This window comes from Myodes glareolus, chromosome 1 (genome assembly GCF_982192425.1).
Source record: "Myodes glareolus chromosome 1, mMyoGla1.1, whole genome shotgun sequence".
Taxonomy (NCBI): Eukaryota; Metazoa; Chordata; class Mammalia; order Rodentia; family Cricetidae; genus Myodes; species Myodes glareolus.
The window spans coordinates 69,657,809-69,727,043 of record NC_142026.1 but is presented as its reverse complement, the minus strand read 5'-3'; the positions used below and the strand labels follow the sequence as shown (position 1 = coordinate 69,727,043).

The window sequence follows — 69,235 nt, the reverse complement described above, 5'->3', positions numbered from 1 at the left end:
GGTGTGGAACATATACACATTAGAGTTTTACTCAGCGGTAAAAAACAATGACATCTTGAATTTTGCATGCAAATGGATGGAAATAGAAAATGCTTTACTGAGTGAGGTAAGCCAGACCCAAAAGGAGGAACATGGTATGTATTCACTCATAAGTGGATTCTAACCATAATTAAAGGTCTTTGAGCCTATTATTCGTGATCCTAGAGAAGCTAAATAAGAAGATTAACCTGATGAAGATTATTTAGCCATCCGCCAGGAGGTAGGAAATAGGCAAGAGTCCCAGGTAACCTCGGGTGCATGGGGAGGGGGTGTGTAAGGGTTGTTGGAAGGGTAGAGGGTTAGAGAGAAGGGAGTAGGGGAGGAATGGGGAAAGCTCGGTGGACCGGGATGGGGGGGGAGGAAGGATGAATATGGGATCAGGGAAAGATTATTTGTTCTTTTGATGACCAATTTCTTGAGTTCTTTGAACATTTTAGAGATCAGCCATCTGTCTGATATGGAGTTGATGAAGATCTTTTCCCATTCTGTCCTTTTGTCTTGTTGACCGTGTCCTTTGCTTTACAGAAGCTTCTCAATTTCAGGAGGTCCCATTTATTGCTTCTCTCAGTGTCTGTGCTGCTGGGGTTATATTTAGGAAGTGATCTCCTGTACCAATTGGTTCAGTTGTACTTCCCACTTTCTCTTCTATGAGGTTCAGTGTAGTTTGCTTTATGTTGAGGTCTTTGATCCTTTTGGACTTGAGTTTTATGCATGGCAATAGATATGAATATATTTTCATCCTTCTACATGCTGATGTCCAGTTATGCCAGCACCATTTGTTGGGTATGCGTTCTTTTTCCATCTTATAATTTTTGCTTCTTTGTCAAAAATCAGGTGTTTGTAGGTGTGTGGATTGATATCCGGGTCTTTGATTCAGTTCCATTGGTCCAACCACTTTTTTAAAATTTACTTTACACATTTTAAAATTAAAATATAATTATATAACTTCCCCTTTCCCTTTCTTCCTTCTTACAAAAACTCCCATGTCCCCATCCTCAAACTGATATCCTGTTTTCTTTATTGTTCCACATAATGTATTACTGAGATATGTATATATATATATATATATATATATATATATATATGTGTGTGTGTGTATGTATATATATGTACATATTATGCACACACTGATGACAGAGATTGATAGATGATAGACAATAGATGGATAGATGATAGATAGACAGATAGATACCAATAAGTAAGTACAATCTGCTGAGTCTGCTTTGTTGTATTTATAATCATACAATGGGATTGACCACATTGTATTAGATAACTGTAGGGAGGAAGCCAAGTTAGTGAAGTCTTGAGTGAATGTAAGCTGTTGACATAGGCACGGCCATTTCAAGTACCTCAGAGCCTCAGACTGATTAAAGAATGGCAACCACCCTCAGCCACCCCTTCCCAGAAGGGTGAGGCTCAGGAACATGGCAAAGCCTTCCCCTGGTCCAAGTGTGGATATTTACTGTGTATGCAGAAGATGTCCACCAAAGCTTTCTTTACCCAGATGTTTATGACCTTAAGAGTACTCCCCTCCAGAGACTACCCCTACCAAGACCAGATAAACCTGTCTCCTTGATTCATCTATGTAATACAAATCCTGCCTCCTAAACTGTTCTTCTATATGCAATAACTTTACCTCTCAGATCAACTCTACATAGTAAGCTTACTTAGCTTTCAAGGTGCTGAGGTTTCTCCGTAGAAGAGCCCTACCACTCAATGCCAGTTTTTCTGCATGGTCCTTGTATCTGTCTATCTTTCTTCATTCCTTTATTCATCCCAACCAGGTCTGTTCCTGGAGCTATGCTAGATGCATCAAACAAACAATTAAGGAGCACATCCCTGGCTAATTCTCTTCAACAGTCATTAGTTGCCTATAGCACTTTGCCTAGGGACAGGATCCTGGGAGATTTTTTTCTCTTCCTTATTGGTGTGTCTATTGATAATGTAATCATTCAGGTCTTGTTTATGTAGTCATTTCTAGGAGAGATGATCTCACAGCAGACTTCCTGGTATCCTGCATCTTACATATTCCCTACCCCTCTTCTGTGATGTTTCCTGAGTCATAGATGCAAGGACTGTGGTATAGATCTATCTACTGGAACCAGAATTCTCACCATCCATCTCTGCAGTGTGTCCAGATGTGGTTTTCTGTAATAGTCTCTGTTTTCTGTAAGTAAAATCTTCTTTGATGAGAGGTGATGACTACAATTATCTATGTGTCTAAGGTTAATATTTTAGAATATAATTAGGAATTATGCTGACCTAGCAAAATGGCAGTAGTATAGCCAATACACATGACCTCACTAACTTCAGGTAGTTGGCTAGGATTCTAGTGCCAGACATGTCTTCCTATCTGTCGAGTAGACTTTAAGTCCAATTAGGCATCTGTTGGTTATACCAACATGTGAGTGATACTATTGCACCTTTATGAATATCTTGCCATGCTGATCACTATTGTGATTCATAGGTGTCACAGTTAGTAAGGGCTATTAATTGTTTCTCTCCCTTGGAAGCTTGCATAATACTTTCTGGAACTATTGGAAGCTAGACCTCAGGAAGGGAGCTCTTGTGTTCAGTACAGCTTGAATCATTCAAGTACCATGTCCTAAGTGTACAATGTCTTCAACAATAAATAAGAACTAACAAGAGAAGTCGAGGCAGGACCTCAGGGCAGGAACCTGGAGGCAGAAACTGGATCAGAAGTCATAGAGGAATGTTGCTGACTAGCTTTGTTCCTCATGACTTATTCAGCCTGCTAACACCATCAGTAATGAGATGGGCTCTCCCATATTGATCATTAATCAAAAGAAATGCCACAGACTTTCCTACAGCCCAACCTTCCATATTTTCTCAGTTAAGATTCCCTCTTCCCAAATATATTTAAGTTTGTGTTGACAAAAAGACAACCAACACAACTCCACACATATACACAGCAACCACTAACTGCCTAGCTCTTCAGAAAGGAGTAGAATCTCATGAGTCAATGATGAATGCCCTCAGGATCAATCCTGTGCAGGTCCTGTATGAATAACAATAGATGCTGTGAATTCGTGAGTACAATGACCACATTGTGTCCAAAAGACATCCTTTTACAACATAACTCACCATCTTCAAATTTTAACGTTCTTCTAAAATGTCCCTTTACCTTGGAGGGAGTGATATAGGTGTTCCATTTAGGACTAAGCACTCCACCATCACTTATTCTCAGTTTTGACCAGTTGTGAGTCTGCTTTAACCCTTGCCTGAATAAGCTTCTTTGATAAAGGTTGAGAGCACATTAATAAATAGTTATAAAATATAGATAGAAGAGACTTTTGGCACATCCATTTAGCAAAACAATATATCACATGCTTCACTGAGGTTTATGACCTCCCTACCTATAGATAACCCAGTTATTATACAGTTAAATTTTTGTTTCATCAATTCACTTAAATCTCCTCAGCCTCAGTTTCCTCATGTGTAAGTGCCATAAAAAAAAATAGTACCTACTTCACAGAGTTAATGAGCAAACAGTGCAATCCTTCAAAGCTCAGAAAAACAGAATTAAAGAGTAATAGTTATTTTAGTTCTTTTTATAATTTGGATGAATTATCTGTATGGGCTCCCAATTCTCCTGCATGAATTCTTCCTCACTGTAGCACTAAACTTCCTCCAGTCTCCTCCCAGGAGGATACACCTGACTGCAAATGCTCCCTAATGACTGTTGCCTACTGTACCTGCATAAAGTTTTCCTCTGTGTGATGTCACAAGGCAGGGCGGTTGCCAGGGGAAAATAGTATCTTCAGAAATCAAGGTTCTTTTCTTGGTTGAAGAACATGCATGCAATTGAGGAAAACACAGACACACACACACATACATTGTCCATGTTCACACCTACTCTCATATCTGTCTTCAAGGCCAAGGTAATCTGCTTCTCTGAAGATACTATTTAATTCTTCCACCATTTGAACATTTATCTAAAATTGCAACCTCCTCTTCCTGTGGTCTTGCTTCACATTCAACCCTACTTTCTCCTCCCCATACACAACAGAAGCAGACAGGAGCAACTCATGAGTCTTTATCTAATGAGGTCAGGCTGCACAAAGCCTAATCAAGAACTCGGTGCAAACTGAGGTGTAGCTAAGCGGTAGAATATTTGCCCACCATAAAGGCTCTGGGCTTGATCCCTAGAACCATAAAAGCAAACCAAACAATCTACTTATGTTATGGTATGCCTCCAAATACCCACAACATGATAACTGTTAATCTGGCCAACAGCACGAAACTAACAAATCCCTATTCTCATGGAGTTCACAACCTTGTGTACTATTGGGGAAGAGCGCCAACAATAAAGAAAAAAAATAAAGGGTACGTTACATGGTGACTTGTGCTATGAAACAATTTTTGAGCATCGCAATGAGATGAAAGTGCATTGACTGGAAGATCAGAGAGGGTTGTCAAATAACCTAGGATCTGGGGCCCAAATAAGAAGGCAGAGATCCAGTCTCACCAGGTATTCAATCACTCAGAACGAAAATATGAGGTACTCAGTCACTCAGAGTGAAAATATATGCATCTGCTCATCACCACCTTTTGCATTTTCATGTTTCCGTTTGATTTTCCTTCTTCCTAAAGAATCATCTTGCTTTATTTCCGTGGAGATCACCTTTGGTTCCCTGGATATTTCATCATTTCCAGAAAGATGTTATTTTTCAAGGCAGAATTTTTCCATTTGAGATTCTCCTGCCTCAGTCTTCTGGAAGAGTATAATTATGAGACAGACACCATACCTCAAAACCATGAAGGACGTTCCTAATGAGCAAAGAATGATCAGCTAAGAATGGAGTAGTAACTTGGAAATTAAGAACATTTTCTGCCCTTCCAGAGGACCTGAGTTTGGTCCCCAGCTCTCACATGGTGGCTCACAATCATCCATAACTTCAGATCTAAGTATCAGAGAATCAGGCACCTTCTTCTGACTTCCTCAGGCAAGTATGTGATAGCCATACAAAGATAAAATAAATGAATCTTTTAAAATATTATTCTTAAATTGTATATATCCTTAATGTTAAAAAAATGGCATTTACTTCCATCACTTTGGGGAGTTTCTTCTGGAGGTACTCAATCCTTGGGGATTGAACCCAAGGGCCTCAGACAAGCTAGTAAGCATGTGGCCATTGATCTATATCCCAGTCCTTTGGATAGTTTGCTTTAGTGTGTATGCTCATGTGTGTATGCACGTGTTTGTCTGTGTATGTATATTCATGTGTATGTAGAAGCAATTTGTTGTCTCCTTCACTAATTCTCCACTTCTTTAACAGAACAAAGTTTGTTGAGTATATTGCAATGGGGCAGAAGACTTGGCAGTAGTTAACAGTATCACCAGCAGCCTCCATCTTATTATATAAGACAGAGTCTCTCACTGAACTTGGAAGTTGCAAATCTGACTACACTGACTGGCCAGCAGACCCCAGGGAACCTCATGTTTCCCTTCCCAGTTCTGGGATTATAGTCACACACCATTGCGCACTCAGATTTTCACATGGGTTCTGGTGATCGGAACTCAGGTCCTTATGTTTGTGCAGCAAGCACTTTAACAACTGAGTCATCTCCATATGCCCCCCTTTGTGTTCTTTGAGACAATCTCACTGGGTTAACCACATGCCTGTGGACTCATTCAGTACCCTAAGTAGTCATTGAATTTGCAATCCTCCTGTCTCATCCTCACAAATAGCTGAAATTACTAATTCCTCCTTTCTGGCCTGGCCAGTCATCCTATAGAGTTTCATCTTTCTTCATGGGAGTTCTTTTCTCCTGTTCCTGGTGCTGTATCTTTAATATACACTACTCATTTTCTCTCTGAGAACTCATTACTTACTTTTAATTTTTTTTGTTTGTTTTTCATGACAGGGTTTTGTTGTGTAGCTTTGGAGCCTGTCCTGGAACTCGAACTCACAGAGATACCTGTCTCTGCCTCCTGAGTGCTGAGATTTAAGGTTGTGCACCACCATTGCCTGGCTAATTTTATTTTAATTGGTTATCTGCACATATTTGAAGGTCAGAGGATGACTTGTGTGAGTTAACTCTTTCCTTCCACCATACCAATCCCACATAGTGAACTTCAGCCATCAGATTAGGCAGCAAGCACCTTTACATGCTGAGTTTTCCCACCAGCCCATCACTCACTTTTTCAGTGCAAGGATGTTTAATGACGACTATGCTCCATGTCTCACCACATCTGCACCTACTTAGTAGATGTTCTGGCTCAGTTGAGCAGATAGTCTTACCTGTCCCCTAAAACTAACAAAGAACTACACCATTTTGTTTAGTATTTCTGTTAAAACCCTACAGTCTAGTTGGAGTGAGCACAAGAGAAAGCAGTGCCCAATGAAGTGCAATGGGGAATGAGGCAAAGGTAAGGCTGGAGGCTGAAACTCCTGAAGGAAACATCTCCAGGGTGAACTGTGTTCAAAGATGGTCGAGTCCCCAAGCCTGGGACAAAAACGTGACTTTCCCTGTCCATTTGCTCCTCATTCTCTTTTTCTCCTAAGCACTTCATCTTATTCTCTCTGCCCCCTCTCATTCTCCTTAGGCTCACCTCACTTCTACGGCCTTTGCAGCATAGCATCCAGGAAGAGTCAAATGTTCAGCCAGGCAGTGGTGCACACACCTTTAATCCCAGCACTCGGGAGGAAGAGGCAGGCAGATGTCTGAGTTTGAGGCCAGCCTGGTCTGCAGAGCTAGTTCTAGGAGAGTTAGGGCTGTTACAAAGAGAAACCCTGCCTCAAAAAACAAGAGAGACAAATGTTGAGATTTTTATCATATGACACCTTAAATCTCAAATGGCCATGGACTCAAACCATCAACCAAAATCAACTTCTTTTGCCTTGGGTCATAGCAATGGAAAGCTACCATCAGTCAGTGAGAACAGCAGGGGACATTTCAACAGAAAGTAGAGGGACTGTGGAGGCTGAAGGCACACATGTCAGAGGAAGCCACAGGAATTTCAAGATCAGAACATAAGATTTATCAAAATATGTTTCAAAATCTGTTAGAATCAGAAATAATTGTGGTACAAATAATTCAGATGCAGAGGCAGGAAAAGAACACATTAAGATTTGTAGATGATGAGCCTAAAGTATGGGGCTATAGCTAAAAACAATGGGTATCTGAGTCAAATCTGTGTTTTAGAGAGAATGGACAGAGATGGCAGTCTAGACGGGGCAAAAATTAGAAGAAAAAAAGCAGTCAGTCACCTAGGACAGGACACAGTGGGCACAGCTGAGACTGCAGATAGGAAACTGAAACAGCAATTCACATACCTGAATGGAAGTGGACTGGGCAGGGTTGAGTTGGGGACGGGGGGAAGACAAGCAAACAGGCAATGATGAACTATAAATAATCTGGAATCAAAATAATAAAAAGGATTCTGGGAGTTTTAGGCAATACTACCGTAGCCTTGACACTCCAGTGCCATGTAAGCATACATAAAAAGTGATAAAGAATTCTTCCAGGGGGTGGGACAGTAGTCTGGAAACTTTGGATGAGGTGCTGGAGAATAGAACCTAGACCTTGTACCTGAACAAGCTAAGCAAGACCTCCATCCTGTAGTACCCTCTTAGCCCTAGATCTTTCTTTTCACTCCCAGTACAGCTTTTAAAATAAGATGCCAGAGTGCTTATGGATTATTGTATATAACACATGGAATTCCTTGGGAGTCCATAAATTGGAGATATGGGACTTCTTTTGGAGTATTAAAATGTAAGATCCACACCATTTTGGCAGTATGATTCTAAATATATTTTTTCACTCTCTTACATAGGCCATATTACCATTTTCTCCAAGAGACATTGCATAAGACCAATAAAAAGCCACCAATTACTTTTTTCCCATAACATTTTTTAAGTGACTATCAAACTCTGCAAAAGAGGGCAAAAAACATTACACCCCAGTTGCCTGAAGCTGTAAGAGTGAGAAGTGAACACAGCATCTTAACACTAGGATGCCACCACTCCTCACCACCGGGCAGTCCTGGAGCCCTGAAGTCTAGACAGACCCTATGTGCCCCAAATTTCTACCTAACACCCTTGAAGCATATCCAGAAATGACCCTTGCCTGAGTCCTTGAACTCCTTTGGTTCCTTCTCTCCTTTAAAGGAACTTCCTCACTATAGGTAATGGACTGAAGCAGAACTCTCATCCTAAATTCTCCTTCCTATCAAGCAATCTTTTCATGTAGAGACGATAAGAAAAAACTAACAATGAACTCAGAGGGTACCTTGAAAACTCGTATGCCCATGGAAACTAATTTCCAACATGTCAAAGAACAAATACCCTTGCCTCTGCTTTATTAGAATTTCTGAAGCCACATGAGACCGTCCTTACACTTGCTCAAGTTCACACTGCCCTGCTGTCTGTAACCCTCAAAGCTGTGAGCAGTGGAATTCTAGGGAACCCAGGATCCAGTGGTTTCCCATGTCCTATTTCCCATGTTCATATTTCAAAGAAATTTTGATTCACATGTTAGCAGAAATCCAGGACACAGGAACCAGGAAACTTCATTTTTCATTACTGAGGATTTTCTTGAATTTTATTATCAAATATTTAATATAAAAGCAATGAACAAGAGTGAGAAAACACAGTAGTTAAAAACACAGACTCTGGAGCCAAACAATTTCAACTGTATGCTTTACTAAATGTGTCCCTTGGGTAAGTTACTCAACATCTCTGCTTCTATCTATCGTCCTGTAAAACTGGGATAACAACAAAGCCTACTTTACAGAGCTATAGGAATTGAACAAACAAGTTAATATTTTTAAAAATATTTAAAAAGCCAAGCACATGGTGAGTGTTTATGTATTTGTAAAACAAAAACTAAACTAAAAAAAAATAATTAATTACTTAACTAGGTTAATTTCTCCATGGATCTAAGAGGTCTTTATTCAAACACATTTTTTAGATGTTACAATAGATGTTTATAAACAATTGTACCCTTACATTGTTCATTCTGTTATCTATATTTCCAGTGTCCACAATTATAATTTATATTGATTGCCTAAAAGAATTATAAACTAAATGCCCAACAATTCATTGATAAGTACCAATGGACACACTAGATTATTAACTATCACTTTGTTTCAAAACTCAGTCTCATATTTCTAGGCAACAGCATTTCTATCTTCTATCCTTAGTGATCTCCTTTACTAATCTTTTCTAAAGAGGTTAACCTTGATCAACAGTAAATACCCCACTCAATACTGCACTAGTTTTTTTTTCTTAAATTCAGATTTAGTATTCCACATTCTATCCCTTAAACAGCACCTAACCCCTCCCCTGGTAACAGCAAAACCTGTTTCTTTAATTATGCACAAAATGTTAACATAAAGCTTGCCATCTAATAGCCAGGCAGTGTCTCTCCAGCCAAAACACTCTTCATGGCACAAGACATTCCCCCATAAAAATGTACACTGATCTACCAATAAGAGCTCTTGATGGAATGACTCATTCCCCAATCATGTTCCTCAAATATGGACTCCTTGTGGATCATACAAGAAGCTTCGGAGCTGTCTCTATAATTCCCTGACACTGAATAGGGGCTACATAACTGCCAAAAGGTTTTCCCCAGTCTTTTCACTAATGCCACTCATAAGGTTTCTTCTAAAAAGAGATTTCCTGTTGTATAATAAAGACAGTCTTACTGAATTTTTGATGAAAAACTTCCCTCTCGGTAATACTTGTAGGCTTTTTTCTCCCACTTTTGTATGTTTTCATTGTATGTGGTCAAACACAATAAAAGAAAAGTCTCTGACCAATTCAGTTACAGTTTCTCTTCACTATGATTTCTCTGATGTTGAAGTAAGGCTGAATGACCACTAAAGGCTCTTCCACACTGATTGCATATAAAGCGTTTCTCTCCACTATGCATTCTCTGATGGATAATTAGGGAAGAATTCTTACAAAAAGCTTTTTCACAGTGATTACATTTGTAAGGTTTCTCTCCAGTATGGTTTCTCAAGTGTACAATAAGGGAAGAACTCTCATTAAATGCCTTCCCACATTCATTACACCTGTATGGTTTCTCTCCAGTATGAGTTCTCCGGTGTGCAATAAGGTGAGAGCTACAATTAAAGGATCTTTCACATTGATTACATTTATAGGGTTTCTCACCAGTATGAATTCTCCGATGGGCAACAAGGTGACAGCTCTGACTGAAGGACTTTCCACATTTATTGCATTCATAGGGTTTTTCTCCAGTATGAGTCCTTTGATGCCTCACAAGATGAGCCATCTGGCTACAGGATTTTCCACATTTATTACATTCATAGGGTTTAATTCCAGAATGAATAATTTCATGTTTAGTAAGGGCTGAGCGTTCTCTGAAAGCTTTGCCACATTCTTGACAGTTATAGGGTTTCTCTCCTGTATGAGTTCTCTGGTGAGCAATAAGATGGGAACTCCAACTGAAGGACTTTCCACACTCAGTACATTTATATGGTTTCGCTCCAGAGTGAGTTCGTTCATGTTTACTAAGGGCTGAATAATCCCTAAAAGCCTTTTCACATTCATCACACTTAAAGGGTTTCTCTCCAGTATGCATTCGCATATGGGCAATAAGATGGGAACTCCAGCTAAAAGACTTCCCACATTCAGTACACTCAAAAGGTTTCTCTCCAGTATGAGTTCTCTGATGTCCAATAAGATGAGAGTTCCAGTTGAAAGATTTCCCACATTCATTACATACATAAGGTTTTTCTCCTGTATGAATTCTTGTGTGGACAATAAGATGAGAATTCCAACTGAAGGCTTTCCCACATTTGTTACATTCATAGGGCTTTATTCCAGTGTGAGTCCGTTCATGTTTAGTAAGAGCTGAACGGTTCCTAAAAACTTTTCCGCATTTATCACATTCATAGGGTTTCTCTCCAGTATGAGTTTTCTTATGCTGAATAAGGTAAGAGCTCCAAATAAAAGATGCGCCACATTTGTTATATTCATAGGGCTTCTCTGCCGTGTAAGTGCTTGTATGTTGAGCAAGTAGTGAGTCATACCCAAACACTTTCTCCCAGTCATTGTATTTATATGCTTTTTCTACACTACCAATTTTCTGATGTTCCATGAAAGATGAGAAGTAAAAGATATTCTCATATTCTTTATAGTCATACTGGTTTCCTCCAATTTGACGCCTTGAATGTTCATTAAGTGATGGGCTCTGGTTAAAGATTTGGTGGCATTCCTTATATTCATAGAGTTTTTCTCCTGTATGTATTCCTTTATGATCACCAAAATGTATAATCTGATTTAAAGATTTCACAGCGTCAGTATATTTGAACAGATTATCACCAGTTTGCATTCCTGCAGAGTAAACAGGCTGAAGAGACTGACAGAAAGCTTTGCCATAATCATTATTTTCACAGGTAAACTTATCTGCATACATTATAGCTGAATTACATCTCCAACCTTCAAGATGTGCATCAGGTTTATAGAAATGCTCTAATTGAGAAACTCTCTGAGATGGAACCAAGTTTAAGCTTTGGTTGTACTCTGTGCCAAGTTCACAGACTTCAGAACTTCGTTGAGAAAGTACTTGTTTTCGCATGAAGACCACTTGTCTCATACCTGTACTCTGATTCATGTGATACATTTCTAATTGGTCTTTACATCCCAAAACTCCTAGCCTGGAGAGCCAAGGATCATTCCATATATATCTTTCTAATGCCATGCCATTGGATTGTTCTTCTGCGAAAATATTCTGTGCTGGAACCAATGTTTTGCTTTCAATATTTCTCATCCACTCTGAAACAGAAGCAAGAGAAGCTGTGAATGCATAAAGACCTCAGGATTCACTGAAGAGATTAATTATTCATACTATAGAAAAGGCTACAGTATATTTCATTTTCACATATAGACATGAAAGCCAGAGAAATATCATAATAGAGAATAATGAAAAGTAAACAATTGGTAACTACAAAAGAAAGCACACAGTCACACTAATAAAACTGCTGAGGAGTAGTTTCACATGAAAAGGAACATTTACAGGAAAAAGTAAACTCTGCGGGACTGAGCTACTCAAGCCATGCACATTACCAAACTGGCTTACTTTATGGCTCAGCCTTAGCCAACTCCTGAGAATTTGAAGCAATGAAATGTCATCAATGTTATTACAGTTTTTCATGCTCAGAAACTTGAAGCAAACTGTACCAATTTCTCTAGACAGCTTAGAACTAATGTAATTTCTAGTGAAGATGTGCTTTCTTTCTAGGGCATATGATGTATGAGGAATCTCAGTCATGGTACTACTGCCTATATGACCAACTTCAAATAAGCACACTGAATACTGGACTAAACTCACCTAAGGTTCCTACTACACAATGTCACAGAACATTACAATTTCTTGCTAGAAATTTACAACGTCATTGTGAAAATACCAGCAGAAACTTATATTTGGCTTCCTCTGGACTCTATAATATTGCTTTCTATTCTTCTTACTGTAATAAACCATAATCTTGATGGTAGTGAATTTCAAATCTTGTAAGTCATCTTAGTGAATCAATGCAGCCCTGGATACCCCAGACAAAAGGACAGTAAAGGAAGGGAGGGGAGGAGGGGGGATAGAGGGAGGGAGGGAAGGAGGGAGGGAAGAAGGGAAGAAGGGAGGGAAGGAGGGAGGGGGAAAGAAGGGAGAGAGGGAGAGAAGGAGGGAGGAAGGGCTTAATAAATAAGTATTCAGACCTTTGGCAAATAAAATTTAATTCAGTAAATGAAGTTATAATTTACCTCTGCATTATAATGTCTTTCTGCTTTCCATCTCAGTATTAGAAGGAGGTTATGAGAAAGTATCAACAAAAGATTTTAAGCCAGGATATTATTTATAATAAACTACTACTACAATATGTGTTGTTCCAAAATCCAGTCAAGATTTAAACACATAAGATTTAGCAGCTCGAAGGGAAATCGTATCATAGTTTAAAGAATACCCTAGAGAAGCAATTCCTGTGATCACTATGGAATCATTTTTATAGCAGTGACAAAAGAAATAAACTAGTAAAACAACACAGTGAGTTGAAGTTTGAACATCTGTATTTAAATACTAGCTCTACCACTAATCATAAGAGAACTTTTGTGATGGCTTAATGCCTGTTTCTGAATCCAGCAAAATGCCTGCGTGTGTGTGTGTGTGTGTGTGTGTGTGTGTGTGTGTGTGTGATCAGCAACGTGTCATCATGAGTGGGTTATCAGTCCAATAATCAAGAGAATCTGTTTTGGTTCATATTACTATTATAATGAATTATCACATAATTAGTGAATTACATAATACAGTTCTATTACCTTATAGTTCTAGAAGTCAGCAACCCAGAACAACCATTATTTTATCTGTCTAGGGTTCTCTGAAGACTCATAAGAAAGGCTTGTCTTTGATTTGCCAAATAGGGGAGCACATAGTCCTAACAATTTCTGGCAGGAAATTGAGATAGATCATAGAGTGAGATCAACAATACAATAAACAAAATGATAAAAAGGAAAAACTGAGCAACAACATGCTCACAGAGGCTTTAAGAGTGACTACTCTTTTGGTTGTGAGCCTAGCCTTTAATGACAGTCATCTCAGAGACAACTTCCTGAACAGGACACCAACAGTGCAGATACTAAGATCAACACTTAATAAATGGAATCTCATAAAACTGGAAAATTTCTGTAAGGCAAAGGACACCATCAAAAGGACAAAACAACAGCTCACAGAATGGGAAAAGATCTTCACCAACCCCACATCTGACAGAGGGTTAATTTCCAAAATATATAGGGAACTCAATAAACTCGACACCAACAAACCAAATAATCTAACTTTTAAAATGGGATACAGATCTAAATAGAGAATTCTCAACAGAAGAATCTCAAATGATTGACAAACCTTTAAGGATATGTTCAACATTCTTGGCGATCAGGCAAATGCAAATCAAAATGACTCTGAGACTCCATCTTACAATTGAATAGCTAAGACCAAAAACACAAGTAACAGTTCATGCTGGAGAGGATGTGGGGCAAGAGGAACCTCCTCCATTGCTAGTGGGAGTGCAAACTTGTATAGCCAAGTGATACCACACACAGCAAAATTACATTTTTAATAACATATCTTTATCTGATTTTAAAGATAAAACAGCACTAAAAAGATGACTCAGTGATACCTGCTACCATACCTGACAGCCTGAAAAATTCATAGGATAGAAGGAAAAATTGATCCTGCAAATCATCTTCTGACCTCCATACAGGCACCCACCTACTCCTGCCTACCCACAGCCACATACATACAAACCATTTAAGCTTTAAAAATTCTAACAACTGGAAATACAGAAAAATAAAACATCATTAATTGCAAATGTGTGCTGGTAACATAAAATGCATAAATGTGTAAAAGAGGCCAAACTATACAAAAGTAAAGTTTCTGAATACTAACAAGATAAAACTGGTATTAATCCAGATAAGATTATTACATAGATGCTAATTGTAATTACCAGCACAACCACTAAGACAGTAATAACAACAGCAAAAACTATAGTGAATATGAATCTGAAATAGATTGCATAGGCATATATGGTAGGGTTTAGAGGGAAGAGAGGGAAGGGGAATGGTGTAAAATAAAATAGCAAATTCATAGTGGGGGAATATGAATGCAGCAAAAAAAAAGCCATAATAAAAAAGGAAAAAGGAGTAAAAAATCATCTTGTATTGGGAAACAATAGTAATGTAAGTAAAGAACAGTGAGTATATATAAAATTTCAACTTACACATTTTATGGAGCTTTGACTTTTTTGAATCACGTGAATATACTGCCTATACTCAAAAACTATTTTGTCTGTTGTTTTTGTAAGTGCCTGAAGGCATAGACTACAATTTGGAAATGTAAAAAGTAAATGTTTCAGTAGATAAATAAATGAAAACTTAGAGAAGGTACAGCAAATATGAACAGCAAGCACAGAGCAGACAGAAAGGGAGGCGAACTCGGCACACAACAGCAACCTCATGAGACAGGCTCTGCTCTCAATCCACAGTAGATGGAAAGGAAATAGAAGGAGGAAGAAGAAAGCTCCGTAGATGGGATGCTAACTGTATCAGGAAATAACCCCTCTACCCTTAGCCCATTTATCAAAAAGGAGACCTTTGAGAAGTTCCTCATTCAATGCCAAGGCTTCACCTACCTGGACAAGTACTTTGAGGATATGCTTGCTCCACTGACCAAGGATCTTCTCCTTGTTCCAACAGGGAGATGACTTCAGGCTTAGCAATCTGATTCCCTACAGACAGAAGAAAGACATGAAACTTTGGTGACAAAGCTTTGGAGTTGCCAAAGAACTCTACCTTGCCTCTTCCTCCTGCAACTCCTCACTTAAGAGGAATAAGCACATCCTTCTTTCTTTGTATTCTGTAAGTATTAGGAATTTCATCCCTGAATCTCAAAGTTCAAGACCATTTCAGCCCTTCAGAGATACACCATACTACTTTCAAAGAATAGCCGAAGACATTGCAGAGGAAATAGCTTTATTTATTTAGGTAGTTTCTGCCTTACCCACAGAAAGTAGGTGTCCATAGGTCTCCAGCATCACGTCACGGTATAGGGTCCTCTGAACAAGGTCTAGCTTCCCCCATTCTTCTTGGGTGAAGGCCACAGCCACATCCTTGAAAGTCACTGGTTCCTGAAAGAGCATATATGACTCTTCTCAGCCTGTGGCAAACCTTTCCAAATTTTCTAGGGATAGAATGAGGCTGACAAACTTTGAGGAGAAGAGACAAGATATTAAAACCTTACTAGATGCTATCAAGATTCTAGCGAGATATGGTGACTAACTTCAAACCCAGCACTCACGAGGCAGAGGCAGAAGCATCTCTTTGAGTCCAAGACCAGCCTGGTCTACATAGTGAGTTATAGGGCAGCCTGTGCTATGTAGAGAGAACTTATCAAAAAAAAAACTAAGTAGAAGATTCTACTTGATTTGTGTCAAGTTTAACTGAGTACTACCCAGGGCCCTGCATTTGGGATATGCTTGGGATATACCAGTTTCTGCTGCAGAAACCACAGCAAAAATGTGTTCATCAAAAACTTCAAAAAGCTCCAACATAGAAGGAAACATGCACACACATCACAAATTAAAGTATCAAGAGCCAAAAGAGAAACCTCAAGACAATAAAAGACATAGAGAATCTTCAATATATTCCCCAGTTTATTTATTTATTAGAAACCAATTCTGATAACAATGGCCATTGTGAACAGGAATCCCACCTTGACAACACTCTATTCTCACAGACAGAGGCCGTCTGTGGGCCATAGAGTTTGTGTTAGAAGAATCTTTGCTCCACTATATAGATCTGACCACCCTGATTACAGGAGAAAGTTTGTATTCACTGGTCACGTCCATCAAAGGGCTGGAGTAAAGGGTACGCAAGATGGCCCAGAGCAACCTGGGTGGAGGGAACTGGTTACAGGAGTAAAGAAAAAATAGTTGAATTAGAAAAAAGTCCAAACTGGCTGGCAAAGTGGCGTCCACCTATAATCCCAGTTTCTTTTCAGGGACTGAAGAGGATGAGTTGAGTTCCCAGGTTCAATATGAGCCTGGGCAACACAGTATAAAGATATAGAAACCAGCCATGGAACAGGCCTATAATCCAGGAACTCAGAGCACCAAGGAGAAAGGATCACAGTTTGGAGCCTGGCTGGGTTACCCAGTAAGAACTTGTTTCTAAGCAAACAAAAGCACAAAATCCAATGGGGAAAAGAAAAACAGAACCTAGAAAACCAGAGAAGATGAACACAATGTTAACCTAAGTCTGAGTTTTGCAATTATTATACCTTTTATACTCCTTCTAAGAAATCAATGGGAGACTCCAGTGTCTGGGAACATGGGAGGCTATCTCTGCAGGGCAGTGTGTATGAGTGGTGGATCACAAACCTCATATCCTCTTCTCACTCCTCAGCCCCAACAGCCTATCTACAGGGGCCAAATCCCTAACTGGAATGTGGGTTCCTGGTTACCTCTACCATCGATACACAACCAACCCCAAGACAACTCCAAGACAAACCTATGTGTATCCTGCACCAGATCCACTCTCCCGACCTTTACAGCTCCTGGCTTCTCTGATCTAGATACAGCTGTCCTCACAGTCCTCCTCTGTGTCTGTTTATCACCTCTTACAAACAACTTGTCACCTCTGATCTGAGCTAGCCCTTGCTGCCTACTCTGCAATATACTGACTTTTTTATTCTGCCCGACAGAAATGCACTCATTCTACCTTCATAAAATGATTCACTTAAGACAAAAACTAGTTTCTGTTGCAAAGACTGCCTTATCCTTCAAAACTCGACTCCTGTCTGATTCTGTCGCAAAGATTTCCTTATAACTCCCAAACCCAACTCCTACAGACACCCTGACACTCTCACTGCTGCTGATCTATACTGAAGAATCTGAGGACAATGACACACACTGGTGAATCTTTTCAGCAAGTTCTCCTCAAGATCCCTGCTGCTCTGAGACTAGGAAGCCTGGATGTGATTTCCGCCTCCACCTTCCCAACACAAAGCACCTAAAGTGCTGACTGTACCATACCCCTTCCCAGAAACCCTCCCATCCTTGGTGACAAGGTCAATTCCCTACTGTTCTTGCTTCATATCTTCCCAGATCTGTTGCCTTCAAATTTCCTGCAAACTGACAGAGAGGCATAAAAATCTAAGCACAGTGAACTTTCACAGGGCAGTCATGAAAGGGGTAAGCTGAGAGGCTCTCCAGCCCGTGTCTGTCTCATACTACCTAACCCATGTGGAGTAATAGCAGGGGCCACATGGTGACCACTGCTGTTTGACAAAATTCCAGCATTTCTACATTGCAGATGACAACTCTCCATCATCTTTTAACTTTTATTTTAAAATATTCTCATTATGTGTTACTAGAGTTCCATTATGCCTGTTCCTTTGAGGAATTTTGTGGGAGGTTTAAAGAATGAAAATGTAAACAATGGCAGTCTCTTTAAAGAAGATAATTCTTAGGGGAAAAAAATCCCTGCCACCATGAAACCACATAGTATGAAGACTCTGCACACAGGTACCCCCACTATGCCCTCCTAATTATACAAGGAACAGGAAATTAGAGATTCACTCACTAGACACAATTGACCTCCACAATCCAGATCCAGAGCCTGAGGTCATTAAAGGTAAAAGTTTAGTTAGTAAATATAGAGAAATCAGAATGGTAGCGTACAATGGGGAAAGAGTCTGACATCAGGACCTTCCCTTTTGGGGAACAAATAAGTAAAGGCCTATACAGTAAGATTAAGACACAAAGGAACACTATTAGGAAACACCTCAGTGCTTATACTGCATCATACCCCTTGAGGAATGAAAATTGCTCTTAAATTGTAGTGGGGTGTCTAGTCCCCAAAAGTCCTTTTCCCAAGGTCAGACATTTGGATACAGGCCTCCATTCCCTCAGGGGCTTGAGAAAAGTTCCAGTTTGCAAAAAGGAGTCTTCTCCTTATCTCTGGTGGGAGGAACTTGTGGCCCTTCCCTTGATGTAAGAGGGGTCCTGGTGAAGCTATTGAACCTTTGAGAACAATATTTAGATTCTTACTGAACTTCTTACTTTTGTCTCAGGAAAAATGTTTTAATGAAGTTAATGGCCACTTCCTGTCCTTGAATCCATTGAACACACTTTCAATCTTACCTGTGGCTAAACTATTGAGCATAAAAGGTGTAGTCCCCTGATTCACCGGCAGGATCACATCTATACCCACTCCAACCTCCCCAACCTCCACCCCGGCCAACTCCACATCTTCTCTTTGGGACTTGAATCCCACTAAAACTGTTCTCCAGAAGGGTGGGAGTAGGAACATCTTTCAAAATAGCTTCAACATGATTAACGAAGTCAACACCCACACCCTAGCAACTGATAAACCTGTAGGCTGCCACAAATTCACATCCTACCCTTTTAAATATGTTCAAACGTGAACAGAAGACAGTCTAATAATCAGACACAAGACAAATAAAATTATTAGAGGGTTTCACAAACCCTGATAATAAACAGTGGCCACTGGTGACAACTATCAATAACCACAGAGTCTCGGGTGACAGAAGACTGAGAGATGTGTAATAACGGTATCAGTATGACAACACCTTACAGCTGACAATCCACCCTGTTATCTGAAAAAATATGCCCACTAATGTAAAGAAGGAGGTAGGGGCTAGAGAGAAAGCTCAATTGGTAAAGGGCTTGTCATATAAGCATGAGGACCTACAGTCAATTCCCAGCACCACCGTAAAAAGCAGACTTTGTAACCCTAGCAGTGGGGAGACAGAGACAGGCAGATCCCTGGAGCTAATTGGCCAGCCAGCCTAACCTATCAGCATATCCCAGACAGTGAAAGAACCTGTCTCAAAAATAAAGTTTGTTTTACCCTTAGCAAAGAAAGCTACACAGCTTCGGAACGGCTAGTCTAATTGTTCATTAGAATATATAGAGTTAGGGAATGGTCAAGTGCTTGTTTAAATAGTGTGTGATGTTTTTGTAAGGTCATTACAATGAAGCAATTTTTATTTAAAAATCAACAACAAAACAAACACAGTGGAGTTGGTGAAATGACTCAGCAAGTAAAGGCTTTTACCACCAAGCCTATAAGCTGTGTTCCTATGGCCCTTGGGGTGGAGGCAAAGAACCAGCTCCCAAAAGCTGTCTACATACACTCCCAAAATGAAGGACAAAACACCACTCAAGAATTCTGCACTCTTGTCACATGAATCTGTTAGGCCTCTAGTCCAACTACCTGTCTCCAGGGGGTTGAGGAGATGACACTTAATTGACATCACAAACGCTCAATCAGGAAAGGAAGAAGCCAGGGAAATCTGGTCTCTTCAGGTAAAAAGTACAAGCGATGTGAGTGCCTGGTTTTGACCCTGATTTTACCAACTATAAGACTGTGATGTGGTGGAAAGAAGTGAGGAAAAATGAAATGGGAGCTGAGCATTAGGTAACTTTTGCTGGGTGTGCTGTGAGGTAAAGGTACTGTTAGCTATATTTAAATCAACACCCAAAATTACAGGTAAAAATCATACAATTCTGGGATTTGTTTTTAAAATGTTCTAGCTTTATGAACAAGTCAAAGGCAGCAACTGAAAGCTGGATGCTGCTGAAGGTGATGGGCATGAGTGTATACGGAAAGCAGAGTAAGAGCAGAAGGATGTCCACATCCTAACCCTCAAAATCCATTACCTAACAATAGAAGGACTTACATATGTAACTAAGGTAAAGATGCTGTGACAAGAGTAGCCTGTATTGCCTGGGTGGATCCAGTATAATCAGAAGGTCATATATGTGAAGAAGGAAGAAGTAGGAAGACCAAAAATGAAATGATGGAAGCAGAAGTGGGAATTAAGAAAGGAGAAGGGTAAAGATGCTCCTTGGTGATAGAGTGCTTGCCTACCATGCCCAAAGTTCGAGACCAAATTCCCAGTTCTGCCTTCACTGTCCAAGAAAAGAAGGATTCAAGTCAAACAGTGAGACAAAATTTCTCCTGGAACATCCATGAAGAACACAGCCCTGCATCCTAGATGCTCGGTGCTGTCAGTGTCTTGCTTGGTTTGCAGAGTTTGCTTTTAGTCTTTTTCAAACAGATCTATGTAGCTCAGGCTGGCCTCAAACTCAATCCTTTAACTCAGTATGTAACTGATGCTCCCAAGTGCTGAGGTTACAGGCATGTGGTAGTACTCCCAAATATGTAGGCCCTTTTCAGACTTCTAAGCTCAAAACAAGGGTATAAAATTGTTGTGAGGGCCTAAGCTTCTATTAATCTGCTGCAGCAGCAACAGAAAGGTAATTCTCAGTTTATGTTCTATTTTTTCTACTTAAAGATCTTTTTGTTGTTTTATTTTGTTCATTTGTTTGTTTTAATTAGGGGGCTGAAGAAGTGACTCAGTGATTATAAGCATTTGCCGTATTTCCAGATGCATCTCCACCCGATTTCAAAGCTGTACTACAGAGCTGTAGTAAGAAACACTGCATGGTGTTGGCATAAAACAAACACCTTGATAAATGGAATTGAATTAAAGACCCAGACATAAAACTACACACCTACACACACCTAATTTTTATAAAGAAGTAAGAAATACACAATGGAAGAAAGCATCTACAACAAATGGTGCTGGTCTAACTGGATGGCATGTAGAAAAATGCAAATAGGTCCATATCTATCACCCTGCACAAAACTCAAGTACAAGTGGATGGAAGACCTCACCATGAATCCAGATACCTGAACCTGATAGAAGAGAAAGCAGGGAAGGATTTTGAGCTCATTGGCACAGGAGGCAGCTTCCTGCACAGAACACTGATAGCACAGGCATTAAGATCAAGAATTAATAACCAGAACTTCATCAAACTGGAAAGCTTCTGGAAGGCAAAGAGTACCATCAATAGGGCAAAATGGCAGCCCACAGAGGAGGAAAAGATTTTCGCCAACTCCAGCAAAGGGCTTAGCCTGGTGGTTGTGATGCATGCCTTTAAACCCAGCACTTGGGAGGCAAAGGCAGGCAGTCTCTGTGAGTTCGGGGTCAGCTTGGTCTACAAGAGCTAGTTCCAGAACAGGCTCCAAAACTACAGAGAAACCCTGACTCAGAGGGGGAGGGAGAAAAGAAAAAAAAAAAAACAGAGGGCTAATCTCCAAAATATATAAAGAACTCAAGAAACTAGACATTACAATACCAAATAATCCAATTGAAAAGTGGGATGCAGCTCTAAACAGAGAATTCTCAAAAGAGGAAACTCAAATGGTTGAGAATCACTTATAGAACTGTTTGACATCCTTAGCCCTCAGGAAAATCCAAATTAAAATGACTCTGAGATTCCATCTTATATCAGTCAGAATAGCGAAGATCAAAAACACAAGCAACAGCTCATGCTGAAGAGGATGTGGAGAAAAGGGAACAGTTCTTCACTACTGGTGGGAGTACAAACTTGTACAGTCACTTTGGAAATCAGTATGGCAGTTTCTCAGAAAACTGAGAATTGATCTACCTCAAGACCCAGTTATACTACACTTGAGCATATACTCAAAGGATGTTCCAACCTATCACAAGGACACTTGCTCAATTTTATGTTCATAGCAGTTTTATTCATAAGACCCAGAAACTGAAAACAACCTAGATATCCCTCAACAAAAGAATGGATAAAGAAAATGTGGTACATTTACACAATGGTATATTACTCGGCTGTTAAAAACAATGACATCGGTCAAGGGACATTTAGGTTGTTTCCAGGTTCTGGCTATGACAAACAATGCTGCTATGAACATAGTTGAGCACATGTCTTTGTGGAACGATTTAGCATCCTTTGGATATATGCCCAAATGTGGTATTGCTGGGTCTTGAAGAAGGTTGTTTCCTAATTTTCTGAGAAACCACCACACTGACAACCAAAGGGTCTGTACCAGTTTGCATTCCCACCAGCAATGCAGAAGTGTTCCGTTTTCCCCACAACCTCTCCAGAATAAGTTGTCATCAGTGTTTTTGATCTTGGCCATTCTTAGAGGTGTAATATGGAATCTCAAAGTTGTTTTGATTTGCATTTCTCTGATGGCTAAGGATGTTGAACATTTCCTTAAGTGTCTTTCAGCCATTTTAGATTTCTCTGTTGAAAGTTCTCTGTTTAGGTCTGTACTTCATTTTTTTTTAAATTGGATTATTTGTTCTTTTGATGACCAATTTCTTAAGTTCCTTGTACATTTTGGAGATCAGCCTTCTGTCTGATGTGGGGTTAGTGAATATCTTTTCCCATTCTGTAGGCTGTCAGTTTGTCTTGTTGACTGTGTCCTTTGCTTTTTAAATGCCCCTCAATCAAAGTAATGGATAAGGAAAACGTGGTACATTTACACAATGGAGCACTACACAGCAGAAGAAAACAATGATATCTTGAGATTTGCAGGCAAATGGATGGATCTAGAAAACATCATACTGAGTGAGGTAACTCAGACCCTGAAAGACGAATATCATATGCTGTCAGTCATAAGTAGTTTTTAGACATAAAGCAAAGAAAAACAAGCCGACAGTTCACAATCCCAGAAAACTTAGACAATAATGAGGACCCTAAGAGAAACATACGTGGATCTAGTTTACATGGGAAGTAGAAAAAGGCAAGATCTCCTGAGTAAATTGGGAGCATGGGGACCATGGAGGAGAGTAGAAGGGGAGGGGAGGAGAGAGGAAGAGAGGGAAACAGAGAAAAAGATTAAATAAATAAATAAAACAATGGCATCATGAAATTTGCAGGCAATGACTGAAAATAAAAAATAAAAAAAAATCATTCTGAGTGAGGTAACCCAGACCCAGAAAGACAAACATGATATATGCTCACCTAAAAGTAGATATTAACTGTAAAGTAAAAGATAATCATGCTATAGTCCAAAACCCAGAGAGGCTACGTAACAAGGAGGGCTTAAGGGGGGAATGCAAGGACCTCCCTGGACAAGAGAAATAGAATAGATTTTCAGGTTGGACTGGGGTTGGGTAGGGTTGGAAATAGAAGGAATCAGATCTGGGGGAGAAAATAGTGGGAGAAACAACTGGAATTGAGGGACATCTCAGAGGCAAGATGGAAACCTAGTGCAATGAAAAAGCCATGGAATCTATGAGAACAAATCTAGCAGCCTCCGAGTAATAGGGGACACGGAGCCATCTTCTGTAATCAGGAAGGCCTCAAATAGGACTGGGACGCCAAGTCAAGCACAAAACCTTTAACCTACAGTGTGTCCTACCTGCAGTGTTCCGGGATTGGAGCCTAGTAGGACCCTCATCAAAAAGACCAGAGAGTGAAGCTAATCTAATGGACTCTAGACCAACAGCTAGGGAGCCTGCAAGGGACTGACCTAGGCCCTCTGCATAGGGCTGACAGTTGGGTAGCTTAGTTTGCTTTTGGGACTTCGAGCAGTGGGACCAGGATCTGTCCCTGGTGCACAAACTGGCTTTTTGGAATCCATAACCTATGGTGGGATGCCTCGCTCAGCCTTGATGCAGACGGGAAGAGCTTGGACTTGGTCCCGCCTCAACTTGATGTGCCATGTTGACTCCCAAGGGAGGCCTTATCCTTTCTGAGGTGTGGGATGGGTGAGATAGAGAGGAGGTGGGGAGAGGGAATGGGAGAGGAAGAGGGAGGGGAAACTGTGGTTGGCATGTGAGATAAATTTAAAATTTTTTTAATTAAAAAGATCAGAGAGACTTCATCTCTGATGGGAACAGATGCAGAGTCCCTCAGCCAAACATTACGCAGAGCTCAGGACGTCCTGCAAAGGAGGGAAAGGAAAGATCTGAGGAACAGAGAGGTCAGGGATACCACGAAAATAGGTCCCACAGAATCAACTGACTTGAGATTCATGGGGGTTAGCAGAGATCAGGGAACCTGCAGGGCTCTGGCCTAAGTCCTCTCTCTGTATATATGCTATCGCTGAGGAACTTGGAGTTCTTGTGGAATTCCTAATAATGGGAGAGCAGGCTGTCTCTCACTCTTTTGCCTACTTGTGTGACCCTTCTGCTCCTGGTGGGTTACGTCATCCAACCTTGATGTGACTGTATGTGTCTTTCTTATGGTAGTTTGGTATGCTGTATCTGGTGAATGTGCCTGGAGACCTGTTCTTTTCAGAGGGGAGGCAGAGGGGGTGGGTCTGGGGAAGAGGGGAGGGAAGACTGTGGGGGATGAAGGGAGAAGAAACTGGGATATAATATATGAGAGAAGACTTAAAAAAAATAAATAAAGCTGGGCAATGGTGGTGCACGCCTTTAATCCCAGCACTCGGGAGGCAGAGGCAGGCAGATCTCTGTAAGTTTAAGGCCAGCCTGGTTTACAGAGCTAGTTCCATGACAGCCCTATTACAGAGAAACTCTGTCTCGGAAAAAATAAATAAATAAAATACAATTAAATACATAAATATGGCCAAGCTATGAAAAAAAAAGAGCACTTGCTGCTCTTTCAGAGGTCTCTGGTTCAGCACGCACATGGAGGATTACAACTGTGCTTTTCTTCTTCTAAAGAATTCAATGCCCTCTTCTGCCCTGAGGATATTAGATACACATGTGTTGCATGCACATCTATGCAGGCAAAACACCTATAACACATAAAGTATTTTTCAGTTAAAGGAAATATCCCATCCTATGAAAAGAATAGACCATAAGCACCATGAACTTCCCACATTCCAGTCACAATGCTAACCAAGCAAAGGATCAGGCCTCCCTATCCTACACCCCCACCCCCACACAGTGTGCAGCATTGCAATGGGGCAGGAGCCACCTGCAGGAGGACCACAGTAGTGGCTCTTTCCTCTCAGCTTAAATGATACAGCAAAGGTAGGCAAGAAATCAGTCTAGGAAGAGCTGGGGCATAAGCTTGTGCTCAGGACAACATGACCAGTCACTCGAGCCTGTAGATAGTGCTACCAGCAGCAGTCACTTAGATACATGCGTAAAACTCCCACAGGCCCTCTAAGCTCAAGAGTGTGGGAGGTTCTCAGACTGACTAATGAGCTGAGACATCTTCAACCTAGCAAAGAAGGTGGGAAGGCCTGTCACTTTGCATTAAGGAAACTGAAGGCAAAACTAAGTAACTGATCCTAGCCCACAGGCCCATGGAACCCATGGGATTGGCAGAAAAGCAGGAATCAGAGAAGGTGGATTGGGGGAGCAATCAGGAGGCAAAAGTGTGGGGCAGTAGCCCAGCAAGACTCAAGCAGTCCCGCAGATCTTTCTAGGTGACAACAGATAGGAGGCAGAAACATCTGCCATACAGGGAAAGACAACAGGGTGAACAAGGGGCACAAATCCAGACAGCCAATTGAGTCAGCTTTCAAGCACCTGCAAGACCTCTTCCCAGGCTCCCAGCCTGGAGTGACTGTAATACAGAGCAGAACAGGATGCTTCAGGATAGGCTAGTTTAGAAAAGAATTCATGGGCTGTGAAGAAAAGACGGGCCAGAAATGAGTGAATACAAAGAGTTCAGTGGGGGCAGAGATTCCTGGGCTCCCAACTCTACAAAAAACATAACCCATAGGAAGAAAATCTGGCAGTTAGTTTATCTAAGAAACCCAATATTCAGTAGAAGACCTCAGAAAGAATATAAAGACTAGAACCACCTTTTAAAAAAATACAGGGTATCTTAAAAGATGCAAAGCCATTAGCCATGAACAAAGACATATATTTGACAAAATATCAGTAATCATTTTAATTGGCAAGAGATAAGACAAACAGAAGATAACTCATATTATCATATATATGATTATCCGTATATACTCAGAACCCAGAATGTATTAGAGAAGGAGGTCGCTAGAAGTCTGGGAGTTAAGAAGAATGAGGCAAAAGGATGGAAATAGATAGTAAAAAATACCAGCCTCACAAGCAATCGAATACATCCAAACTAAAGTAATGCAATGTACCTTTCCGACCTCGCGATCATCATCATCATCATAATAATAATAATAACTTGATGCTGAATGTTATCAAAGATTCGAGAAAATGGGTATATTTCTCCCAGAATGGATACTGAGCAGTGCCTTCAGCCTTTGGAGACCAGCATGGTGACACTAACATCAGAAAAATAGAACCTAAATCCCAAGACCCAGTGAAGTTCTGCTTCTAGATTCATACACAAGAAAGCAGTTACACATGTACACGAAGTGAGGTAACAGGAGAAGTAGCACAGTTTAGGCTGAAATGGCAAGGACGACAGCTGTGGAGAGCTTGGGAGCCCATCCATAAATAAATTAGACTGTAATTTGCTGATGTAGTACTTGGCAGTACAGAAAAAAAAAACAAACCTGACCTGTTTACCAATGAGAACAGACCTCAAAATTTATCAAAGTAGGCTTTTTAAAAACTACAGGTAGGGCTGAAGAGAAGGTTTAGGGGTTAATAGCACTCGTTGCTGTTGCACAGGGCCTGGTTTCAACTCCCAGCTTCCACATGGCAGCTCACAACCAGTAATTTGTCTTAGGGGATCTGCCGCCCTCCTCTGGCCTCCATAGACATTGTATGCACTTGGAGCACAGACAAGCATGCAGGTAGAAAACACCCATACACATAAAATGAAGGTTTTTTTAAAACTCTTTCAAAGGTACTTGTAGAATTGTTTTAAAAAAAGAGACTATATTGCCTACACATTCTACATATAGAAATGAACTGTGTATACAAGGAATCTACCCACGCTCAGTCGCTCTGACAGACTGAGGACTACATAAAGATTGGAAATAGAGCAGATATGATAAAACAACTATTGGGTTTTGTTTGGGAAGGGTTTTTGTTTTGGTTTGGTTTTAGTTTGTTTTTTTGTTTGATCCTTGAGAAAGGATCTATATATCCCTGGCTAACCTGAAGTTCAATACACAAACCAGGTAGGCTTTGAACACAGAGATCTGTCTCTGCCTCTCTAGTGCTGTTATTTAAGGCACATGCCACCACACCCGGCTTTAGTAGCTGTTTATTCAGAGATGGTGTTTTTATGCATCTTTACTCTTTTCTGTAATTACAGAACTTGCCAAAAAAAAAAAAATCCAGAATTAAAAAATTAATTAAATGTCAAACTAGGCCTGTAAAGACTGTGAGCCCTCCTGGTGAATAGACCGTGTTGGGGTCACAAAATCACAGGAGGGATCACCTCAGGGTTAAGTGAGAAGACAGACATAAACAGACATCTTTAGGACTGCAAATGAAAAGCCCAGAAGCGTCTGAAAGTGGTACTAGATGGTAGTAGGCAGTTTCTATGGAGATGGAGCCCTCACCATCAAGAGCAGGGAGGAAATGTAGGATTCAGCAGTAGCTGAGGCACTGGAGTGAGACTGAAGGACACAATGTTCACAGGCCCAGCTTGTCTTATGGTGGAATGACTTGCAGGTGTCTCACTCAAACCCTTAAAAACATTCTTGCACATAGTACTTCGAATTTTAAAGCACTTCCTAGGGTGTTTACACACCCACCATATTTAAACCATGGACCTAAGGTTGATAAACTAGGTTTTAGCTGTCTGCCTATACAGGTTAATATCTGAACTTCTCAAGTTTGCTCCTTCATGGAAACTGTGGCATTCACAATGTTTTCTAAATGACCTTTGGTTGTTTACATTTTGTTCGGGGCTATTTTATATTTTTAATGTATTATTATTGTGTGTGTGTCATGGCACAGTTGCGGATTGCTGGGCAGCAAGCACTCCACCGGTTGAGAAATCTCACCAGTCTTCCACTTGTTGTTGGTTTTTAGGGACTAATTTTTTTTTTTTAATTTATGAATGTGTGTCTGTGTGACTATATGTCACTGTGTGTCAATGCCCCCAAATCCACAGCAGGTTATCACATCCTCTGGCGTTGAAGTCACGCGTGGTGGTGAACCACCTGTCATGGACGCTGGGAAACAAACTCAGGTTCTCTGAAAGGCAGGAAGTGCTCTGTAGGCAGAGCCAGCACTCCAGTGCCAACCTTTTTTTTCTTTTTTAAGACAGGGCCTCAAACTCACAGTTCTCCTGCCTTAGCCTCCAAAGTGCTGGGATTATAGGCATGCCCTACCATCCCTGGCTATTTTTAGCATTTTAACACAAGCTCTTTGAAAAAAAAAAACAAAAAACCACAGTCACCCTTCACCCGTGATGATTATACATGATTAGCACATACCACTCATTTGCCATGTCATGCAGAAACTCTCAGTGGATCAGTATAGAGAGCATTTCCATATTTAGACAGGTTCTCAGGTTATTTTTAAGCAAACTGGAATATTATGGTATTATCACTAATATTATTTCCCCTATTCCTTGAAAGAACAGTATTTAGGATCTGGCTGGATGAAATTTTACTGATATATTTCCAAGAATGAATTCAGCTGAGAGATGGCAGCTTTTAATGTTTCCACCAGGTGAATATTTATTTCAATAATTATTTAACTTGGAAAGACCCATATGGAGACAGCAGGTACACTACCTTCCTCAAGATCCTTAATTAAGAAGGCATAGCTGGCCGTAGTAATGATAATGAATGCCTTTAATCCCAGCACTTGGGAGGCAGAGAGAAGGGATCTCTTATGAGTTCAAAATCAGCCAGGTTTACATAGGCAAGTTCCAGGCTAACCAGGACTACACAGTGAGACCTGATCTCAAAAAGCAAAAACAATTCAAAATTCAAGTCCAAGTTTCCAACAAGGAAAATTCCAAAGCCGTGATTTGGGAAGGGGGCCAGGAACATGTTCTCAGAAATCACAACTCTTCAGACATTACAAGGTGTTGTTATTTCAATTGTTTTATTTTTCTCAGCAGTAACTCGTCATTTTCAGAAACTCTCACAGAAGTTAACCATCGAGTACAGTGCAGTGATTAACCAGGCTTCTTCACAGCATTTGATTATCACTAACTCTGTTCCCCTGACACTGACCCAGGACCCATCTAGTCTTCCTAGACTATCTTCACTGCTGGTGATTTTGTTATAGGATCTGAAAATGATGTTCGCATTGTGACAGCAGTGAGCCTTGGCCACCAAGTCTGATGCCAGATAACCATCACCCTGCATCACTCCATTCGGGCCCTTCTGCTTCTCGGGGACAGCGGCACTGCCATGTGGTGACAGCACACATTCAATGCAGCTCACCTGTCAGCTTTGAAACTGTAGGAGGTTTTATTATTTTCTTTTTAATTTGAGGAAAGGCATGAAGTTAATAGAGACATTATTTTAGAACATTTTATATCTTAGTAGCTCATATTTGCTCACTGCTACAGTATTTTAACTTACACATACAAGGCTGAAATATTGAAACAATTTTTTCCTACCTTTCATAGTAGGGGGTAAATAGATAAATGCAAATTTAATTAATTTTTTAAAAATAAATTTCTAAAAGTTATTATTTAGAAACATCAAGAATTAAGAAACTAAAACAAGAAAAAAACAACTGTGCCTGAAGCATGAAAAGAAACTCTAGGGCACTCTGGAATACACACTGACCCATAGAGGCCAGCTATGCCATTAGCACTAAAACACACATGTGCTGTTCTACCATGAGGATCAATGTTTGGACCCCAGCACCCATACTGCGCAGCTCAGAATGGGCAAATCCACAGAGTTCGAGAACTGATTAGTGGTTGTCAGGGCCTGGCAGTAGGGAGAAAGGGAGAGACTTCTAATAGATACGAGATTTCCTCTTGTGGTGACAAGCATGCTCCAGCATTAGAGGTGGGAAGCACCATTCTGTGACTATATTAAAAACCAATAAATGTGTAACTTTTTAAGTATGTAGACCAACTTTCTAGTATGTAGATATTATCTCAATAGTTATTAAATTTTTAAAAGGGAAAAAAAAGACAAGTGGTTGCTTCCGATGAAGGCCTAAGCAAGAAAGGAAGCAGTGACAGACACTAAGCCACACCAGCACTGCTGTCCTCCTGTCCTCTCTGAGGAGCTCCCCAGTGCACTCCTGGTCCCAAAGCCCCTGCAAAGACCCCCTTGTGTCTCTCTGATCTTAACTCTTCTCTCCAGCTCCCAGGCCCTCATCAGACTGAAGCCTCTGACAGCCGCCTCTCACAGGCTCTCCACTCCACAAACCTTTCCAGTCACATTCTGGCTCACAGTGCCTACCTGCATCCAGGAATTGCTACCTGGTTGACTCCTTGACCTATTCTCTTGCTGTTGTCTCTTAAGAAACCACATCAACTACAGTGGCCAAGGAAAACCTGGATCCTCATCCTCTGGGAACACATTGACCTTGTGAGAAAAAGCAGAAGTTTTATCTCACCTGGATTTGGGCTACTGGGAGCCCAGCTGCCCTTTCTTCCTCCTCGGAGTTTCCCTCTATGTGCCATGCTGAATCCTGAGGGCACAGAGCTAGGAAAGAAAAAAGAAGTCATGGAGGCACCTCCTCCTGTCAGAAGTTCATGTACTCTATGGAAATGAGGAAGGCTAGGTCCTGCCCCTGCTCCTACCATCCCACATAAGGAAGAAGGATACTTCCTCACCCCACAGATGAAGGAAATGGGACTTCGAGAAGGTGAGACCATGTGACTCCTCACTGACCTATGCTATGAGGAACCATCTCTGAGAAGCACTTTTCACAACCTTTCTGGGTCTGAGCCCCAAGTATCTCGACATTAATTGTCATGTTATCTGTCCTAGAGATGTCATCTTTTCTGATTCCTCTTTATTCTAACTCTGTAGAGTGAGAGCTGGACTACCAGCTCTAATCCCAGCTAAGGCAGATCACAGAAGCAAGAGGATATTACATGGCAGACAGCACAGTTGAGGATACAGGTTGTTGACTCACCCCAGGAAGCAGAAGAGTCAGCAGTTGCCATCCCCCAAGACTGGTCCATGAGGGCACCTGCAGAGCAGCCTCAGGTTAGGACTGTGACAAAAACCCAGGGGACTGTAGGTAACATAAGAAAAAATGAGCATGGCAGAGCCCTATACAGAGTCCAAGGGTGTAGGTGGAGTTTCTGTGTCTCAGCAGCAGTTCCTGAATAACCATTCAGAGATTGTTTATTAATTATAAATGCTCGGCCAATAGCTTATGATTGTTTAGCTAGTTCTTATAACTTAATTTAATCCATTTCTATCAATTTTTGTGCTGCCCCAAAGCTCATTTACCTCGGATACATACTTCTCATCCTGCTCACTCTGAGTCTCATGGTCTCTTCTGACTTCCAAGGATCTGCCCTTCTTCCTCCCAAGGTCCTGTCTGGCTGTCCCACCTATATGTCCTGCCTAGCTACCAGCCAGTCAGTTCTTTTACTAAACCAATCAAAAGACACCTTAGCAAAGGCACATCTTCACAGCATACAAAAAGATTATTTTGTAACACAAGGGCATATGACAAAGCCAACATAACCTGGATTTGCACAGGAAATGCTCCTATGGAATATGATTTAACAACAAGGCTATTAGAAACAGAATCCTTTAAATGGCTGAATAAGTATCTGATAAGATGCAACAATACTTATTTCTTATGTTCATAGAATACTGCTGTGGGACAATGGTCTTGTACCCTATAAGGATTTGTCACATGTATTGGTTTAATAAAATGCTGATTGGTCAGTAGCCAGGCAGGAAGTATAGGTGGAGAGACCAGAACAGGAGAATTTTGGGAAGAGGAAAGGCTCAGTATGCAGACACAGAGGAAGCAAGATGAAACTGCCTCACTGAGAAAAGGTACCAAGCCACGTGGCTAACACAGACAAGAATTATGGGACAATATAGGCTGTAAGAGCTAATAAGAAGCCTGAGCTAATAGGCCAACCAGTTTATAATTAGTGTAGACTTCTCTGTGTTTCTTTGGGATTGAATGGCTGCAGGATGGGCAGGACAGAAACGTCAATCAACAGGATGACCTTGATGTCTAAAACAATCACATAGCACTATTAACATGGTTTTTAAAAAACAAATCAATGTTACATACATGAAATGCAAGAATAAAAGTGAAAAATACAGGAGAAGTAAAAAAACGTTTTGATTGTGTATATTGTATGACTGTCATCTAAAGAGTCCCATAAATTATTGGAATATCTCATCAAGGCCCTTTTCAGAAGCTGAGCATCAACTATACAAAATTTATGTTGTCTTTTATGGATAAATCTCCCCTTAACCACTCATCAGTTCTAATTTTGTACTAAGATAACTAGGCCTTCTATTATCTCCCAAAGCCAGCAATCCCTGACCTAGAGTGACAATAGGTCACTTCCTGTAGGAAAGATACAGAAAAATGAAGATTTGGACTCACCCCAGGAGGGCCACAGGTTGATGGCTGCCATCCCTGAGAATTAATCAACCAGGGTCCTGCCCAGCACTGCAATTACCAACCTAAAGACAAAGTGAAAAAAGACAAAATTGGTCCTTTCTCACAAAAGAGCTAGCAAGAACAAAGAGACCCATCCACAAAAGACCCCTGAGAAGCACCATTTTTTAAAAACTAAAATTTACACTTCAAACATAACAAAGTAGAGTTAGAGAGATGAGCCTGCACGATGATCTGAGTTCCACATGGTAAATACATACGTCTGGTACAGTGAGCAGAAAGCAAGTAATCCGGCACTGGAAGGCAGAGACAGGAGGGTGGCTGGGGATTTCTGACCAGTCAGTAGAGTGGAATCAGAAAGGCCCGGGGTCAGTAGGACATCCTGTCTCAAAAGCCACGATAGACTCCCAACACCAACCTCACAGTCAACACAGACACACACAAGAAAAAGAAAAATGACAAAACTGTGGGGCAAAATGAACACAATGGGGTGGGGTTGGGGCGGGGTCGACCAATCCTGGTTAAGGGTGAAAATGTGTATGTCACTCATTACAAGAGACCCATTCCACTTAATGATGAAACAAAGAATGCTGTAAACCTGCACATAATGTTCATACATTAATGCTCTAAAGCTGAAGGAAGGGGGAAACGGAGTGACTCCTAAATGTGTACCAGAAGGATCTAGGGGGCTGGGGAGTAATGAAAAGTTCTGGAATGGGGGAGGGTGTTACAGTTGCACACTGTATATACAACAAATCCAATGAATCGCTTTATTACTGTATTTCACGTATATAACATTGATCTGTTTTTTTTAAACGATGTTAACAGTGCTATGTGATTGTTTTACCCTTAAGTTTTCATCGCCATAGACATCATGGTGGTATCTTACGTACATGTTAAAGTCAAACGACAACAACTAAAAACCACCTGCAAGACCTTCCAGACTCAAGACTATTGGTCCCTTCCTGGGGCCGTGTCACAGACAAAAGTCCAAGCTCCACAAATGCACGGATGCCGAGTCTTGTTTGAGACCAGTAATCTCTCGGAGAAATGCTTGGCACTGACTAAGAGCAAGCTTACAGAGATTCAGATACCCCGGGATTTGAGCCAAAACTCAAAGCAAGCAAGTTTCAAGAATCCCACAAACACACTCCGAAAACTCAAGGCAAGCAAGTTGCAAGAATCCTGCACGCGCACCCACACAACACACCACAAGCACCTCCGTGTCGTTTTAAATTGAAAAGAACTCGGGCCCTTCCTAAGTCAGGTTTGACGCCCTTCATGCATCCTTGCTTGGCAGGGAAGGGATGAGAGCCTACTGGACACTATCTCGGTTCCTAGCCTAAACAAGCGGGTCGCTCCAGGCGCTGCTTTCAGAGAGCCGCTCGCCTTACCTGGCTCGCAGCCACCGGCCCCGATCCTGCGCTGCAGCGTCGCTGGCTCGGGGTTGCTGCCCTGGGCGTCCGGTTTGTCCTGCACCGAGACAACGTTCCAGGCCTAGCCTACATGCCCCCACCCCGCCCCTCGGGCTGGCCTTTCCCAGCCCTAAGAAACGCGGCGCCCAGACCCGGAGCCGGAGGGACGAGGGCAACCGGGCACTAAATTAGCAAAGAAAGAGAAGACGCTCGACGCACCCCAGTACTGAAGTAGCCCGCCCGCAGGCGCCGCTTCTCCGTGATCGTTCCCAAAACCCGCCAGTCTCTCAGCAACAACAATATCTGCACCCTTGCAGTCCAAGATAAGGCCTTACGTCGGCCGTGGACAATGGCGGCCGCACCCCCTGGAGTCGACTAGGGCGCAACGCGAGGACTACTGGGAGTTGTAGTTTCAAGGATGCGCGCTTCACCCTTCTACCGGAAGTCTGCCAAGGCCATTTTCTGAGCAGCCCCGTCCAGTCCGGCTTCTACAGCACTCAAACTGTTAGGTTCCGTTTGTTTCTGACTTCTACCTGCGAGAGAGCTAGACTAGGTTGATCAGCTAGGAAGTTCAGTCTGCCTCTCAGTAAAAAATAGCCACTTTCGAAGTCGGAGCTTGGCGACGGTGAATGATCCCTAGAAAGTACTTGCTTCAATCTTGACAAGATTGAGAACCTGGTTGTTGTTATTTTACCTCTTTTTTTTTTTTTTTTTTTTTTTTTTTTTTAGATGAAGAACCTAATTCTGAGTGTCCCTGCCTATGAATTCCCACTTACCTATGAAAAACATCAGGAATTGTCTCAAGAATCTTTTTCAAGGTGGATAACCTTATGGGAGTCTAAATTATCAAACTACTTTGTGGTATTTCACTGAGTCAGCTTTTACTGAGCAGCAATTAAAAACAGGAAAAAAGCCAAAGAAACTTCTGCCAATTCAGACCTGTTTATGGCATGTGAAGTAGCATATGTGGAGGGCAAGACCACATTCAAGAGATGTAAGTAAACGTGGTTTAGGCATGAACTAGAAACATGACATTATGGATCACAGAGAAGCAATGGTGACCCCAGAAAACATATTATCCAATGAAAGGTACTTAGAATGGTTCTCTGTATTAAGAGGAAAGAGAATGGAAAATATGAAAAGTTAAAAGATAAATGGCTGTAAGACTAGAGAGTGTCAGAGATTGACAGGAAGAAGAAATGACCGTGAGCTTCTAATCCTCCCGTCTTCACCTCAAGAGTGCAAGAGTTACAGGCATCAGTAGTTTTATGCAATGCTGGTGATTCACCTTAAGCCTTTGTTCGTGCTAGGCAAGCACTATACAAACTGAACTGCATCCCTAGCCTAGAAATCCAGCTTCTTTCTTGTGAGTTGGGAAAGAACTGAAAAGTTTAGGTGGGGAAGTGGTGACACTGTGTGTGTGTTTAATGAATTAATTAATTGCTATAGAGAAGGGAGTTCAGGAAACAAGGCATGGGGGTCATTTAGAATTCTGAACTGCAATGAGCAAGGCAGACCTCAGAGATAGTTTCAAACCAGAGGGAAGGTCATTTAAAGAAAGCCTGTGGGTTGGGTTTGTAAGGGTAATATTGGCACTCAAAGGAAAGGAAGAAAAGGAGTAAGCCTCCCATCATGTGCAGAGGAACTAAGAAGGAAAGGTGAGCTTGAGAGAAGCCTATTAGAGGGTATAAAAGGGCCACGGGACTGACAGGAACCCCAGGTGGACAGGAAGGTAAGCTTGGGCACAAATAGAGAACTGAACAAAATAACAATATGTGGTTGGTAGAGCAGAAACTCCACATCTAATGATGAGACAGAGAAACAATGATGAAGATAGTTTTCGGGAAAATTCACTTGATACATAAGCTTGATCACTTCTATGTTATCTACCCCAAGAACGCATTTAAATGTAGAAGGAATGAGCCAACTCTACAAAGTTGTACTCTGACTGCACATGCAAGTTATGTCACACAGGCACATGCATGTGCGCATGGTTCATACATACAAAACAGATATGTTCAGGTAAGAAGGCAAATTCCAAACTCTGTTATTTCAACAGATAAATATAATCTTCCAGCACAACCATAATCACTGTAGGAAGTCAAAAATAGAGTCCAAATGATGGCTCAGCACCTTAGCAGGCAAAGGCATCCTGACAACCTTCATTAAATCACCATGTCCCTTCCAATGGTTAGAGGAGAGAACTGACTTCTAAAACTTACCCTCTGACCTCCACATAGTGTTTTGACAATTGCATGTCCAAAAACATGGACAGAAACATGCACACCAATCTGTCAATCAATAAATATATACAATTAAAACAAAATAAATTAAACAGCAATAACTCAAGTTCACTATTATTGAAGACTATAGTTATTTAACTTCTACTTTCAATAGTTTTATCTTTTCTTAGAAATCAGATTATAATGGACATTCACACTCTGTAATTGATGAATAATTCTTTTTTAATACAAGCTTTATTGAGACATAATTCACATAGTGTACAATTCATCAACTTGCATTATGCAATTTTCCAGGTGTGGCAGTACACCTAAATCCCAGCACTTAAGAGCCTGAAGAGGAGGACTGCTATAAGTTTGGAACCAGCCTGGTCAATGAGAAAGGAGTTTATCTCAAATAAATAAATAAACAAAAGGAGATGACAATTGAGTGGTATTTCACATATCGGTGGAGTCTTACAGTCATTATCAAATTATTTTTTTAATTAAGCATGGAGCGCAAAATGAGTCCATGACTGCAGGTAAAAAGGTATTGGGTCCCCTGGAGCTGGAATCACAGGTGGCTCTCAGCTGCCTGACATGGGTTCTGGTAACCAGACTGTGTCCTCTGGAGGAGGAGTGAGTGCTCTGAACCACTCAGCCACCTCTATAGCCCCACCTAATAAATTTCAGACTTTCATCAGACCCCAGAAATACTCAACACTTTAGTCTACACTCCTAATCTCCAATTTTCCCTCAGGAAAACTCATGAAGCCACGAGTCAGATATATGTCTCTATGAATTTAATAGTTCATGGTATTTCATATAATGGAATATTAAAATATATTACTTTCATTGTCTGGATCTCTTAACATTCTCAATGTTTAACCATATATTAAACACTGTTCTATTTCTTTTTATATTTATTACTTATTGAAAAATAATGTCCTAGTGATGAGTAAGCCATACCAACCACTCATTAACAACGAACATTCAGATTGTTTTAACTTTTAGTACACACCGTGCTTCTCTGAAGATTCATTTACAGCCTTGGCAGACTTTTTTATTTCTCTTAGGTACATATCTAAGACTGAGATTGTTAGATCACAAGGTAAGTCTGTGATGGAACTGTCCATGAAAGGGTCAATCCCCAGTACTGCCTCTCTCAAAATAAAGAAGAGAGATGAATGATCTACCTGTCAATTCCTCATATCCTTACCAACCCTTGACATCAGCATCACCTCATTATGTTTTTCACTTTTGCATTTAAATTTTGTGTGTGGGGGGGTTGTGTGTACTTCAATGACCAAGCAGAAGCCACACAACAACTTAGTGATGTCAGTTCTCTCCTTCCAACATCTAGGTCCTGTGTATCAAACCCAGCTTGCCATGTTTAATGGTAACTGTTTGTAGCTTCAATTATAATTGTTCTTAATAAGTAAAAGTCAGAGTCAGGAAAAAGGGTAAATGCTGAAAAATCAAAGAAGCAGAGCAGTCAGTCACTAGTCCTTACCTCTCCTGAATCCTTAGGATGAATGGACGATCCTCTTTCTAAGAATCCTCACACTGAATTCACTGAGCTCCTATCTCCTCCTGCCTTATAGTCCTCTCTCAACCAAGCCATATCCCTTCCTGTCTCCACCTCTCTAGTGTTGGGATTAAAGGTGTGTGACTCCCAAGTACTGAGATTAACGGTGTGCGCCACAACTGTCTGACTTTGTTTCTCTTTTATAGTGCATCAATCTTGTGGAACCCAGGGTGGATTTAAACTCACAGAGATGCATCTGCCTCTGTCTCCTGAGTGCTGGGTTGAAAGGTGTGCGCCACCACTGCCTGGTCTCAATGAATAACTAGTGGCTAGATCCACACTCTGATCTTCAGACAATCTTTATTTGTTATAGCACAAAGTATCACAGCAAGTATTTGTATACACTGAAAAATCATGCTTGCTCGCCTTTTCGAAATTTCTAAATTGTGATAAATTTTAACAACATATAGAGAATAGTAAATAACCATCTATGTGTCTATATCAAATGATTGTCATGACTGTTTTGGAATGTCTCGCTTTTTTTTTTGATCTGTCTTTTAAATACCATGAGTCCATACAAAACCAGTGAGCAAAAACCACATGAAGGTACCAGTGACTCCACTGAGGACTAGATCATCAAGGAGAGTGATGTAGATCTAGAGAAACACCTTCTCTGGAGCATCTCACTCTGCCTATACTGCTGTGCCTGGTGGCCTTGCCTTAGCCAGGCAGCTGTGTTTCTCTCTGGTCTCAGTAAGATGATGTAGCACTTGGGGATGAAGATGCCACCCAGAAGGCCAGCAGTGGAGGCCAGGATGGAGAAGATTTCTACAGCCACCATAGACTTACCCCGGGCACTGTGGTACAGGGGCAGGAACGCTGTCCAGACACTGCAGAAGAGCAGCATGCTGAAGACCAGGAACTTAGTCTCGTTGAAGACATCTGGTAGGCCCCTGGCCAGAAAAGCCACAGAGAAGGTACCCCCCGCCAGAAACCCCAAGTAGCCTAGCACACAGAAGAAGATGGTGCCAGAACCCTCCTGGCACTGGATGACAATGTGTTGGGGCTCCGAGACCATATCCCTGTCTGGGAATGGTGGGGAGGTGGCCAGCCAAACCCCACAAAGAACAACCTGCATGAAGGAAGCAATGAGGACCACCGAGGTGGAAGCCCCAGGGCTCAGGCACACCTGGATCCTGCCCCCCGGCCTGATGACCCTGAAGGCCAGGACCACTGTAAGAGTCTTGGCCAGAACAGAGGAGACAGCCACCGTGAACACCACAGCAAAGGTCGTCTGACGCAGGAGGCACGTGGGGACACTGGGGCGGCCAAGGAACAGCAAGGCACACAGGGCGCAGAGGGAAAGAGAGATCAGCAGGAAGTAGCTGAGGGTTCTGTTGTTGGCCCTCACCACGGGGGTGTCCCTGTGCTTCAGGAACACTCCCAGAACCAGAACAGCCAGACCAGCCAGGAAGAGTGCCACCAAAGCCAGCACGAATCCCAGAGGTTCCTCGAAGGCCAGGAAGATCTCTGTCCTGGGCAGGCAGCGGTCTCTGGTGTGGCTCGAGTACTGCTCCTTGGGGCACAGGAGACATCTCTTCATGTCTACGGGAGACACAGACACCATTTCTGCAACACTGTGCCAACTGCACCAGCTCTGAAGGAAGGCGCCCCAAGCACTCCCTGCCCTTACAGCCTTTCCATCAAGTCATGGATTTATGAATTATTCTTGGTGACCAGGGCTGGGATGGGTGATATTAGAGGCAGAAGCACAAAGGAAAAAGCTGTATGTTCTGTATCTGTTTTATGTGAAGGTTTTTGTTTCTCTCTTCAGTGTCTCGTGGAACTCAGGCTGAGTAGGAAAGGGTGGATATGAACTTCTTAGTTTCTTTCCACAACCTGTTAAGTGCTGTGATTATAGGCCTTAACCACTCTACCTAACTTATGAGTTTGTGTGTGTGCAGGCTTGTGTGTGCACACATGTATATGAGTGACTGTAAATGCTTGTTGAAACCAGAGATGATCAGATATTGTCTCTTACTCATTTCTCACACCTTATTTTCCTAATGAAATTTATTTATTCATGTGGTGTGTATATGTATTGTGTGGGATAAGGTGTGACTTGTACATTTGTATATGTGGTGTGTATATGTGTTGTGGGCTAAGGCGTTCCTTATACATTTGTACGTGTGGTATGTATATGTATCGTATGAGCTAAGGTGTGACTTGTACATTTGTACATGTGATGTGTGGGCTAAGGTGGGACTTGTACATTTGTACATGTGGTGTGTGTATGTGTTGTGGGCTAAGGTGTGCCTTGTATATTTGTACGAATGGTGTGTATATGTATCATGTGAGCTAAGGTGTGCCTTGTACATGTGGTGAATGTATGTGTTGTGGGCTAAGGCGTGCCTTGGTGTGCACCTGAAGGTAAGGAAACCTGTCACCAAGGTGGTGCTCTCCTTCTGCCATGTGGGTCTCAAGAGCCAAACTCAGGCTGTCAGGATCGACAGTGAATGCTTTCCCTGAAGAGCCATCTCACTAGTCTCAACAACTATCTTTGGAATTATTTATTTTATTTTTCTTGTTGAGTATTTTTCTGTACATACATATATATGAAAAACATATGCATGCCTTATTCCTTCAGAAGTCAGAAGATAGCATTGAATCCCCTGAAACTGGAGTTACAGATGGTTGTGAGACCCCATATAGGTGCTCCTAACTCCTGAGCCTCCTCTCCAGCCCTTCATGACCATATTTTCTCTTTTTTATAATTTATTTTATTTTTTTAAAAAAAAACTGTCTTTTTTTCACATTACATACCAATCCCAGTTTCCACTCCCTTCCCTCCTCCCAACCTTTCCACCTACCCTCTCACCCCCCATCCACTCCTCAGAGAGGGTGACTGCCTTGGGGAAGATCCAAGGCCCTCCGTACTATATCTTTGCTGATCAAGGTATCCATCCAGAGAGAATGGGTTTCCAAAATCCCATAAAAAGCAGTAAGGATAAATGCTGGTGTCACTGTCAATGGCCTTGCAGTCTGCCCCAGCCATACAACTGTCACCCACAATCAGAGGGATTATTTTGGACCTATGCTGGATCCTTCCCTGTCTGACTAGAGTTGGAGAGCTCCCATCAGCACGATCATAGTTTTTGAGATTAAATCATTCTTTATTTATTTATTTAACAAAAAATTCCAACTCCTCCCATTTCCCTCCCACTCCCTCCATTCCCCCATCCTCTCCAGTCCTAAGAGAAGTCAGGGTACCCTGCCCTGTGGGAAGTCCAAGGCCCTCCCCACTTCATCCAGGTCTAAGGAAGTGTGGCATCCAAACAGACTAGGCTCTCAAAAAGCCAGTACATGCAGTAGAATCAAATCCCAGTGCCATTATTATTGACTTCTCACAGTAATGAAAACAGCTTGGTATTGGCATAAAAACAGAGATACTGATCAATGCAATCGAATAGAAGACTCCGATATTAATCCACAAACCTATGAACACCTGATTTTCGACAAAGGAGCTAAAATTATACAATGGAGATTAAATCTTCTATTGAACCTGGAGATCACTGAGTTAACTACACTGACCAAACACAATCTCCAAGATCCTCCTGTCTCTGTCTCTTGAGTGCTGGAATTAAAGGACTGTGCCACCACACCTGGTCTCTTACATGAGTTTTAGTGTTTCATTTTTCCAATAATATCAGTAACTGATCATATTAACAAATGCTTTAGACTGAGTTGTGTCCACAAAATTCATCTTGTCAAGTCCTGTTACTCGGCACCTCAAATATCACTGTATTTTGCCATAACTAATCTGAAGATTTTCCAATACATGTTAAATTAGTTCACCAGGGTAGGCCCTAATTCTAACAAGGCTCCTATCCTAATAAGAATGGGGAGCTGGAGCTGGGTGTGGCTGCACATAACTTTAATCTCAGCACTTGAGGGACAGAGGCAGCTGGGTTTCTCTCAATTAGGGGTGGGGGAAGCAAACTAGTATCATTGTGATTTCCAAGCCACCCTAGACTACATGGTCAACCCTTGTCTCAAAAACAAACAACAAGCCAAAAAGAAAGGGAACACACACACACACACACACACACACACACACACACACTAGGGGTTGAAATGAGAGCACACAGTAAGGGGATGGCTCTAGTAGGGCAAAAGTGAGGCCTCACACAACACCAGCCCTGAGGAAAACTTGGCTTTGCATTTGCAGTTTTCAGAATGGTAAAGAAATAACTTCTACAGCTCAGACAGTATGGGATGTGGTGATCAGCTGCCATTCTACATCTAGGATGAACACCACTAACACAGAGAAAGAAGGAAATCACTAAAGAACATCTACATGCACTTCCACTTCCATGAAGTTTAAAAAGCAGGTGGAATTTATCAGTGTCAGCAAAAGGTTCGTCACTGGACCACTAGAAGCTTATGGAAGTAGCTTATGCCTGATTCTTGTCCACAGTCCAATTACAGTTCAAGCACATGTCTGTCTCAATAAAGCATTTACTTAGGAACAACTATAAGAGCAGTGTTCTGACTGGTGTACCAGAGAAAAGCAAAGTCTTTGCATCTAGTGGATAGATGGGTGTAATGTTTTGACTGAGAATGACCCCATAGTCTCATATATTTGAATGTTTGTTAATTGTTGTTAATTGGTGGGTTGTTGGGAATGGACTGGGAGGAACAGCATTGCTGGATGAGGGATGTCACTGTGGTTGGCCTTTAAAAGCTGAAACTCACCACCTAGCCTACTCTCCACCTCTCTGCCTGCCTGCTGCCTGTAGATCAGAATGTAAACTCTCAGCTACTGCCTGGCACCATGCACCATCTGAAACTATAAGAAGCTGCCTTGATCATGGTGTCTTTTCACAAAAGTAGAACAGTAACTAAGACAACAGAGAAAAACAGAGAAACACAGGAGGTTCACAATTCCCTTTGGTTTCTTAGATTCCAGATCCACATGCCCTTACCTTTTTTGTCTGTAAACTGTCCCTCGGGGCAGGGACTGCAATCAAAACAGCAGTGGGGGGCTCCCAGCCTGGGAACTTGGCTGAATCCTGGAAGGCAGCTTTCACTGCAGACAGAGGTGGGCACCTAGTAACAGTGAGCATAGTGTCACCAGTGACTCTTTAGGGATACAGATTCTTGACCTCACCCTAAGAACCAGAACAAGAGAGTTCCCACTAGATGAGATGCCTTTTAGAAAGCATGTCTATCTGAGCAGATGCCAGACTAGAGAGGTACTTTTGAATGTAATAAGGAAGGGCTACATCAGGATGCCATGGTTGAGGCATTCAAAATCACAGATAAACACTATAATTGTTGCTTTCCAGTCTCTGTGGAATGTATGCACAATTGAATGTATGCGGGCAGGACAGAAGGCTCAGTGGTTAAGAGCACAGGCTGCTCTTCCAAAAGAGCAGGATTCAATTCCCAGCACTCATATAGCAACTTACACTGTAATTACAGTTCCAAAGGAGCTCATGCCCTCTTCTGTCATGTACAGACACAAGGCACACACACAGCACACAAATACACATGCAGGGAAACATCCATATAGGCAAAATAAAAGGAAAATAATTGTAAGTGTTGGCAGGCATTACATAAGTCCATAGCCTGGGCATAATTTTCTTGATGGTCATGGCTTTCTCTCTCTCTCTCAGAATGTCCCAAAACCTGTGAATTCTTGCAAACCTCCATGCCTAACTCAGAAAACATGACTGTTTCTCTCTTCCTTTTCTTCATCTCCCTTTGTGAAGTTGATGAGGTTTACAATTTAGTTGCACTTATATTTTTCACTTGTACTATAATAATAAAGTATATTTGAGACTCATTAAGAGAAAAATTAGGTACTGATGCCTTTGACACAGAAAGACAGAAAGAGAGAGAGACAGAGAGAGAGACAGAGAGAGACAGGGAGAGAGAGGAAGACATAGAGAGAGAGATGTTGTGAGCTATTTATTTACAACATGTGAAGATGCGTCACTGTGATCGACTTAATAAAAAGCTGAACAGACAATAGCTAGGCCAGACAGGTTAGGCTGAAATTCCAGTAGGAGACAGGAACTCAGGGTTAAAATCTAGCTGCAGAAGAGACGCCAGTGAGACACTGAGGCAGTCAGACATACATTATGGAGGATAGGTGACAAGCCATATGACAGAACATGGATTAATATAGATGGGTTAATTTAAGATATAAGAGCTAGCTGAGGAAATACATAAGCTAAGTCCAACTATTCATAATTAATAAGCCTCCATGTCTTTATCTATGGCTAGCAGACCAAAGAAAAGTCCAACTATATGCACACACACACATACACACACACACACACACACACACACACACACACACCTTCACAGCACAGTAGTCTTCTCAGCACAGTAGACCTGCCAAGGATGACTCAATTTCTCATAGCAAAGCTCGAGGTCTAGGCAAGGATCACAAAGACACATGTGTGGGGTGCTGACATCTCTACCACAAAAGAAGACAGCAGAAAACCCCACCCAGACCAAGACCATTGAAAGTTTCTTCAAAAGAATCCTATGAACACTTAGCATGTGTCATTTCTGCCTCAGAAATCCAAGAATTGGAACCTCATTCTCATGTGGAAAAACTTAAGGTCACCATTGACTGGCGATGCCACCAGAACAAAACTTAGACAAAGTTGCAGAGGAGGGGACTCTTTCTTCAGTGGCACAGGACAGGAAGCTGAGCCATTTCTATGAACCAGACTCCACACAGAGACATACCTGTGTCAACACTCTTCCTAATTTTGTTAATAAATGTCATGGTTTGAATCTCAAATGTTTCCAAAGTCTCATGTTTTGGACCATGAGTTACCAGATGGGAGGTTTTTGAAGAATGATTGGGCGTTGATGCCTCTGAGCAAATCAATGGACTGATTCCTCAATGAAATAATAATTTGATGAATTATTATTGGAAATAGGACTTGGGACCTAAATAGGGGGAGTGGGTCCCGGGACCATGCACTTATACAATGTAACTTGGTTATCTATCTTTCTAGCTCCCCACCTCCTCACTTCCTTGGCCCATGAACTGAAGAACCTCTTTTACCACAAGGCAGGCTGCTGTTCGTGACCTACTGACTCAACCACACACACCCAAAGCAATGGATACATCTCAAATTGGATATCTCAAACTCTGAGGCAATAAAAACCTTTCCTCACTTGAAACTTGCTCTCAGGTATTTGTTATGGAGGGGGAAATAAACTAACTTAGCAAGTAAACTGAATGTCTACAAGCCCACTTCCAAGCTGGTTGAGTGAGTCACTCACTGTCCTCGTCTCAGAGAATATCCTGAACACAGATGCAGTGAAAATACTGTCAAGGCAGCACCAGGTGCAGATTCTCATTCTATTCGTGAATCTGATAGAGTTTTTTCCTCAACGTTTATGTGTTTATGTTGTAAATATGTATACATGCATTTGTACACCTATGTGGATTCGTGTTTATGTATGGACAAGCACATGTTCTGTGGAGGCCCAAGGTTAATGTTGGGAATCATCCTCAATTGCTTTTTCACTGTGTTCATTGAGGCAGATGCTCAAAGGAAAACCCAGAGTTCACTGATATGGCTAGTCTGTTTCCATCTTCTAGGGATGAAATCACAGGTGAGACGCACCCACTATCCACTCAGCATGTACAAGTGTTCTGGAGATCCAAAGTCTGGTTCTTGAACTTGCATAAAACACTTTGACCACTGAGCCATCTCCCAACCCGATCTTTTACATTTTCCTTTATGCTAGTGAATCAATATCATTCAGAGAAAGATCTCTAATGAGATAAACAGATAGCCAGTTATAACTGACTGACCCAGTCCAGAGCAGCATCAACTTCATGCACCCATAGCAATGAAGGCCCCTGGACTTGGAATTTCTCTGTGACTTTAACATACTAGGACAAGAGTCATCTCTGCATTCAGGCAACTCACTTGGATTTCCTCCTTCAAATGGACCATCATTTGGTTCCCCGGAGAGACTTGAGGGTCTATCATTCCTACATGGACCAAGCGGAATACACCCTCAGGCGTCTTCTGCCCTTGGATAATGTTAAATATTGACACCAAATCTCCATTTCCATCAAACATAATCTCGATTCCATCAGGAGTCTTGAAGTGCACCTTCCTGAGAGCATGAAGCAGCTGGCAAGGAAGGGAGACATTGTTCACTGTCAAGGACCAGCTCAGGATTTTGTTAGAATGTAGCATACCATTCACCTCTACAATTAGCCAGAGTCATTTCAACCAAAGACATTAGGCACCATTAGACATAAGAAAAATAAGGGACCTGTGATATTTTCAGGAAATCACAAATATGATTAGGTTTAATAATTAATAATGTATAATCTTTAATCCAGATAATTTTTAAACCTAATACTGTGTTACTGTGTATACAACTCACATTATAGAATTAGAAACAACTTTCATGAATGTGCTCTCCTTCTGCTGCCATGTGGGACTCAGGAATCCAACTTATGCTTGGGGGCAAATATCTTTACCCACTGAGCCATCTCAACAGCCATAAAATTAATCCCCAAACATGACAAAGTGATTCCTGCTCGAGTCTCATTTGGCTGTGCACTGCTGTTTTCAGTCTTCCCATTACACTCAGCAGATTCCAAACTCTAGTAAGAATTCCACAGACTGGCCCTAGGCCACCTAGACTGCCCAACGACTCCAACCAGCCTCCCACAATTCATCAGTCCACCCCTGTGGCTCTGCTACTTGTCTCCATTCTAGGGTCTTGACACATGCTGTCCCTGCTATCTGCACTTTTTCCCATGATGAGACTTCTCGTCCTCTTCTCTGAAACTCAGATATTTCCACACAAGAAGATTTCCCTTCTTTCACTCACTCCTCACTCCATCTACTTTCTATCTTCTTCATAGAATACACACACTGTTATAACCACAGTCATCTTTTTCATGCTGTATAGTCCTGGTTGGCCTTGAATTCAGGATTTTATGGCCTCAACCTCCTGTGTGCTGGTATGACAGGCATGGGCCACCAAGTCAGATATTGTGTAAGTTGTAATCAGTCACTCTCAGCCAAAAAGAGAACAACCATCACTGTGCATATGGTTGACAACCAAATGTACATTCACCAGTCACACAGTAGAGACTCGGGCCATCTAAGTTAAAGTGATGAAAATATACCCCCTCCTTATCCACCACTTTCAATATTTACCTCACCAGTGAGCAACATTTCTTCCAAAGGTCTGCTTACATACCTTGGCCTATGCTACACTGAATGGATTTGAGAAGATGGATGGATAGTTAGATAGATAGATAGATAGATAGATAGATAGATAGATAGATAGATAGATAGATAGACAGACAGACAGACAGATAGGCAGGCTTGTGTCAAGAAAACCAAAATGCATTATATATGTTTATGAATTTGTCACTAACATTTAAAAAAAAATATAATGATAAGTAAGGATTTGGGAGTTGGCTCAGTAATTGAAAAACACTTGCAATAAAAGTTTGAGGATTGGACTTCAAATATCTGGAACCCACCTAAATGTTAGGTGGATGTGACGGCACATATGTAGTTACAGCCTAGGAAGATGGAGACAGGAGGTGCCCAGAGCAAGATGGCCAGCAATTCTAGCCACATCAACAAGTTCTGCGGTTGAATGAAAGACCCTGTCCTAAATAATAAGGTTGAAGAGTGATAGGCAGATAATTTCTCATATCAGTCTCTGACTTTCCCACATGTACATACACGAGTGCACACCCCACCACATATACCTGCATGCCCATGCACATGTGACCATACACAAGCACCACACATCCAAAAAACGACAAGGAATTTGATATCTCTTTGAAATTCTTATTTGTAGTATGCCTATACTAAAAATCAACTACTGTTTATTAAAGTTCAATGTAAAAACACTAAAAACACTATTTACTATTCTCAGATATCTTAATTTTACTAGGCATCCTTTATTTGCTAATACAAGCAACCCTATAAGGACTGGATTCATCTGAGATTCACACACTGCATGGAATCCATGTTCATTATTTCTTCTAAGATGCCTCTCAGTTGCAAGCAGGAGGCACCCATGCTGAAGCAAATAGCCAGCTTTCCTTTAGCCTAGTAAGAACAAAGGGGCAATGTCCTCTTCCCCAAGCAGTCCTAAATCACCTGCTCTACACATGTCTCTCTCACCTGCCAGGGCTGGAAGGACTGGGAATCTGTACTTTGCCCATCCTGCTGTCCACTGGTTATCATGTCTTGCAGGGCATGGGCAACGCTGTAGACAGCTGAGTAAGCAGCATCACTTTTACTCACTTCTGGGAAAGGGTACTGCTTGTTTATCAGACTCTCATTCCCTGAGCACAGCTGGACACCCTCTGTCACTGTGCTGCTCTGGTGGGGCCATGTGCAATCAAAGGTGAACTCCCAAAACTTTTTTATAAACATGTCTTCTGGGGTCCGGCTGGGGCGCAGGTTAGCAAGGAACTCTGGGAAGCCAATTGCCCTGCTGCTATGAAGCAGAAGGCCAAATGTGCCATGCAATACCTGGGAAATGCCTGGAATGGACAGGGCAAGTGCCATGTGCATAGTGTCCTTGCTGACCCAGACCTGTCCTGAGACAGGGGCATCCTGTAAGCCATGCAAAATGAGCTGGAAATTCACATTGCTTAGGAAAACCAGCACAACCCTGGCTGTGCATTTCTGCATCTTCTGGACAATCTTTTGAATCTTCCCCATGGACTCATGGGAAGGAACATGGAGGGTGAACTCAATGCACACACCAGCTGGCCTCAGCTCCTGATTGGCCAGAGAGCTGGTCTGCTGCCCAAAGTCATCATCATGGGCCAGAATGACCACCCAGGACCACTGAAAGTGAATGATCAGCTGGGTCAAGGCACGGCAAGATGTGAGGTCACTAGTCACAGTCCGAAGGAAAGATGGGAACTGGATCTTGTCACTGAGGCTGGGTAGTGAGGATCCATAACTGACCTGTCAAAAAGAACCAGGCAATAGAAGGGTGAATGAGACTGGGATTTATGCATAGGCTCATGATCTGGTTTAAAGGTGGGAAGGCGGAGGTTGGAGACATTGCTCAGCAGTTCAGAGCCCTTGTTCTTCTGGTAGAAGACCCAAGTTCAAGTCCTATCACACACACCAAGTGCCTCACATCTTCCTACAACTGATACCCTCATCTGGCTTCCTCCTGACTCTGCAGCATAGACTCACACACACAGAGAGAGACATACACACACACACACACACATTAAATATTAAAATATAATTTTCAGGAAAGGACATGAGCATCCTGCATTGGGAACTGAGCTTGTTCTACAGCCTTGTAGCTTCTGGAATGGACCCAGAACCAGCAGCTTTACCTGCTCTCCTCTCAGCATCTGTCCTTTACATGTCCTGTAATATTTCATTCCTGTACCTCAACAAGGTGTGTGACTGTGTGGTTTGCATAAAATTGTTAAGTTGCTATTTTATCTTTTATTGAGCTCTACTTTTTTCTCTGCTCCCCTTCCTGCCTCTCCCCTCCAAGTCAACCCTCTCCCAAGGTCCCCATTCTCCCAATTTACTCAAGAGATTTTGTCTTTTTCTATTTTCCATATAAATTAGATCTATGTATGTTTCTGTTAGGGTCATCACTGTTGTCTAAGTTCTCTGGGATTGTGATTTGTATGCTGATTTTCTTTGCTTTATGTTTAAAAATCACTTATGAGTGAGTGCATGTGATAATTGTCTTTCTGTGTCTGAGTTACCTCACTCAAAATGATGTTTTCTAGCTCCATCCATTTTCCTTCAAAATACAAGATGTCATTATTTTTTCTGCTGTGTAGTAGTCCATTTTGTAAATGTACCACATTTTCTTATCCATTCTTCGGCTGAGGGGCATTTAGGTTGTTTCCAGGTTCTGTCTATGACAAACAAAGCTGCTATGAACATAGTTGAGCACATGTCCTTGTGGAACAATTGAGTGTCCTTTGGATATATACCCAAAAGTGGTATTACTGGGTCATGAGGATAGATTGTTATTTTTAAAATAGGTGGTGTGTGTGTGTGTGTGTGTGTGTGTGTGTGTGTGTGTGTGTGTGTTGCATATGTAAAGATCAGAAATATTTCAGAGGTTGCCTCAGCGTAGGAATGATAGGATATGGTACCAGTGGTATTGAGGAGAATGCATTTTTCACAAGAGAATGAAAATGTTCTCAAATCAACTGAGGTACTTATCCTAAGATAAGTCACTGAAGTGCTAACCTTAAATAGATAAATTATCCTCAAGTCACCTCTTAAAACCATACACTAAAGAGATGATTGTCACACATGGCCTCCATTGTGGGAAGGACACTAACAGCTGGGATACATAACCATAGGGTAAATGGATGCAAGTGGCATGAGCCCAGTCGCCTAAACTGAAACTCCAAGAACCTACAGCCAGGCAAAATTACTGATCAATTTACTTAAAAAACAAATAATATTTGATTTTTGTGAGCTGGAAGATGTCTCCCCAGGTAAAGGTGTTTGCCACCAGCCTGAACACCGGAGTTTAAACCACAAAATCAAAAAAAGTAGAAGAGAATTGACAAACTAAAGTTGTCTTCTGACTGGCACATGGACACCATTGCACTGGTTTCATGTGCACACACACACACACACACACACACACACACACATACACACACACGGGGCTAAAGAGATGGTGCAGTGGTTAACAGTACTTGCTGCTCTTTTAGAGGAGCTGGGTTCAAATCCCAGCACCCTCATGGCAGCTAAAAGGCATCTGTAACTCCACTTCTAGGGAATCCAATGACCTTTTCTGAATGTCCATGGGCACCAGGCATGGAGTGCGTGTGTGTATGTGTCTGCGTGTGTATATATAAGATATGTGTTTTATATGACTATATATATAGATATGTGCCACATGTGTAGCACATCTATGATATATATAAGAATGTATATACTTATACACATTAATAAAAATAAAAAATTCTGTAAAGATATATTTTGAAATTAAAAAATTTCAATACCTCATTGAGAGGGATGCTAGTTCTCTCTAAAATATATCTATATATGGAAGGAAACCATGTTAAGCATGGAGAACACTTGCAGGGAGCCTGGCTCCACAGCAGAGCTGCTCACTCCTGTGGCCATCACCATCAGTTTCTCTACCATCATTAAGGGACTGCACTACATTCATGAAGGAAGAAGGCTTAACCAACTCACCTGGGGAAACTTGTACAGCCCCAGAAGTCTGGCCATGGAGACAGACAGGGATGACCGTGTGTCCCCAACCAGAGCAGCCTGAGGAGAGCCATGCTGGCATGTGTAGTTGGGGATGGGCTCCTCCTGCCTCGTGAGAAAGCTCATCGTCTCGTGGACGGCTCCATGCACTGAGTCCCCAGAGTTTCGAATGGAGAAGCCCAGAGTCAAATTGGGCAACAAGTGAGCACTCCTATTAATCTCCTCGATGGCAAAGACGAAACTCTGGGCCACCCGGTAGCCCCACTTGGAAACGCTGAGGGAAAGAGAAGCCCACATTTATCCCTCATGATGGGGTAAACTGAACAAGAATAAACACGGTGACCCAAGAGATACAAGTAGAACAAGATCTCCACAAGTATTTGTACATAGATGTGCAGAGGAGCACAGATCAGAATACTCCAAGGGGAGCCAGAGGGAATGTGGAGCCAGTAATCAGAGGGGACAGTTTCAGAAGACAGAATGGATAACTGAAGATCTGTTGAATAAGCTGGATGTGGTGGCACACTTGTTTAATCCCAGCATTCTGGAGGTAGAACAAATGGACCTTTTTGAGGTGGAGAGCAACATGGCTTACAGAGACAGACCCAGGTACAAGGAGCTACATAGAGAGGCCCTGTCCCATGTAAGCAAAGAAAAATCTATTGCACAGTAAACTTGGTTAGAATTAACAGTAACTAACATCTACAGAATTGCTCAAAGTAAGAGCCAGAAGACAGGGAGCGGAGATGTGAAATACTGTCTTCAGGACTTGATGCAGACGTGTGAGCCTACCAACAGCCAATCATGCATTGGAAAATTCTTTGAGTGGCCGTACTCTTCCCTGCTGAACTATTGGCAATTGATGTATTCTGGCAAAAAGACACTCATTGTCTTTAGACACATACTCAACTGATGAACCCCAAAACTCCAGTGTACAGTTCTAAGCCTGCAGCCACACAGACAGCCTTGGTTAATTTCAGTAGATCACAGCTGGGTGGGGACAGCGCATGCCTTTCATTCCAGAACTGGGGAGGCACAGACAAGCAAATCTTTATGAATTTGAGGATAGCATGAACCACAGAGTGAGTTGCAGAACTTCCAAGGCTACACAGAGAAAACCTGTCTCAAAAAAAAAATCAAATCAAATCAAAAATAATCAATGGCTAACAAAACAATAAGACATAAATGTGGGAAAGGGACATGTAAGAAGGAAGAGGGAAGGTCAGCGGTAAAAGAAAGGTAAGAGAGGCTGGGGTTGAAAATTAAACAAAATGTACTGCATAAACATATGAAATAAAAAAAAGATCAAATGCAATAAAATGTTAAGCATGTACATACAAGTAACACTAAATGGACTCAACAGGTCTCATTTATGTATTAATATATTTGCTTGCATGTTTAAGCAATAATAATTAAAGAATAAAAAGACGTAAATTTGAGAGGGAAGAAGGGCTTATGCGAAGCATTAGAAGGACATGTTAAATAGATAAAGATCAATAGATAGATTGATAGATATAGAAATACAGATATAGCTGTAGATATGTAGATACAGATGAAGATATAGATATATGGATGCAGATAGATATATTTGGCTCTTCAGACAAAGAATCTCTTTATGGCCTTTGCTGGCCTGGAATCCAAAGATATCTGCCTGCCTCTGCCTCTTGAGTGCCACCACACCCAGCTGATGCTGCTTATGTTAATTAAATTTTTCAGAATTAATATTGAGAGTAAATTTGTTTTGTTTTGAGGCAGAGTCTCCTTATCCCCCAGTGTGACCTCACACTCACTATATAACCAAGAATGATGATGAATTTTTTTCAATGGATGTGTGTGTTTGTGTGTGTGTGTGTGTTTAAGCCAGAAGCTGACAACTAGTACTGTCTTTAAAGCGTGATCTCTCTCTCTCTCTCTCTCTCTCTCTCTCTCTCTCTCTCTCTCTCTCTCTCTGTGAGTGTGTGTGTGTGTGTGTGTGTGTGTGTGTGTGTGGTGTTGTATTTGTATGGGTGTTTCCCCCTTGGAAGGTGAAGACTGGTGGGATATAAGGATATTTTTCACAATACCTTCTCCACCTTTTAAAAAACATTATCCTGTGTTCATGTGTGCACATGCTGTTTCTGTAGACTCACACAAGCTAGAACACATGGAGGTCAGGAAACAACTTTATGAGTCAATTCTCTCCTTCCATATTTATGTGGGTTTCAGGATGGGCCAGGTCATCCATCAGGCTGGCATGCCAAGCACTTTCCCTCAAAAGACAACTCACTGGCCCCTCTTCACCTTATTTTTTGAGACATGTCATCTAATTCAGACCTCATCCATTCAGATAGGCTCAGTGGCCAGCGACTTTGGGGCTCTGTTCCTAACCAGGGTTACAGAAGATCAACAAGCCAGGCTTTCATGAGGGTTCTGGGAATCAAACTCAGGTCTTCATGCTACACAACAGACACTTCACCAACTCGGGCAAATCCCCAGACATTAAAGACCTTCACTTTCAGATTCTCCTGTCTCTGCCTCCCATGGTAGATTATAAACATTCACATCATCAAAAATTAAGTATACACAATGATAGGTTTGTGAGTGGGGTGAGCTTGATTAATCATTCTATAATATGTAATGCAACATATCCAATATGTACATACAATTATTACTCATTGGCTTAAAAAAAATAACATGGGATTCAGGTATTGTGGCATATTCTTATGATTCCAACACTCAGGAAGATAGTGAGTTCTAGGCTAGCATCATCTACACAGTAAGAGCCTGTCTCAAAAAGAAAAAAAAACTCAAGGACAAACCAATGTGGCCAGTGTGTTGGCTCGTGCTTGCAGTCCTGTGTCTGAGGGCTAGCCTGAACTACACAAGGAGTTCCAGACTAGCCTGAACACAATGTGCGATTGTATCTCAAAAGAAAAACTAATATAAGTAATGGTAAATGTAAACAAATCAGTAATGAAAATCTCTTCTGTTCATGGCTGAATAAAAAGAGATGGATTTTACTTTTAAAAAACACTTAACAACTGTTTTTGACTCAGATCTCATCATGTACTGCAATCCTGCCTGCCTTCCTGCATGGTGGGAGTACAGCCATATGCCCTATGTTCAGTCATGGCAGTAATTAAAAACAAATAAATAAATTGTTTTTTATTTAAAAAACAATAAAAAAGCTAAATAAAGCTAAATACGAACATTTAAAAAATAAATAATTGGGGCTGGAAAGATGGTTCAGACATTAAGAACACTGGCTGCTCTTCCAGAGATCATGAGTTCAATTTCCAACAACCTCAGGGTGGCTCATAATCATCTAGAATGAAATCTGGTGCCCTCTTCTGGCATAGAGGCATACATGCAGGCAGAGACTGTATACATAATAAATAAACAAATAAATAAATAAATCTTTCGAAAAATAAATATTAATAAATAACCAAGAAACTTGTTTTGGAAACAACACGAAGAAACATCGTATTACAAAAGCAGATATGAAAATATCCAAAAGTAGGAATGTGGATATGACTCACTTCATAAGTTTGATCTCCAGGATCATAGATTGAATGTGGTGATGCAGCCCCCCATCTCAGCACTCAGAAGGTAGAAGTAAGACTAACAGAAACTCAACCTCATCTTTGACGACCTAGTGAATTTGAGACTCCATGATGCTTGGAAAATATGACAAGCAAAAGGAATACAGCACAGAGGAATCACAGAGGCTGATAAATGATGAAAATCTACTGTTTACACATTAATGTATTCAGCAAACACACCTACATAGAAACTATTTTAAGAACCTTGGATAAATAGAAGAATCAAGAAGCCCCACCTGGCCCGTGGAGGGCAGACATTACACCCAGTACATGAGCACCCATACTCCAGTCCAGTACAAATAACAAAGACAGACAGACAGAGGTGTTGTAAAAGGAGAGCAACAGAGCTACTGCATGAATACAAAGAGAAGGGTGATGGCCATCTAGCTGGGACTCTGAGAATTAGCCCCTATCCAAGGCTTCACACAATCTTATAAAGCTGCTTCTGGGTTTCAGAGACTCCCATTCCACAACCAGCACTTACTCCGAAGCCAGCAGTCCAGATGGTGGGGCAGTGAAGTCAGACAGGGTACCAATAGAGAGATCAAAGATGGAGAAGCTGCCCCCCACCATTACATCTCCAGGACGATCAAAGTGATGCCTCTTCCTCGGCAACAGCCAGGCTCTTGGTGCAGAAAGAGCAGACACAGAGACACAGACAAAGAGAACAGGAAATAGAGCACACAGCCACATGCCTGCTGAGCACCAGGCAATCAGTGACAGGACAGCCTCATATGGAGCAGCAGCTTGCAGTGAAGGGGGATTTTATCTGGGAGAAAGCTCTTGATCAAGGGCCTGAGGCTAAGACCACACTGGGAATTCTAGGTTTGCAGGCTGTGAGGAGAATATTGATCATGACATGGTGGAGGTGGATGATCATTAAATCCCAGAGTCATTAAAAGTTTTATTTCCTCCTCCTGAGGCTTCCTAACCTCTTTGCATCCAAGGTCACAGTTCTGGGCATCAGTTGCTGACTACAGGAAGGGCGGCAATGGGTCTGATTGCCTCCTGAGGGACTTGCAAGCCCACGAGCAGCTGTGCTCAGGACACTGTTTGGTAGAGAAACCCCAGGTGAGTACAAGAAGCAGACAACCCAGTAGCTGAAGTAAAATATTTAGCACATTGTTCACACTCTATAGCCCCTGCATAAACCATCCTTGTTTCTCCGCTGTGTTGATCTACCAATCCATGTTCTGGGTGGTCTTTGCTGTTCCTTAAGGAATTTTCAGAAAAGTTTATCTAGCACAATTTGGAAATACACACAACCAGAGAGGGAGGGGGAGGTGGGGAAGGAAAGGGAAAAGGGAGGCGGGGAGGAGGTGGAAATTTTTAATAAATAAATTAAATAATTAATTAAAAAAAAGAAATACACACAACCAGACAGCAGAAAACAATAAATACCCATGTCTTTGTAGAGTCATTACTTATCTTCCCAAGGTACTGAGCCTTTTTGTCTTTCACTTGAAAACAAATTCCAAGGTTGACAAGATTGTTTTCAGGTAAATTCACTTGATATACAAGCCTGATGGCCTGTGTGTGATCCCAAAAATCAGCATAAAGTTAGAAGGAGAGAATCAACTCTATACACTTATCCTCTGACTCAACATGGAAAGAATGACGTACACCTGTGCATATGCATACACACACATGCACACTTCACACATACAAAATAGATATATTCAAGTAAGGAGACAAATTCCAAAGTGTTAGTTAAACAGATAAATACAATTTTCCAAAATAAGCATAATCCCCATATGAAGTCAAAAATAGAGTCTAAAGGATGGTTCAGCCTCATAGCAGGTAAAAACAGCCTAATGACCTTAGTTAAATCACCAAGTCCCTCCCACATGGTTGAAAAATAGAACTGACTTTTTTTTAAGTAAATTTTATTAAATTATAAAAGTTGCCATTTCCGCCCCTCTGCCCAACACCCTCCCACTCCCCCCACTCCCTCTCCTCCTCCCTCTTCGTCCCTTAGGGTAGTCAGGGTTTCCTGCCCTGTGGGAAGTTCCAGTTCATTCCCCCTCCCTCCAGGTCCAGGAAGGTGAGTGTCCAAACAGACTGGATCCCCAAAATCCAGTATATGCAGAGGAAACAGGTCCCAGTATCATAGTCAATGGCTTTTCCGAAAGACTTCGGGCCAGCCACAGTTGAGAATCCGGCCAAATTCCGAGAATCTGGTTAGATCACCTCCTCGTTCAGTCCCAGTCCAACTGGTCTTGGTAAACTCTCATTAGATCCGTTCCCTTGTATCAGTGGGTGATAGCATCCCTCGCAGTACTGATTTTGCTTTTCATTAGAACTGACTTTTGAAACTTACTCTCTGATCTGTATATAGTGCTTTGACACTTGAATCTCCAAAAACATGGACAGAAACATGCACACACTGCCTTAAAATTTGCATTGATATAGATCTTGATTTATTAATGCAAATTTAAGGTCAATTTTATTATATGTATATTTTTCTCTTAATTAAGATGTTGTAATTATGTAGTTCATTTAGGAAATATAGGTTAATAGATAATTATCTATAATAGTCAAGATTGTAGTCATGTTATTTAGATTTTCTAGATGTTCAAAGATGTATTTCAGATAGATAGGTATTCTTCAAATCTTTCAGAGACCTTCAGAATATGGCATTTAAAATGTTTAAGAACTTAATACTTTTCATGATGGTGAGACACATCTGCTCCTGGCAACACCAAGCTACTTCAAAAGGATGATGGGCATTGAAGAGGCTCCTTATGGAGTTGGTTAGCCAATTGGGCTAGAAACTGCTCTTGCCTGGACTGCTTCACTGGACATGCAGGACTCACAGAGAAATGACTGCTGAAGTTGCCTAAAGGTGAGATGATCCTTCGGGATTCCTGATTCATGAAAGAGTCTGTAAGACAATCTGCAGGAAACAGAAGAAAGTGACTGAACTGTCTTTGAATTTCCTACATCATAGAAAAGTCTGCCAGATACTATGGGACTGTGGGCTGAAGATGGATGCCCCAATGGTACAGAAGAACTTCAGGTAATTGTCCAGGCAATGAGATGTCTTTGTCAATTCTAGAGTTTTGGAAGTTGCTTACAATGCACTTCCTGTTTACTTAGGTAATATTATATCCTTCTGGAGTCTTAGATGGAGTTGAAAAATTTATAGTTATAGTTTTCCTTAGTTATAATAAAAGATAAAGTGGATATAAATATTGTTACTAGTTCTTGCTTGATACCTGTTTTGATGTAAAGCCTTCCTTTTTGTTTAACTAGAAAAGGGAAAATGATGTAGGATGTCCTTCTGTCTATGTATTGCTTTCATTGGTTAACAAAGGAACTGCTTTGGGCCTATAGCAGATCTGCAGGGTAATAGAGCTTGGCAGGTAAAACTAAGCAGAATGCTGGGAGATGTAAGGCACAGAGAGAAAGAGAGAGACGCTATGGAACCACAACCAGAGATAGACATGCTGAAACTTTTCTGGTAGGCCACGGCCTCAAGGTGACACACAGATTAATAGAAATGGCTTAAATTAAGATGTAAGAGTTAGCTAATAAGAAGCTAGAGCTAATGGGCCAAGCAGTATTTTAATTAATACAATTTCTGTATACTTCAGGGTTAAGATAGCTGGGCGGCCAGGACAAATAAGCGGACCCTCCTCCAACAAACACATAAATTACAAACAAATAAATAAAACAGAAACTCTGAATGTTCCTTTTAACAAGAAGGTTGGATTTAGAGAAGTACAGAGCCATTGTTCAAATCCAAAACCAGCTGAATATATTAATGTGTGTGTGTATGCATGTATGTATAAATGTAAGTGTAACCAGTACCTGGATTCATAGATCATATTCCATTTTATAGAAGCTCCTTAGTGGATAGCTATTTTTCCTTCTGTCAGCATTCAAACATTCATGGTCTCTTGAATTTTTGATGATGTGTATTTTTCTGTAAAGACGAGCTTTTCTTACCACCTGTATAATTGACACTTTGTGGATGAGCTGTCATTTCTCTTTTAGAAGAGGTTTCTCCTTTTCAAAGTGAATCTTTATTAATTTTGATGGTATTCATAGTTTTTCTTCTCCTGTGGAAACAAGAGCGAAACCCCTTTTCCAACATAGCACATCCCCTGGTTTCCATTGTGAGGTCAACACATCATTGAAATATACTGGTTGATGCAATTTAAATTTTTTCATTATCCAATGCATCTCTGATGCAGTTGTTCCTTTCTCATTAGCGTTAAGAAAATTCAAGGTCAATAAAGCATTATGCAATCTATTTTGGGGAGTATTTTTTGTCCCTTTCTGTTTGTTAAGCATATCCTTTATAGTACAATTTGACCTTTCAGTTATAACTGCCTGATCCGTAGGGTTATTTGGTATACCTGTAATGTTCTTTATATTATAATAATCAAAAACCCATTTCATTTTCATAGATACATATGTTGTTCCATTGTCTGTCTTTATTTCTACAGGTATACCCATGATGGCCATAATTTCCAACAAATGTGGAATACTCCAGTTCACTGATATTTCAGCCTATACTTACCTACCATCAACTTCCAATAGTTTAATCTTTTCTTAGGAATCATAATATAGAGGCATAATATAAAGGAATGTCACACTTTGTAATCAATGAATAATTCTTTTTTAATAAAAGCTTTACTGAGACATAATTCACACAGTGTACAATCCATCCATTTACATTTTGCAATTCTCCAGGTGTGGTAGCACACTTAAAATCTCAACAAGCATTGATAGATTTGCGTATGTTGAACCAGCCCTGCATCTCTGGGATGAAGCCTACTTGATCATAATGCATAATTTTTCTTTTTTTTTATGTTTCCATTTTTATTTGATGTTTCCAAATGTAAAAAAGTCAAGATTCTTATACCAGTTAGAATGAGACCATCTCTACAAGACCATGCAAAGCAATCTTCCTTTTCTGCTTCCTACAGTGTGATTGACAAAGAACTGGATGGCACGTGCTTGGTGGGAAAACGCCATTTCTTTACAAAAGCCCCACACAGGGCAGTTGCTACTTTTCTGCAATAACAACTTATTTTCTGGTTTTTGTTTGTGTGTGTTTGTTTTACTTAGGAGGCACAGGAACTGAAGAATTTAGCTGCCCATTTTCATTCAGCTACTTCCCGAATAAGCACAGACAGACAGCAGTTTCAGCACTGCACACTGCAGAGGGCCGAGATAGCAGACACCACTTTTAGGAGATCCAACTAATTCTTAAGAGAACTGAATCGCCTTAGTTCTTTTCCTCTACAATCCTGCTGGCCTGAGTTCCAGGATAGCAATGCGGAGCCCTCGGCGACACTGAAAACTGAGGCTGCATTCTGAAAATTCTTTGCTACTTGCATAGACTAAAGATAGTTGGTTTGATAAATGGCACTGAAGAAAATCCTGACCCAGGTGACATGGCTTAGTCCACATGTTTCTGACCAAAGAAATTATACAACAATATTTATAGGCTAACTTTTAAAGAGATGGCTGACATTAATACTGTACATATTTTACATGGCAATACACAGTCCAAGAGTTTATAAAATAAGTTCATGCACGGTTACCTCTGAGAATATCATGTACATATAAACCCCCAAGCACTGGTGATAGTTTGTTAGCTGGAAGCAGTACTCTATACAAAGCAGTCCAGTTTCTCTGCTGTGTTTAGTACATAGAGAAATTGCAGAGATTTGTGGGGTAGGGGGAAAGGTCTATTGGCAACTGATAGAAAATGTCAATCTGTAGGTTTTAAAATGTTTCCTTTATAAAAAACAAAAGACCAGAATACACGACCTGTACAGAGAAAAATATAAAAGGTCTGAACGATCATGTGTGACCACACTACATAATTCAGAGTGAATGCGAATGCTACTGGTTGAGTTTTTCTGCTTTTTTTTTTTTTTTGACAGCATTAATTTGTAAACTAACGTTTTTATTTAGTTTCGCTGCATTTGTGGCACAAGCTCATCTTCAAAACCAGTTTTCCTTTCATGGAAGGACCATTTTCAGCAGCGATTACATTTTAAAGGTTTAAAAGTTACAGAACAAAATATCTTAATGTACTTCCCTGCTTTATACTTGCCAATTAGAATATTTACAAAACGTTAACAATGGCTACATAAAGAATGATCTTTTCCTTTTCCTCATCACACATCTGTCGAAGGCTTTCCTTTCCCTCTTCCCTTCTGACCTCACGGAGGAAGTACAGCAATTTCATGCCAGGTTCTCTTTCACAGGATGACTGACTTCGAGCCAAGACACTTGGCTCCTAGGTTCTAGTTCCCCCGAGTTTTTCTAATGTGTTCCTGGATTCCGTTTGCCAGGATTTTATTGAGAATTTTCGCGTCGATGTTCATGAGTGAGATTGGCCTGTAATTCTCTTTCTTGGTTGTGTTTTTGTGTGGTTTTGGTATTAGGGTAACTGTAGCTTCATAAAAGGAGTTTGGCAATGACTCTTCTGTTTCTATATTGTGGAATACATTAAGGAGTATAGGTATTAGCTCTTCCTGGAAGTTCTGGTAGAATTCTGCATTGAAACCATCTGGTCCTGGGCTTTTTTTGGTAGGGAGATTTCTGATAACAGCTTCTAATTCTTCACAACTAACAGGTCTATTTAGATTGTTCACCTGTTCTTGGTTAAACTTTGGTATATGGTACTTATCTAAAAAAATGTCCATTTCTTTTACATTTTCCAACTTTGTGGCATATAAACTTTCGTAGTAAGATCTAATGATTCTCTGAATTTCCTCTGTGTCTGTGGTTATGTCCCCCTTTTCATTTCTGATCTTTTATTTGCATGTTCTCTCTCTGCCGTTTGATTAGTTTGGATAGGGGTTTGTCAATCTTGTTGATTTTCTCCAAGAACCAGCTTTTTGATTCATTGATTCTTTGGATTGTTTTCTGTGTTTCTATTTTGTTGATTTCAGCCCTCAGTTTGATTATTTCCAGTCTTCTACTCCTCCTGGGTGAATCAGCTTCTTTTTTTTCTAGAGCTGTCAAGTGTGCTGTTAAGTCTCCCATGTGTGCTTTCTCCATTTTCTTTATTTGGGCACCTATTGCTATGAACTTTCCTCTTAGCACTGCTTTCATAGTGTCCCATAGGTTTGAGTATGTTGTGACTTTCTTTTCACTAAATTCAAGGAAGACTTTAATTTCTTTCTTAATTTCTTCCTTGACCCAGGGGTGATTTAGTAGTTGACTGTTCAACTTCCATGAGTTTGTTGACTTCCTGGGGGTAGCATTGTTTTTGAATTCTAATTTTAATCCATGGTGATCTGACAAGACACAGGTGGTAACTAATATTTTTTTGTATCTGTGGAAGTTTGCTTTGTTACCGAGTATGTGGTCAATCTTCGAGAAGGTTCCATGAACTGCAGAGAAGAAGGTATATTCTTTCATATTTGGGTGGAGTGTTCTATAGATGTCTGTTAAGTCCATTTGATTCAATACCTCCAATAAATCTCTTAATTCTTTGTTTGGTTTCTGTCTGATTGACCTGTCCATTGGCGAGAGAGGAGTGTTGAAGTCTCCTACTATTAGCATGTGTGGTTTGATGACTGCCTTGAGTTCTAGAAGAGTTTCTTTTACATATGTGGGTGCCTTTATATTAGGGGCATAGATATTCAGGATTGAGACTTCTTCCTGATGAGTTGTTCCTGTTATGAGTATGAAATGTCCATCTCCATCCCTTCTGATTGATTTTAGTTTGAAGTCGATTTTGTTAGATATTAGAATGGCCACACCCGCTTGTTTCTTAGGTCCATTTGCTTGGAAAACCTTTTCCCAATCCTTTACTCTGAGTAGGTGTCTGTCTTTGTGGTTGAGGTGTGTTTCTTGTAAACAGCAGAATGTTGGATCCTGTTTTCGTATCCAATCTCTAAGTCTGTGCCTCTTTATAGGTGAATTGAGTCCATTGATATTAAGAGATATTAATGACTAGTGGTTGTTGACTCCGGTCATTTTATTTTTGGGGGTAGTAGAGTGTATGAGTTTTCCTTCTTTGGGTTGTGCTAGTGAAGGGTTGCTAGATGTCTGAGTTATTGTAGGCAGTGTTGGCAATGTTGGATTCCTTGGGATGTAATTTTCCTTCTAATATTCTATGTAAGGCTGGATTAGTAGTTACGTATTGTTTAAATTTGTTTTTATCCTGGAATATTTTGTTTTCTCCATTGATAGTGAATGAAAGCTTGGCTGGGTATAGTAGTCTGGGCTTGCATCCATGGTCCCTTAGTTTCTGCAGTACCTCTATCCAGGAACTTCTGGCTTTCATGGTTTCCATAGAGAAGTCTGGTGTAAGTCTGATAGGTTTAACTTTATAGGTTACTTGACCTTTTTCCTTTGCAGCTCTTAATATCCTTTCTTTAATCTGAATGCTGACAATATGATAGTGTACATAAGTGACCCCAAAAACTCTACCAAAGAACTCCTACAGCTGATAAACACCTTTAGTAACGTGGCAGGATACAAGATCAACTCCAAAAAATCAGTGGCCCTCCTATACACAAAGGATAAAGAAGCAGAGAGGAAAATCAGAGAAACATCACCTTTCACGATACCCACAAACAGCATAAAATATCTTGGGGTTACTCTAACCAAGGAAGTGAAAGACCTATTTGACAAGAACTTTAAGTCTTTGAAGAAAGAAACTGAGGAGGATACCAGAAAATGGAAAGACCTCCCCTGCTCTTGGATTGGGAGAAACAACATAGTAAAAATGGCAATTCTACCAAAAGCAATCTATAGATTCAATGCAATCCCCATCAAAATCCCATCAAACTTCTTCACAGACCTTGAGAGAACAATAATCAACATTATATGGAAAAACAAAAAACCCAGGATAGCCAAAAAAATCTTATACAATAAAGGAACTTCAAGAGGCATTACCATCCCTGACTTCAAACTCTATTACAGAGCTACAGTATTGAAAACAGCTTGGTATTGGCATACGAACAGAGAAATCTACCTTTGGAATCGAATAGAAGACCCGGATATTAACCCACAAACCTATAGCACCTAATTTTTGACAAGGTAGCTAAAAGTATACAATGGAAGAAGGAAAGCATCTATAACAAATGGTGCTGGCATAACTGGATGTCAACCTGTAGAAGGATGAAAGTAGATCCATATCTATCACCATGCACAAAACTCAGGTCCAAAGGGATTAAAGACATCAACATTAATCCATCCACTTTGAACCTGATAGAAGAGAAAGTGGGAAGTAATCTACAAGATATAGGCACAGGAGGCCTCTTCCTAAGTAGGATCCCAGTAGCACAGACAATAAGAGAAACAATGAATAAATGGGATCTACTGAAACTGAGAAGCTTCTGTAAAGCAAAGGACACTGTCAGTAAGACAAAAAGGCTGCCTTCTGACTAGGAGAAGATCTTCACAAACCCCTCATCAGACAAAGGTCTGATCTCAAAAATATACAAAGAACGCAAGAAACTAGACACTAAAACTCTAATTAACCCAATTAAAAAATGGGGTACTGAACTTAACAGAGAATTCACAACAGATGAACTTCGAATGGCCAGAAGACACTTAAGGTCATGCTCAACCGCCTTAGCGATCAGGGAAATGCAAATCAAAACCACTTTGAGATACCATCTTTCACCTGTCAGAATAGCTAAAGTCAAAAACACCAACAATAGCCTATGCTGGGAAGGATGTGGAGAGAAGGGAACTCTCATCCATTGTTGGTGGGAATGCAAACTTGTGCAGCCACTGTGGAAATCAGTGTGGCGGTTTCTCAGGAAACTGGGACTCAATCTCCCTCAGGACCCAGCAATTCCACTCTTGGGAATATACCCTAGAGATTCCCTAACATACTACAAAAGCATTTGTTCAACTATTTTCATAGCAGCACTATTTGTAATAGCCAGAACCTGGAAGCAGCCTAGGTGCCCCTCAATAGAAGAATGGTTAAAAAAGGTGTGGAACATATACACATTAGAGTTTATTCAGCGGTAAAAAACAATGACATCTTGAATTTTGCATGCAAATGGATGGAAATAGAAAACGCTTTACTGAGTGAGGTAAGCCAAACCCAAAAAGAGGAACACGGTATGTATTCACTCATAAGTGGATTCTAACCATAATTAAAGGTCTTTGAGCCTGTTATTCATGATCCTAGAGAAGCTAAATAAGAAGATGAACCTGATGAATATTATATAGCTATCCGCCAGGAGGTAGGAAATAGACAAGAGTCCCAGGTAACCTCGGGTGCATGGGGGGGGGGGGGGTGGGAGGGTTGTTGGAAGGGGAGACAGTTAGAAAGAAGGGAGTAGGGGAGGAATGGGCAAAGCTTGGTGGACCGGGATGTGGGGGAGGGAGGAAGGATGAATATGGGATCAGGGAAGAATATAGTTCAACTAAGGGAGTCATTTTTGGGATTACAGGAGACTTGATTATATATGGGATCCCAGGTCCAAGGAGAGATCCCCAGATTGTTCTCTGGACAGAGGAGAGGGTGCCTGAACCGGCCTTGGCCCATAACCATACTGATTAATATTTTGCTTATCACCATAGATCCTTCATCTGGAGATGGATGACGATACAGACGGAGACCCACATTGGAGTACCGGACTGAGCCCTCCAAGGTCCAAATGAGGAGCAGAAGGACGAAGAAAATGAAAAAAGAAATAAGGACTGCGAGGGATGCTATCACCCACTGATACAAGGGGACGGATCCAATGAGAGCTTACCAATGCCAGTTGGACTGGGACTGAACGAGCACGTGATTCAACCAGATTCTCTGAATGTGGCCGGATTCTCTGAATGTGGCTAGCCCGGAGTCTTTCTGAAAAGCCATTGACAATGACACTGGGACGTGTTTCCTCTGCATATACTGGGTTTTGGGGATCCAGTCTGTTTGGATGTTCACCTTCCTGGACCTGGAGGGAGGGGGGAGGAACTTGAACTTCCCACAGGGCAGGAAACCCTGACTGCCCTTAAGGACGAAGAGGGAGGAGGAGAGGGACTGGGGGCAGGGGGAGGGTGTTGGGAAGAGGGGCGTAAATGGAAACTTTTATAATTTAATAAAATTACTTTCAAAAAAAAATCTCAACAAGCAGGAGGATTGCTACAAGTTTGAAGCCAGCCTGGTTGACGTGGAAAGGACCTGTTTCAAATAATAAAGAGAGATGAAAATTTAGTGACAAGTAGCATATTAATGGAGTCTTACAACCTTTTCAAATTATTTTTTAATTAAACATGGTGTGCAGAAAGGGAACATGAGTGCAGGACCACACAGAGACCAGAGGTATTGAGTCCCCTGGAGCTGGAATCACAGGTAGTTGTCAGCCGACTGACATGGGCTCTGGCAACCAGGCTGGGTCCTCTGGAGAAGTGAGTGCTCTGAACCACTGAGCCACCTCTACAGCCCCACCTAATGAATATTAGACCTTCAACTCCCCAGAAAGAAATGCTGCACCCTTTAGGCTACATCCCTCACCCCCAATCTACTCTCAAAAATGAATTCTCCTCAAGAAATCATTAGTTTAATATGTCTTTATGGGATTGCTTCTTCATGTATTGGAATACTAAAATATACTATTTATTTTATCTAGCTTCCTAAACTCAGCATAACATTCTGGGTACTTAACCATATAATAAACACTGTTCTATTTCATTTTATACTTATTTCTTATTGCAAAATAATGTTCTAGTGATGAATAAGTCATACAAAATATTCATATACTGATAAATATTTAGATTATTTGAACTCTTACTACATTAATATTATTTCCCTAAGGATTCATTTACAATCTTGGCAGATATATTTTTATTTTTGTACATACATATATATAAGAGTGAGATTGTAGATCCAGTACCAGTCGATCCATCCGGAGGGGTAAGTGTGTCCCTGCCTGGCTAACCAGATGCCTCTGGAAGGGAGCACAGGCACTCTCCAATCCCCAAAAGTTTCTGGCCATTCAGTGGGGCTTCTCCCCAGCTACTGGCTTTTTCTACATTTCCCATCCCAGCTTGCTCCCAAGCAACCTTTTCCATCTGTGGGGTCCTAGGATCCCCCAATGCAGCCTGCTTTGGGACTGAAGGTCTGGGGACACAGTGGTGAGTGCAAGGCTTCAGAAGCTTCTTTGTTCCATGGAGTCAGCATCTACCAAGTCTTCCCTTTTGTCTGAGAGGTCCTTTGTCAGCAAGAGGCCCTGATCTAGTACCAGTAGATCCATCTAGAGGAATCCACCACCACAGCCTACTTCAGGATAGAGAGGATCTGCTAGCCGACATCAGTGCTGAGGGGACCTAAGAGAGGGCAGACCAAGAAAAACCTCAAGTACAAAGTAAACCACAGCAAAGATCGGACCAAGCATCCAAGACTCTCCTAACAGCATTTGAAGGAATAGGTTGCCATGCGCCAATGCAAGAATTCCTCCAACAATCTGAAAAGCAACATGATAACACCAGAAACCAGTGAACATACAACAGGAACACTTGAACATTCTAATCCAGAAGAAGTAGAAGAAATAAACTTTAAATGTAACATTATGAAAGTGATAGCTACCATTAAACAAGATGTGAAAAACTCCTTTAAAGAAATGGATGAAAAGACTAACAAAAAGTTAGAAGAAATGAATAAATCCCTCAAAGATAATCAAGAAAACCAAGAAAAAGCTACCAAAGAGGTAATGGAAACAGTTCAAGACTTGAAAATGGAAATGGAGGCAATGAAGAAAACATAAACCGAGAGATGGCAGGATATGGAAAATCGGGGTAAATGAACAAAAACTACAAAGACAAGTACAACCAACAGAATAGAAGAGATAGAAGAAAGAATCTCACACGCTGAAGATACTATAGAGGAAATAAATGCACTGATCAAATAAAACAGCATATTCAATAAATTCTTAACATAAAACATCCAGGAAATCTGGGACAACATGAAAAGACCAAACCTAAGAATAATAGGGGTAGAAGAAGGAGAAGAATTACAGCTCAAAGGCCCAGAAAATATATTCAACAAAATTATAGAAAAAAACTTTCCCAACCTAAAGATGGATATTCCTGTGAAGGTACAAGAAGCATACAGAACAAAAATGGACTGAACCAAAAAAAATCCCTCACCATATAATAATTAAAACATACAAAATGAAGAAATAATATAAAGAGCTTCAAAGGAAAAGGGTCAAGTAAGATCTAAAGGTAAACCTATCAGAATTACATCTGAATTCTCTATGGAAACCATGAAAGCCAGAAGGTCTTGGATAGATGTGTTACAGACACTAAGAGACCAGGGATGCAAGCCCAGACTACTATACCCAGTCAAGCTTTCCTTCACCATCAATGGAGAAAACAAGATATTCCAGGATTAAAAACAAATTTTAAAAATACATAGCCACAAACCCAGCCTTACAGAAAGTATTAGAAGGAAAATCACAACCCAAGGAAGCCAACAACACCCACAATAAAGCAAACATCTAACAATCCTCCCCACAAGCACAACTCAAAGAAGAGAAACACACAAATTCTACCACAAAAAAAATGGGGTTAACAACCACTGGTCATTAATATCACCTAATATCAATGGAATCAATTCACCTATGAAAAGGCACAGGTTAAGAGAATAGATACGAAAACAGGATCCAACATTCTGCTGTTTACAAGAAACACACCTCAACCACAAAGACAGACACCTACTCAGAGTAAAGGGTTGGGAAAAGGTTTTTCAAGCAAACAGACCTAAGAAACAAGCAAGTGTGGCCATTCTAATTTCCAACAAAATTGACTTCAAACTAAAATCGATCAGAAGAGATGGAGATGGACACTTTATACTCATAACAGGAACAATTAATCAGGTTGAAGTGTCAATCTTGAATATCTATGCCCCAAATACAAAAGCACCCACAAATGTAAAAGAAATGTTACCAGAACTTAAAGCACACATCAAAACCCACAACGAATAGTAGGAGACTTCAGCACTCCTCTCTCACCAATGGACAAGTCAACCAGACAGAAACCTAAAAAATAAATAAGATAACTAACAAAGGTAATAAATCAAATGCACTTAAATAATTATAGAACATTCCACCCAAGTAGGAAAGAATATACCTACTTCACAGCATCTCATGGAACCTTCTTGAAACTAGATCACATACTCGGTAACAAAGCATACTTCCAGAGAAAAAAAAAATGAAGTAACTACCTGTGTTTTATGGGATCTCCATGGAATAAAGTTAGAATTTAACAACAATTCTACCACAGAAAGCCTACAAACTCATGGAAACTGAACAGGCAGCTACTGAAACACAGTGAAGAAATAAAGAAATTAAAGTCTTCCTTAAATTCAATGAAAATAAAAACACAACTTACCCAAACTTATAGGACACGATGAAAGCAGTACAACGAGGAAAGTTCATAGCACTAAGTGTCCACATAAAGAAAACAAAGAAAGCTAATATTAGAGACATAGCAACACACCTGAAAGCTCTAGAAAAAAAGAAGCAGA

The 69,235-nt window shown here is 41.0% G+C and overlaps 2 protein-coding genes across 3 annotated transcripts; both read right to left on the bottom strand.

Annotated features, from left to right (window-relative positions):
- Positions 1–8,578: 8,578 nt before the first annotated feature.
- On the bottom strand, positions 8,579–34,578 carry Znf606 (zinc finger protein 606). 2 transcript variants are annotated; one of them, XM_087909094.1, is made up of 8 exons: positions 34,407–34,578; positions 34,167–34,245; positions 32,758–32,837; positions 31,306–31,362; positions 30,781–30,869; positions 15,577–15,703; positions 15,209–15,304; positions 8,579–11,810 (listed from the first exon to the last, which is right to left on the bottom strand). In XM_087909094.1, the coding sequence occupies exons 3-8, from the start codon at positions 32,786–32,788 to the stop codon at positions 9,835–9,837; spliced, it is 2,376 nt and encodes a 791-aa protein (XP_087765220.1). In that variant the 5' UTR covers positions 32,789–32,837; positions 34,167–34,245; positions 34,407–34,578; the 3' UTR covers positions 8,579–9,834. The 2 variants fall into 2 exon arrangements, with proteins under 2 accessions (XP_087765220.1, XP_087765214.1); XM_087909088.1 differs by lacking the exon at positions 34,167–34,245.
- Positions 34,579–38,562: 3,984 nt separating this feature from the next.
- LOC148123438 (vomeronasal type-2 receptor 26-like) lies at positions 38,563–55,467 on the bottom strand. The gene is made up of 6 exons (XM_087911792.1): positions 55,259–55,467; positions 51,176–51,467; positions 48,143–48,940; positions 45,902–46,111; positions 42,920–43,043; positions 38,563–39,539 (listed from the first exon to the last, which is right to left on the bottom strand). Exons 1-6 carry the CDS (start codon positions 55,465–55,467, stop codon positions 38,563–38,565), a joined length of 2,610 nt encoding a protein of 869 aa, XP_087767918.1.
- Positions 55,468–69,235: the final 13,768 nt, after the last annotated feature.

Excerpts from the sequence above, each read along its gene's own strand:
- Znf606 (XM_087909094.1), bottom strand. The coding sequence starts at position 32,788 with ATGGCAGCCATCAACCTGTGGCCCTCCTGGG. Across the intron at positions 31,363-32,757 it reads CAACCTGTGGCCCTCCTGGG|GTGCCCTCATGGACCAGTCT; the intron begins GTGAGTCCAAAT and ends GCTGCTCTGCAG. Across the intron at positions 30,870-31,305 it reads TGACTCTTCTGCTTCCTGGG|CTCTGTGCCCTCAGGATTCA; the intron begins GTGAGTCAACAA and ends TTTCTTTCCTAG.
- LOC148123438 (XM_087911792.1), bottom strand. The coding sequence starts at position 55,467 with ATGTGGCTGTGTGCTCTATTTCCTGTTCTCTTTGTCTGTGTCTCTGTG. Across the intron at positions 51,468-55,258 it reads TCTGGACTGCTGGCTTCGGA|CGTTTCCAAGTGGGGCTACC; the intron begins GTAAGTGCTGGT and ends TCTTTCCCTCAG. Across the intron at positions 46,112-48,142 it reads AGTCCTTCCAGCCCTGGCAG|CTGCTTCATGCTCTCAGGAA; the intron begins GTGAGAGAGACA and ends CTTCCTTGCCAG.